At 33.3% G+C, this 72,089-nt stretch overlaps 1 protein-coding gene and 1 pseudogene across 8 annotated transcripts; one reads left to right on the top strand and one right to left on the bottom strand.

The window, feature by feature from the left end:
* Nucleotides 1-5,639: 5,639 nt before the first annotated feature.
* On the top strand, nt 5,640-7,752 carry LOC139904200 (zinc finger BED domain-containing protein DAYSLEEPER-like; annotated as a pseudogene).
* Nucleotides 7,753-36,526: 28,774 nt separating this feature from the next.
* On the bottom strand, nt 36,527-43,646 carry LOC139904198 (uncharacterized). Of its 8 annotated transcripts, none has more exons than XM_071886133.1 (9): nt 43,277-43,646; nt 43,018-43,143; nt 42,391-42,641; nt 41,993-42,246; nt 40,452-40,522; nt 39,811-39,956; nt 39,316-39,388; nt 37,562-37,723; nt 36,527-37,350 (listed from the first exon to the last, which is right to left on the bottom strand). In XM_071886133.1, the coding sequence occupies exon 9, from the start codon at nt 37,190-37,192 to the stop codon at nt 36,725-36,727; it is 468 nt and encodes a 155-aa protein (XP_071742234.1). In that variant the 5' UTR covers nt 37,193-37,350; nt 37,562-37,723; nt 39,316-39,388; nt 39,811-39,956; nt 40,452-40,522; nt 41,993-42,246; nt 42,391-42,641; nt 43,018-43,143; nt 43,277-43,646; the 3' UTR covers nt 36,527-36,724. The 8 variants fall into 8 exon arrangements, with proteins under 8 accessions (XP_071742234.1, XP_071742232.1, XP_071742233.1 ...); XM_071886131.1 differs by having other exon boundaries at nt 36,527-37,723; nt 41,993-42,045; nt 42,174-42,246; XM_071886132.1 differs by having other exon boundaries at nt 36,527-37,723; nt 41,993-42,045; nt 42,230-42,246.
* Between the last annotated feature and the right edge of the window lie 28,443 nt (nt 43,647-72,089).

The raw sequence follows: 72,089 nt of genomic DNA, 5'->3' as shown, positions 1-72,089 counted from the left end.
TTATAATCATCATTTGCCATGTTACATGACTTTTACATTCTACTTAACCTCTGAACATATCAAGAACATATATTCTTGATAGTTCTATCCTTAGTAACTCTAGTAATTTGACAAATCAAATCGTGCTATTACCTTTCCTTCTGCTTTGTATATTATGATCATTTGAAACTCCATACCTACGAATTCTAGACCATTATTCGCTTGACTTGAAGTCAGGAAGGAAAAACAAGAGCATAGAGCTCCGACATATAAGGGAAAATATAAAGCCCGATAACAACACGGAAATTACAAACCGTGTATATCAATGCGTATAGCAACATAAAGACACGGGAGAATTAAAAACACTATAACCCCAAGGTAATTGTAGAAGTAAACAGATTCCTCTGGGGGTAAATGAAAAAGAAGAATGACAGAAACGATAGTCAGAAAAATATCCAGGATAAGAACTGGATGGAGCATTTTCACAATCTTTGGAAGTATGAATCGAGAAAGAAAGTATAGAAGTAGTGAAGATAATGAAACAAAAGAAGCTAATTTATAGCAAAATTCTAGACAAAACAATCAAGGCAATTTTAATTTCCTTAAGTATCGGAGAATCAAATCTTATACAGATTATAAAGATTTCCTTTAAATCCCTTGAATTCCGGAAATCACCTTTAATTATGTCAAAAGTTAAGGCAAACTGATATTTCCTTATTTCAAACGTTTAAGATAACTTCATTTATACTCTTCCTATAATCGAATCGTTTTATCCATATTACCCAATGTTGATAAAACAATATTTTCAACTCATATTCATCATTCTTGTTGTAAAGAATGACAATCTCTATCAAATTTCACGACTATGATTTTCATGAACTCCTTTCTATTTTGGCTACCCTAGCGTGGTGGCATAAACGCTCAAGGTTTAAATGAGCTCGATATTATTCATAACACATTTTATATATCTAATTTACTGAAATGACTTGTATAACATCATCATTTTGAATGATCTCCGCATTAATAATAAAATGCACTTTGTAGAAGAACTTGTAGAAATTATGGTTTGTATGATTTTAATTCTTGAAACAGAACAATATTCTATCCGTTGGAATTCACGCAAGGCCCCGAGCATACCTGGGAACGTGAAAATCAAATAAAACGTAAATATCCTCGTCTATGTACGAACAACACCGATTAATGGCAACAACTAAATTTCGGGACGAAATTTCTTTTAACGGGTAGGTACTATAACAACCCTCATATTTCCATGCCTGAATTGACTAATTTGACTATAGGGTTGTTATCCATACGTAATATATAATTAAATTCGACGTTGATCAAATATTTATTTTTAGTCGACACGTTCTGTTAACTAAAGTTTACACTAATTATATAAAATAACTTTAGTTAATATTAATGCGTATTATATTTAAAACTATATGTAACATAATTATTAATTAAATGATAAGTTATTTTAATCATTATATATATATTTTTAGCTTATAAAAAAAAAAAAAAAGAAATAAGATTTTTTTTATAAATTAAATAATGAGCCCATGAATTTTGACTAAATATTTTCAAAAACAAAAACTTATTAAAAACATTTTTAACATATTTTTATTATTTTGTCAAAATTGGCACCTTTATTTTATTATTTTTTTTCTTTTCACCAACTATTTTTTACCTATAAATACATGGCTCCTCATTCATTTTTTCTTGCCAAACACAAAAACTTAAGTTATTCTCTCAAAACCTTGAAGAAAATTTGAGGTACTTTCTATTTTTATTAATTTTTTCAATATTGTCATTTATATTTATATTTATTGTATATTCTTTGTAAAATTCGAAATTAATTATGTTTATATGTTATAATTAGTATTATAAGTGTTATGATGCATAAAAATAATTTTGATAATTTATGGAATATTATTTATAATTAAATACGAATTTTGTAGTGTTTAAACGTAAAAACAATGTAAAATTCGTAATAAATACTTTTAACCAAAAATAAAATATATATAATTTTTTTATGAGTTTTAAAACTTATATAGATCTGAAAAAATTATAAAAATAATTACTTGGGTCGAATTGGTATTTATTATATAATTAAACTCTATTATTATGTAATTTGAAGGTAAATTAAGAATAAATATAAAATAATAAAAAATATTTTTTTAAATATTTTTCTACAGGTTATTAGACTGATAGAAACTTATAAAAATTATAAAAATAATTATTTGGGTTTATTTAGTAATTACGTAGAATTAAAATTGTTTTGTGAATACATTAAGGGTAAAAACAAAAATAAATACAAAAATATAATAAAAATGTTTTCTTAAATTTTTCTACTAATCTATATGATTAACTAAGACTATAAAAATTATGTATGTAATTTTTAGATATTTAATTTATTATTTAGACATTTTTGAATAATGTTCGATTAATAAAACACTATTATTTTTGAAGTAATTTAGGTATTTATTTAAAGGTAATTATATTTAATATATATAAGACATACTAAGGTATAATAACTAAATATTAAATAAAACTTAGGTTATATTATCACATATATAATTATTAAGTACATTAATAATTCGTTGTGTGTATACACCTAAAGTGAAGGTTAATCAAAGATAATGTATAATTCATGTGAACTTCATCGCTACTCACGGTCGTAAGTGAATGATGTCTAGGTTGCCATTTATGGGTAAGCTTGTGGATCTCGAATGCCATGACTTAGATTCTGGTCAAGAATCCTGGGCCCCCGGTTACATCTGGTCATTCCTGACTTATTTGATAGCAACGAAGTTTGAGTAGAGTTGTACAACATCTTGCTAAAGATTAACCCGAACTTTCTAAAATTGAAAAATTACTATAAGTGGAAACTTTCCATAAATAGTAACCTTCCGAAAATGGAAATTCTTTAGTGAACCATTACTATCAATATAGTACTATATACTATTGTCTGTTAGGCAATGTCTGATCATACGTTCTATCTCTAGGTTGAGATCTCGGTCACGTCCTTCCGTTCAATTCTTTCGTGTTCTACTAAGGTGAACTTCATAGCCCCACTTTTTACTGTTTCATAACTGTTTTACAACTTTTGGGGTGAGACACATGCTTGCTTTATAACTGTTTTACACTTAGACACAAGTACTAAATTGTTAACTATGCTGTCATGCTTTGATTCATGCTAAATCCCTACCGTAATATCGTCAATTGCTACGTTTAAATGCAAACTTAATTATTGTGAGTAGGCCTATTGAGAGTAACGTCTCTAACCATTCGACCGTTGGTCTTTGGTTACATAATAATGATTCCACGACACTGACAGTACAAGGTGTCATAGGGTAAACTTGTTTAGTAGCGATATTACAAAATGCAGCAACACTTTTAGATTGATATTTCTATATCAGTCAACTTTAAACTAAATCTTGTGGTCTAAAACTTTGGATATTATTTATAAACCTGTGAATTTCACTCAACCTTTTTGGTTGACACTTTAAGCATGTTTTGTCTCAGGTGATGATTGAGCTAGCTGTTTGCAACTTTGTGATAATAGATTTGATGCTTGCATGGAGTCCACATCGCATATTATATTTTAGTTCATAAACATTTATTTTACGTTTTAATAATAATGTAAACATGTATTACTGCTTCCGCTGTTTTATTAACAAATGTTTTATTTATAAAGTCTCATATAGAGTCGTTCTCGTTTATACAACTGTGTTATGATATGATTGGTCACAATTACCCCTGGTCCATTTTGGGGGGTGTGACATATATTTACATAACGGCCCCTCAAGTTTACACTTTCTCATGGGTTAAAAGTGTAAATATATAATTTAATTAAAATAAAAGAAACTAATTCCACATGAATTTATAACGGACTCTATCTTCTCGCTCGGTGCGAGTTAAATTTTTCCGAGACCACCATTCAACTCGGAAAAATCTTACGAACCCAACGGGACTAACTATACGCGAAACGGACAATTTTTAAAAAACGCTAAACACAACGACAACCCGTATCTTCCCGCTCGCCACGAGTTAAATTTTTTCGACGACAGCGTCAGACTCGAAATAATTTTATGAACAAAACGAAAATAACCACATTCGAAACGGACAATTTTTTAAAAACGCTAAACACAACGACAACCCGTATCTTTCTGTTCGCCGTGAGTTAAATTTTTCCGACAGCACCGTTACACTCGAAAAAATTTGTTGAACAAAACAAAACAAACTACGTTCGAAACAGATACTTTTTAAAAACGCTTAACACAACGACATCTAAAACGGCGCTTAACACATGGGCCATGTTCCCCTCTGTAAATACACAACGCTACGTTAAATATGAATACGCATCCCGAAAGCTCCCCGCAACGCGCGAGCCGGTCCGGACTAGTTTTAATTAGAAACCACATTTAACCTTAAATAACAAAATAGGCGGTGGGCTGCACTTGCATCACACGCAATTAATTTATTGGATCTCCGTTATAAAAGTCCACATCCGTTTAGGGTTTTATTATTCATCTTTTTTCCCCACTCGTCTTTTATTCGGCCAACAATAACAATTATAAAAACCCAATTCAATAATAGTCCAATTCGATTACTCGGGTTCAAGCCCAATCCCATCCTCGATATCCAACAAACTTTTCTGGATCACTTGGTCCAATTCGATTACTCGGGTTCAAGCCCAATCCCATCCTCGATATCCAACAAACTTTTCTGGATCACTTCGATTGCAGGCTGCTTCGACCTTGATTTCATCGCTGCTTCAGCCATCACGGTATATATACCATATTTTACATGCACATATATGTACAAAGTTTATCATATCGTTTAAACCCTAACCCTAGCGTTAAGTTTTAATTTATAACCTTAATTTCTTTCACTCTTAATATGTTGTTTGTCAAATTCATGTTTAGATGATTAATTGACATTAATAGTTTCGTATACGAATCGAAAGCATAATTTGTCGTTGAATCAACCCTAGATCTGATTTTTTTTTTTTAGTTTCAAAATTTGATCTTTTTGACTTTCGTAAGGTCACTTATTGGTTGTTAAGATCACAAGCGCATAGCTTACTTTTGACTATTGATGATACTTGGTTTCTTACAAAGCAAATTAATTTTTAAGCACAATTATTTTCGTACTAAGTATAACTCATGTGACAATTACTGTAAGAAAATGTATATAAGACGTCCTTTGAAGTTTGAACTAAACATACTAGGTTGAAGACGTTTTTGTTCTATATATGCTGAACCTTGCTTTATAACAGGAATATTTGCTAACTCTGGACCAAAAAAGTGTAATGTAAATGTTGACTATAAACTTGAGATAAATAATGATATAACAGTTGGTACTGTTTATGTTATCAGAATTTGTAATTTGTAATGATACACTATTGTTTAATCTTTGGACCCAACCTGACCGGACTGTTCGCCTGGCATAGTTACAAGGTAAACAAACACTTAAAAAATAAATTCCAAACACCTCCTTAAATGTATTATGAGATTTGGGAAAGATTGAATAAGTATGATTGATTTATAGGCGATTTATTATTCATATTCTGTTTGTATGTTACTTTTTTGTTGAGACTTGCTTTAATCTCAATGTGTGAGTTGCATCTTTTATTCGATAGCAGGTATATGGAACACATGGATACTAGTCCTTTTGAAAGTAACGCCCTGACTAACGTAGAGATGCAACCAGAGTATTTCGACGAACCAATGAATGATGTAGAGACACAACCTACCAAACGTAGGAAAAAAAAGTCTGCAGTTTGGGAACATTTCACTATTGAAGATGTCGGTGCAGGAGTTAGAAGGGCCGTTTGTAAGGAATGCTTTCAATCCTTTGCATATAGCACGGGTTCCAAAGTTGCTGGCACAAGTCACCTTAGACGTCACATCGCTAAAGGAGGTTGCCCTGTTTTTCTTAAAAACCAGGACCACACGAACCCATCGACCCCATTTAGTGGGCCCACGAATGTGCCTGTTAACAACTCTGGTGGTACTATTAGTAACACACCTAAAAGGCTTTACAGAACACCGGCTGTTTTGACTTTTGACCCTGACAGGTGTCGCGAAGAGATGGCTCGAATGATCATACAACATGATTATCCACTTCATATGGTTGAACATGCAGGGTTCATGGCGTTTGTGCATAACCTTCAGCCAAATTTCAACATGGTTAACTTTGATACTGTTCAAGGTGATTGTGTAGCTACTTATCTTAGAGAAAAACAAACTATCCAGAAGCTGATCGATGAAATGCCGGGTCGAATCTGCCTTACACTTGACCTTTGCAGTTCGTATCATACAACGGGCTATGTTTTTGTGACGGGTCAGTTCATTGATAGTGAGTGGAAGATACACAAAAAGCTATTAAACGTTGTGATGGAACCGTACCCCGAATCAGATTCAGCATTCAGCCATGCGGTATCGACCTGTTTGTCTGATTGGAACATGGAAGGAAGGTTATTTTCGCTCACAATTAACCAGCCTTTGAGTGAAAATGGTATTAATAGTCTTAGAAGTTTACTTTCAGAGAAGAACCCGAACATTCTTGATGGTCAACTGTTGTTGACTAATTGTTTTGCTCGATTTTTAAGCTGCGTTGCTCAAGAAGTACTCAAATCGGGTGAAGAAACCGTTAAGAAAGTCAGAGACTGAGAAGTATGTGAAAACATCAGAATCATTAGAGGAGAAATTTGTTGCACTTAAACAGGAACTTCAAGTAGTCAGTACTAAAACTTTGTCGATCGATGATCAGACTCAATGGAATACAACTTATGAAATGTTACTAGCAGCTTCGGAGTTAAAAGAAGTGTTTTCTTGCTTAGATACTTTAGATCCTCATTACAGTAAAGGCCCAACTGATGAAGAGTGGGAAAAAATTAAAACTCTTTGCACATATTTGAAGTTACTTTTCAATACTGCAAGTCTGCTTACATCATCAACTGTACCCACGGCTAATACGTTCTTTGATGAAGCATTGAAGCTTCAATTGGAACTAACGCGTGCTTCTACAAGAGAGGATCACACAATTAGCATGTTAATTAAATCGGTTCATGAAAGCTTTGATAAATATTGGAAAAGTAGTTTTTTGATGTTAGCCATTGCAGTGGTTATGGACCCACGGTTTAAGATGAATCTAGTTGAGTTCCGTTTCAAAAATATTTTTGGTGATGAGGCTGCGTCGTTTTTAAAGATTGTCGATGAAGGGATTCACGAGCTTTATTTGGAGTACGTCGCACTATCGTTACAACTCACGCCTGCTTTTGTCGATGTAGTAAACGGTGAATCGGGTGATGTGAAACAAGATGATGATGGGCTGGGGCTAACGGATTTCGATGTTTATATAATGGAAAGTACAAGTCAACAGTCAAAGTCAGAGCTGGATCAATATTTGGAAGAGTCTCTTTTGGGTAGGATTTCTGAGTTTGATGTTATGAAATGGTGGAAACTGAACGAGGTTAAGTACCCGACGTTATCGAAGATGGCTCATGATATATTGACAGTTCCTGTGTCGACTGTTTTTGGCGACGCGGTTTTTGATACGGGTGTTAAAGAGATGGATCGTTATAGATGTTCGTTGAGGCCTGAGACTGTAGAGGCACTTTTTTGTGCCAAGGACTGGATGCATAATGAACATGTGGAGATTAATGACTCTGCTGTGGAGATGGAGTTTCCTATTTAGTTTTCAGTTTGGTACTCGAAAAGGTTGTTTATGTTTAGAGTTTGTTGATTTGTGCATGATTAGGTTTGAGTAGAGTATGAGTTTAGTTTTATTTTCACTATTGCAGACTTGGGTTGTTGCACCCTTGACATTTGTGATTTGGATTATTAATATTATTATTATTAAGCTAATTTATCTATTGCTTTGGTGTGAAATGTGTTTTTTCTAGTGCACGCTTGTTATGGTTGCAAACTAATACTCGTAAGTTTTTATGTTATACTGTATTTTTTTTTTAAAAGGCAAGTTGTTGGCATTATTCAGAGGGGACTTAATCCCTTTTGCAATCATATGCCACGCACATGTGCGTTTTCGGGAGGACCAATCCTTAAACCATCATGAGGGGCGCGGACCGGGTTTGAATCCTGAATAAATCCGAATGAAAGGACCGGATCAATTTGGAGCTCCATATTTCAGATTGATTTTGTGCTTAGGACGGGAAAATGATGACTCTGTTGTTTATCTTTAGAGTTTGTTGATTTGTGCATGATTAGGTTTGAGTAGAGTATGAGTCTAGTTGTATTTTCACATTTGTAGACTTTTGTGAAATGTGTTTTTTTTTTTTCTGGTGCACCCTTGTTATGGTTGCAAACCCATACTCATAAGTTTTTATATTATACTGTATGCTCCCATATTCAAATTTACAATTACAAGTCATTATCCACAGACAAGCTAGAATTGTCTTTGTGGTTCGGGGAATATCACCATCTAAATGGGCTAATTAAGCCCGATTTGTATAAATCCACTAGAGACCATTTGTATTAAACGCACTTAATTTGTGTTTGTGTATTCATTTATAAGACGAATTACGTGCCTTACTGAACATTTATTAGTGTTTAGTATGAACATTTAATATTGAGACAGGTTTTTTGTTTAGGTATGCTGCATACAGTTTAGTTTATATATCACATCACATGCGTAATTAAAATAACTAATTCGTTTTGATTGCAGAATCACACTACTTCATATTCATATTATCTATGCGAAGATTTAATTGATGAAATCATTGGAAGACTACCACCCAAATTCCTACTTTTGTACAGATCACTCTCAAAAATCATGGTGTTGTCGTATAAGCAGCCCCAGTTTTATCAGAATGCACGCTCTTAGATCTGTGAAAACTCCCAAAAAAGTTATTGTTCGACAACGGATTCACTAATAGAAACAGGTTGTTCGGGTTGGTCTTAATGTTTTCTATACTTTACATCCAGAAGAAGAAATCCTAAATCTATCAAGTTTCCTGTTAGCGATTTCCATGTTGTTGGTTCATGTAATGGAATTATTTGTCTTTACGAGAAAAAACCAAAATATACAATTACATTATGGAACCCTTCAATTGGTCGTAAACTGACTGTTCCTAAACATAATTACGGATCCTTATCAGTCGGGTTTGGTTATGACCCTACCACGGATGATTATAAGGTTGTGGGTATATTATGCCGCCAAACAGAAACACATGAAAGAGCTACCTTAAAGTCTTTCATATATTCTATGAACACAAACTATGGAGTGTGGTTGCTCCCCAGCTGCTCTGTTTTCGTATGTGTATGTTACGTCATTGGCGTGTTGTGTAAACGGAACATTACATTGGGTTGTTAAATGCGAGTCAAAAACCACTATTGTGTAATGACGTTCAATTTGAGTAGTAATGTTTTTTGAATGATTCAATTGCCACAACCTAGTTGATGAACACTACAACTTACTGTGGTCAAAGGTTCTCTAGCTGTTATTGCTCTTCAAAACGACAAAACTTGGATTTAGGTGAGAGGAAAGTATAACAATGTTGAATCTTGGTCTAATGCTTTCAATTTAACAAGTATTAGAATTGGAATTAAAGAAGCGGAATTGGAATTAAATGTTAGGAAGAGGGGATCGCCCGGATGTTGGGAGATATAAATTTTAGAGAAAAACAACTCTATTACTCACAAGAATAGATTTACAGAGTATTACAAAACTCTTACAAAAAAAAACTCTCAAAACTCACACACACTCTCTAGGTTGTGATTACACTTCTCTGAGTGATTTAGGATAATTTACAACTGAGGTTTGCACCTCTATTTATAGTAAAAATTTTATGGCTGTGGAATGGTGTGAACGAAGAAGGCTGGCGGCCGTCATCGTCATCAACTTTGCTACTTCCATATGAGTTGTCAAGGTTGCCTACTTTGAATATCTAGAAGGTGGGCTTCTAGATTGTAGGCTGGAAATCTTCAATTCTCCCCCTCCAGCCGAATCCACAAACATTCCAGTTATGTCTCTGCATAACTCCAACTTCTCTCGAGTCACCACCTTTGTTAACATATCCGCATGATTCTCCTTTGTATGGATCTTCACTAGTCTCAACAGTTGTCGATCAATTACCTCGCGTATCCAATGATAGCGAATATCAATATGTTTTGTACGGGAATGGTACATGGAGTTCTTGCTCAAATCTAGAGCACTCTGACTGTCACAATGTACCTTGTACTCCTTTTGCTTGATTCCAAATTCTTGGAGATAACGCTTTAACCACAACATTTCTTTTCCAGCTTCTGCGGCAGCAATATACTCTGCTTCAGTTGTGGATAATGCAACACACTTTTGTAGTCTTGACTGCCATGAAACAGCTCCTCCTGCAAAAGTGTAAATGAATCCTGAAGTAGATTTCCTACTATCAGGATCTCCGGCCATATCCGCATCTGTATAGCCTTCCAAGATTGGATCAGCTCCCCCGTAACAAAGACATAGATTCATTGTACCCTTAAGATATCTGAGAATCCATTTTACCGCATTCCAATGCTCTTTCCCGGGGTTCGAGAGAAAACGACTCACTGTTCCCACTGCGTGAGCAATATCGGGCCTTGTACACACCATTGCATACATCAAACTTCCAACTGCTGAAGAATATGGTACTGAAGACATCTCCCCGATCTCTTCCTTGGATGAGGGACAAGAACTCTTGCTTAACTTGAAATGGTTGGCTAATGGAATGCTAACAGGTTTGGCATTGTTCATATTGAAACGTGAAAGCACTCGTTCAATATACTTCTCTTGAGATAGCCATAACATTTTATTCTTCCTGTCTCGGGTTATTTGCATTCCCAAAATCTGTTGAGCCTGTCCTAAGTCTTTCATGTCAAAAGACTTAGAGAGTTCCTTCTTCAGCTGGTTGATTTTCGTTGCGTCTTTCCCTACGATCAAAATATCGTCTACATATAGTAGAAGAGCAACGAAATCTCCTTCAGAAAACTTCTGAATGTAGACACACTCATCTGCTGCAGTTTTCTTGTACCCGTGACTCACCATGCACGAGTCAAACTTCTTGTACCACTGCCTAGGTGCCTGCTTCAAACCATACAAACTTTTCTTCAGCTTGCATACGAGGTTATCTCCTGAAACCTCAAAACCTTCCAGCTGCTCCATGTAAATTTCTTCATGTAAATCTCCATGAAGAAAAGCTGTCTTTACATCCATCTGTTCAAGCTCCAAGTTCATACTTGCGACCAATCCAAGTATGACTCTAATTGAAGTCATCTTGACTACTGGTGAAAATATCTCGTCAAAATCAATCCCTTTCTTCTGTTGGAATCCTTTGACTACAAGTCGTGCTTTGTATTTCACCACTTTTCCACTACCATCCTTTTTCAGCTTGAACACCCATTTATTTTTCAGTGCCTTCTTCCCGCGTGGAAGTTCTACAATCTCATAAGTTTGATTTTTCTGCAGAGAATCCATCTCATCCTGCATTGCGAGCAACCATTTTTCTTTATCCTTATGAGTTACTGCTTCATGAAAACTCTCCGGTTCTCCATCTTCAGTAAGTAGAAGGTACTCGGATTCTGGATATCTACTCGATGGAATCCGACCTCGTTCAGATCTACGAACTTCTGGAACATTCTGAGGAGATCCACCATCATCTTGACCTTGTGATGGTGCTGGAACGTCTGGCAGATGGGGTTGTGGCTCCCCCTGCTCAGCACCGTCATTTTCCTCATTATCTTCTACTTCTGGCATTTCTTCTTGCACTGAAAATTCATTTCTCATGAATGATTCCGTTGTTGCCTCTGGCACCTGAGCAGCAACATTTGACTTCTGAGATATTGTGGGCTTTTCAATATCTTCTATTGTCTTGCTTTCATGGAACACCACGTCCCTACTTCTGATCACCTTTTTCTCCTTTGGATCCCATAATCTGTATCCAAATTCTTCATCTCCATAGCCTATGAATATGCATGGAGTGGTCCTTGCATCCAGCTTCTGCCTGAGCTCCTTGGATACATGTGCGTACGCCAAACATCCAAATACTCTTAAGTGAGAGTATGATGGATCCTTTCCAGACCAAAGTTTCTCCGGAACTTCAAAATTCAGTGGTACTGATGGAGATCGGTTGATCAAATAACAAGCGGCTCTGACTGCTTCTCCCCAGAATGGCTTTGGCAGCTTAGCCATACTGAGCATGCTCCGAACACGTTCCATGATTGTTCGTTTCATTCTTTCTGCTATACCATTATGTTGAGGGGTACGTGGGATCGTCTTCTCATGTCGGATGCCATTTGATCTGCAATAGGCATCGAACTGCCTGGAAGAGTATTCACCGCCGTTTTCGGATCGAAGACACTTTAACTTCTTTCCTGTCTCACGTTCTACCATGACATGGAACTGTTTGAAGTAATCGAACACCTGGTCCTTCGTCCGTAAGAAATATACCCACACCTTTCGAGAAGTATCATCGATAAACGTCAGAAAGTATCGATTGCCGCCAATTGATTCAACCTCCAAGGGACCGCAAACATCAGAGTGTACCAGACTGAGTAACTCTGATTTTTTTGTTGAAGAGGAATTAAACGAGACTCTATGCTGCTTACCAAACAGACAATGATTGCAAGGATCTAGCGCAGCATCCTTGTCTACATTGATAAGCTTCTTCTTTATTAGGGTAGACAACCATTTCTCACTCATGTGACCGAGTCTCTGGTGCCATAAATTTTGTGAAGCCTCCTTTTCTGCAACATTAATACTGTCTGTGCAGATCTTCACATGAGTCTTGTAAAGTGTGCCACAAATGTGTCCCCGAGCGAATATCATAGCGCCTCTTGACAATTTCCATGTGCCTCTACTGAAATGACTATCATAGCCCTGTTTATCGAGAGCTACTCCGGAAAATAAATTCAGCCGAAGATCTGGCACATGGCGGACATCCTTCAAAGTGATTGTGCTCCCGGAACTTGTGTTTATCTTGACATCACCAATTCCGACAATCTCAGCGGAACTGGAATTTCCCATCTTCACAGCTCCAAAGTCTCCAGCTTTGTATGTTGTGAAATATTCCTTGTATGGAGTCACGTGGTAGGAAGCTGCAGTATCTACCACCCATTCTGTGTCTTCTCGTGAGACGTGAAGGCATGTCTCATCATGGGTTGAACAATAAGCTACATCACCTGTGATAGCAACTAATGTTTCTCCACCCTTATTGTTCGGCTGTGAACTGCTTTGACCTTGTTCCTCTTTTAATCTATAGCAGTTCTTCTTCATATGTCCCTCTAATCCACAATGATGACATTTATATGTTGGTTTTCTGCCATCAGCTGACCTGCCCCTGCTCTTACTTCTGCCTCTCCATTTATTTTTGCTACTCATTCGCTGTCTCCCTCGATTCTCTGTGACAAAGGCATGGGTCTTATCTGTGCCCATGTCCTTTCTCCTTGCCTCTTCACTGAATAGGGCATCCTTGACCATTGACATGGTAAGTTTGCCATTCGGTGCTGAGTTGCTGAGTGTTACTACCAGCGTTTCCCAACTATCGGGAAGGGAACTAAGTAGCAGTAGCGCCTGATCTTCATCGCCAAGCGGCATCTCTACAGACGATAACTGGTTGACCAAGTTCTGAAACTCACTGGTATGCTCGGCAACTGAAGTTCCACTTTTGAGCTTCATGTTGACTAAACGCCTCATCAGCAGGGCTTTATTCCGAGCAGTCTTGGCCTGGTACATGTCCTCCAACTTTTTCCAGAGGACATATGCGTCTGTCTCTTGTGCAACATGGTGGAAGACACTATGATCAATCCATTGACGGATCTGACCAATAGTTTTTCGGTTTTATTTCTTCCACTCTTTCTCTTTGGCAGAATCAGGGTTTATGCCCTTCAATTCAATAGGATCGAACAAATCCTTACAGCTGAGAAGATCTTCCATCCGAGGTTTCCACAGCGTGTAGTTTGTTTCTGTGAGCATAATCATAGCTCCGGAAGATGATGTTGACTCTTCTGTAGACATTATCACCTTAAAAATAATTTTTCAACACAAACGGGGTTGAATTGTAGAAAACAGAGATCACCGTTACGTCCGGAACGGTTGAAAATGGTGGAATAGACACTTCGCTGCTTAAATTCCACTTACGGGGCAAAATTATAATTTTTATAAACTTCAGGGACAAAAAAATGAAATTCTGAAAATTTCAGGGACCAAATTGTAAAATTTCAGAATTGCTACAGTACCGATACAGTACCGCTACAGTACTGCGACAGTGACTTGCTACAGTGCCGCCAGCTGCTACAGTGAATTGCTACAGTGATCGTCTTCTCCGGCGAAAATTCCGGCACCGGTCGTCTTCTCCAGCAAGATTCCGGCGAGTTGACCAAACTTTGACCGCGTTTTCTGGGCTCGTTATAACTCCGTTTAAGTCGCCGTTTTTTTGCGTTGGACTCGGTTCGACGAGACGAATCCAATGGTACACTCAAAATTGAATTTTGAGAAAACTTCAGAAGACCCAAAAACTCAACCAACGTCTCTAACCAAGCTCTTGATACCACTTGTTAGGAAGAGGGGATCGCCTGGACGTTGGGGGATATAAATTTTAGAGAAAAACAACTCTATTACTCACAAGAATAGATTTACAGAGTATTACAAAACTCTTACAAAAAAAAAAACTCTCAAAACTCACACACTCTCTAGGTTGTGATTACACTTCTCTGAGTGATTTAGGATAATTTACAACTGAGGTTTGCACCTCTATTTATAGTAAAAATTCTATGGCTGTGGAATGGTGTGAACGGAGAAGGTTGGCGGCCGTCATCTTCATCAACTTTGCTACTTCCATATGAGTTGTCAAGGTTGCCTACTTTGAATATCTAGAAGGTGGGCTTCTAGATTGTAGGCTGGAAATCTTCATTAAAGAAGCGAAATTTGTTTCCAAAGGAACCAACCATGGTGATTTCGTGTCGAACAACTACTGTAAAGATTTTGAAGATTATAATATTGAAACCGGAGTACGTTCAAGACTTGTGGCGTTCTCGGATTCTTTTTACGTTATCAACATGGATACATGTGTTGAAAGCCTTGAATCGTTAGATAAGGAGATTGTCTAACTAGAGTGCTCCAGATATTATTAAAAGTTAAATGTCATTTAGTTAAATAACTAGTGTGGTGACCAGCGCATTGCCGCGATTTAACAATAGCATATTCAATTCCATATAGTTTTCGTCATCGTGAGCCATCATAAATAAGAAACAACATACGTGTAACATGATTATTCATAAAATTTGCCTAATCTATTCGTCCAACAACATCCATACAAAATATGCATCAACAAGTAATCATGTTTTTAGAACAATTTAGTTGCCACTACCTAGTTGGTTAACAGTACTGACTACCGTCAAAGGATATCTAGTAATTTCTGAACAAAACCGTACTTGGATTTGGGTGATAAGAAAGTATAACAATGTTGAATATTGGTCTAAGACTTTACAATTTAACATGTAATAGAAGTATTAGATTTCAAGTAGCAGATTGTGTTTCCAAAGGGTCCAACCATGGTGATTTCGTGTCGAACAATTACTGTAAAGATTTTGAAGGTTATAATCTTAAAACCGGCATGCGGTTAATGTTGGAAACTAAACTTGATTTGGGCTATTTGTTTTGGATATGGGCTTGCATGTATACAAGTATATGGATCAAGATTGTAGTCCAATATCTAGAAACTTCATGTAATGTGTAGTAATCAATGTGTGTAGAATAATCATGTAAAAATATCTAAGTCTAGAAAATACTTAGGAAATATCTAGATATTAGTTGATGAAGAGTTCTAGACTACTCCATTGAGTAGTATAAATAGAGGGCTTCACCCCTCATTTGTAATCAAGCAAAACAATAAGCAATAAAATAAAAACTTTCAATATCAATCAAACATCTAAATCATCAATCCTCTCTTCCACAAATAATATACACATAACCTCCTATTTCTAACAAATTGGTATCAAGAGCTTGGTTCGACAAGATGATGGCCAACAATGTCATCACATTTCCTCGCCTCACAAAGGATAATTATGATCGATGTAGCATCCAAATGAAGACCTTCCTAGGTGGACAAGACCTATGGGAGATTGTGGAGGAAGGCTATGAGGAACCTACTGAAAAAGGTTCTCTCAGCAAGGAGAAAAAACTATTGAAGACCAACGATCAAAAGGCTCTTTCCATCATCCAACAAAGTGTAGATGATGGAGTTTTTGAGAAAATTGCAAGTGCAACCACCGCCAAGAAAGCATAGGAGATCTTGGAGAATTCTCACAAGGGAGTTGATAAGGTGAAAAAGGTTCGACTACAAACACTACGAGGTGAGTTCGAATCCTTAAATAAGAAAGACTCTGAATCAATTTCCGATTATTTTACAAGAGTCTTGGCGGTTGTCAATCAATTAAAGAGGAATGGTGAAACTCTAAGTGATGTAAGAGTCATTGAGAAGATTCTTAGATCATTAGATTTAAAATTCAACTATATAGTCGTAGTCATCGAAGAATCTAAAGATCTAGAATCAATGACTATTGATGAACTCATGGGTTCACTACAAGCCCATGAAGAGAGGTTCAATAAGAAAAATAAGGAGCCTTTGGAGCAAGCTTTACAAGCAAAACTCTCTTTCAAGGAAGAGAGCAGTGAAAAGACTCATCAAACGAGGTCGTGGTCAAGTACGTGGCCGAGGAAGAGGACAAGGATATATAAAACGTGGAGGTTATAGTTCTTACAGAAATGAAGAAAGAAGTCAAAATTTTCACCCGACAAGAGGTCGCGGAAGAGGCTACACAAGTAGAAGGCCAAGGTATGACAATTCTCAAACCAAATGCTATAATTGTCATAAATTTGGCCACTATGCTTCGGAATGCGAGAAGTCAAACAATTACGTGCAAGAAAGAGCAAATTTAGTGCAAGAAGATACCGAAGCAGTGAAAAACACTTTGTTACTAGCATGCAAAGGTGAAGATAACGGAGAATCAAATTTGTGGTATCTCGACACGGGTGCAAGCAACCATATGTGCGGTGACAAAAACATGTTTGTTGAGTTAGACGAGGTAATTAGTGGAAATATCACCTTCGGAGATTCCTCTAAAGTCCCGGTTAAAGGCAAAGGTAAGATTCTCATCCGCTTGAAAAATGGAAGGCATCAATTTATCTCTAACGTGTATTATGTGCCCAATATGAAGACGAATATACTGAGTATTGGACAACTCTTAGAGAAAGGCTATGATATTCACATGATAAATCGTACCCTTTCTTTAAGAGACCAAAAAGGAGGTTTGATTGCTAAGGTGCCAATGTCAACGAATAGGATGTTCATGCTAAATATTCAACATGACATTCCAAGATGTTTAAAAGCATGTTTCAAAGATAATTCTTGGCTTTGGCACATGAGATACGGGCACTTAAATTTTGGAGGCTTAAAATTATTATCAAGTAAAGGAATGGTGAAGGGTTTACCTCCAATTAATCACCCGGATCAAATATGTGAGGGATGTCTTCTAGGAAAGCACTTCCGAAACAGTTTTCCAACAGAAGCTTCTAGTAGAGCGAAGAAACCTCTAGAACTTATTCACACGGATGTGTGTGGACCCACAAGCCCACCGTCTTTTGGTAAAAATAGATATTTTCTTCTATTCATTGATGATTTTAGTCGAAAGACATGGGTCTATTTTCTGAAAGAGAAGTCGGAAGCTTTTGGAATGTTCAAGAAGTTTAAAGCATTTGTGGAGAATCAAAGTGGTCCCACCATAAAGGCGATGAGATCCGATCGTGGAGGAGAGTTCACATCCAAGGAATTCAAGGAATTTTGCGACAACAATGGGTTACGACGTCCTCTAACTCTTCCGTATTCACCTCAACAAAATGGTGTTGCGGAAAGAAAAAATAGGACCATTCTTGATATGGCCCGGAGTATGTTAAAGAGCAAAAGGATGCCTAAGGAATTTTGGGCTGAGGCAGTAAACTGTGCGATCTATCTTGCAAATCGCTCGCCCACTAGAAGCGTCAAGAACAAAACGCCCATTGAAGTTTGGAGTGAAAGGAAGCCCGGCATCTCACACCTTCGAGTGTTCGGAAGTGTGGCATATGCTCATGTGCCAAATCAGAAAAGGACGAAGCTCGATAATAAAAGCGAGAAACTCATATTCGTGGGCTATGACTCAAGTTCGAAGGGTTACAAGTTATACAATCCCAAGACCGGTAAAGTAATCTCAAGTCGAGATGTGGTGTTCGATGAAGAAGCAACATGAGATTGGAATGTTCCCGAAGAGGAGAACTACGACTTTCTCCCTTATCCATTCGAAAGTACTGCAAGGAACGAAGAATATCTAGAAGTTCAAGAACCTTCTAGTACACCATCTCCGCACTCTCCACGTACTCCAACCACTACACCTAATGAAGTGACACCAACATCAGGAGGAGAATCAAGTAGGCTACAACATCACACAAGGAGCATTAGGGAGTTGTACAAGGTAACCCAGCCTATGGAGGATCTATCATTGTTCTGCCTTCTTGCCGATTGTGAGCCAATAAGTTATGAAGACGCAGCAAAAAGCCAAAAGTGGAAACGTGCTATGGACGAAGAGATTCAAGCAATCGAGAAGAATAATACATGGGATCTTGCCACACTACCAAAGGGACATAAGGCTATTGGTGTAAAATGGGTGTACAAGGCCAAGAAGAATTCCAAAGGTGAAGTTGAAAGATATAAGGCAAGGTTGGTGGCGAAGGGATATAGTCAACAAGCCGGCATAGACTATGACGAGGTATTTGCTCTCGTCGCTCGTCTAGAAACTATAAGATTAATAATCTCACTTGTGGCTCAGCATAATTGGAAGATTTATCAAATGGATGTCAAATCCGTGTTCCTTAATGGCCACTTAGAAGAAGAAGTCTATATAGAACAACCTTTGGGATACATCGTGAAAGGCCAAGAGAATAAGGTGCTAAAATTGAAAAGGTCCTTATACGGGTTGAAGCAAGCGCCTCGGGCATGGAATAGCAGGATAGACAAGTATTTCCAGCAGAATGACTTTACGAAATGCCCCCATGAGCATGCCCTCTACACCAAAGTTAGCAATGATGGAGATGTTATGATTGTGTGCCTATACGTGGATGACTTGATATTCACCGGTAGTAATCCCAAAACGTTTGAGGAGTTCAAGAAAGCAATGGTTCGGGAGTTCGAGATGACCGACATTGGTCTTATGGCTTACTATATTAGGATCGAGGTAAAACAAAAGAAAGAAGGAATATTCATATCCCAAGAAGGTTATGCGAATGAGGTGCTCAAGAAGTTTAAGATGAATGACTGCAAGTCAATGAACACACCGGTGGATTGCAATCTCAAATTGTCAAAAGATGATGAAGGATACTTGGTGGACCCAACACAATACAAGAGTTTGATTGGAAGTCTGAGGTACCTAACCTGCACGAGACCAGATATTCTCTACAGAGTTGGACTAGTAAGTCGATATATGGAAGTACCTACAATAAATCACTTGAAGGCGACCAAGAGGATACTTCGCTACATCAAAGGTACGATTGACTATGGCCTGTTTTATTCACCTTCTGATCACTTCAAACTAGATGGATACAGTGATAGTGATTGGACTTGAGACATAGATGATCGTAAGAGTACGAGTGGTTTCGTGTTCTATATGGGAGATACGGCGTTCACATGGAGCTCGAAGAAGCAACCCATTGTGACTCTGTCAACCTATGAAGCCGAGTTTGTAGTAGTGTAACAACCCTCACTTTTCGACTTCTAAATTACTGAATTAACCCTAGGGTTATATGTCTGACTATATGTATTAAGGGTTGTTATATACAATTAAATATTGACCGAATAGTAATTTTTAGTCAACAATGTACGCTTAAATAAATAATATATTATTAATTTATATAATTTGACATAATTTAACTAAGTATATAAACTTTGTATCACTTTTATTATTTAGTTAATGTATTATATATTTAACTATATAATAAATCCAATTATATATAAATGTAATAATATTTACAAACTTACTAAAACTATAGTTTAATAATTAAAATCATAATTATTATTAAAAATACAAAATACCGAATTATTTATTATTTTTATGCAAAATTTGTATTTATTAATTAAATAAAAAAAAATATTATTGACAAATATTCTTGGAAAAACATTAAATAAATTTGTTTATTTACATAAAAAAATCCTTAAAATAAATAAAAAATAAACAAATAAATAAATAAATTACTTTTTAATTAAAAATTTTAATGGAAAAACTACTTTTATTATTTTATTTTGTGCATTATCCCATGACCTAACATTTAATACTTTTTAATTTTAAAATCCCATTAAGAATTAAATATTTCTTTTTCTTTTAATTATTTTATTCTTTTTACCTAATTTTTTCAAGTATAAATACCCCTCATTTCTCATTCAAACTCACACCAAAATTTCTCTCATTCTCTCTTTGAAGAATTACTACTAGTAAGTATTCTTTTCTTACTTTTTATTTTTTTTACTTTTTACTTTTTACTTTTTACTTCGGTTATTATTTTTACCGAAACATGTAAATAATGTTATAAATTATATGCAATTAAAAATAAAATAAATAACATGTATACACTATTACTATTACCAGCACCTGTAACCTACTACTTATATTGAAACATAAAAACATTTTGGGATATGTATTAGAGATGTATAGATCTTCGAACTTTCTTGACGAATGGTTTCTATGAGATTCTAGGCAGAGGGTTTGGATTTCCGATTTAAAGGGTCCTATGGCTCAAGCCCCTAGATCTAAATTAGCCATTCGAAGGGAAATGGGTGATTGGAAGCTTATCTAATACGGCAAGTATCCTAAAATGGAAAACACTGATAAAAGTAGAAACTCTCTAGTCATAGAAACTTAGTAAAATAAGAAACTTTCTAAAAATGGAAACTTTATAAAAATAGTAACTTACTAGGAATAGAAACTTAGTAAAACAAACACATACTTAAACTTAAACATGGGCAAAACACTTAACTACTCTTAAATGTCAATAGGTTGACTTTTCTGCTCACTCGTTCAACTCTTTATTCCGAGGAATAACTCTCTCTCTACTTACTAAGGTGAATTCATAGCCCCTCTTTATTGCTAGCAAAATTACTTACTTTTACTTGGGGTGAGACACATGCTGTTTTTACTTTTTACACGTTAGACACAAGTACCAAACTGTTAAACTATGCTATACCCGGCTATGTCCGACTAAGTCCCTACAGTGATATTTTTAATTGTTGCGGCATGCTTAATTATTGGGGGTAGGCCTATCGGGAGTAACGTCCCCGATACATTTGACCAAGTCATTGTATTACTTAATAATGAAATTAAACCGACAAGGACAGACACAACTTGTCATGGGGCAAAAACTTGAACGTTTAGTCTAAATATCACGCATTGGCATAACTTTTTGATCCTGCGGGAGATCAACTTTACAAACTAAATCTTGTGGTCTAAAACAACGACAAACTTTTTGTTAAACCTATGAACTTCACTCAACCTTTTTGGTTGACACTTTAGCATGTTTTGTCTCAGGTACTGTTTGATTCAAGCTCTTATACTTACTACTTATGTGATGCTACTTGGACATAGGATCAAGAGATATCGCATTTATTACTTCTGCATGTGAACATTTACGATATTGTTATTCCTGTCTTTGTAACGATATTTCATTTTCCGCTGCGTACTCATTAATGTTAAATTCATCATTTAGTATTGTTCTCGTTTATTATAATATGTTGGTATGTTTTGATATTAGTGACGTTCCTTCCAGACCCTATTGGGAGGACGTTACAGATTGGTATCAGAGCATAACCAGGCTGTTATAGAGAACCAGGATTGCATTTTTATGTGTGCCTTACTTGTTAGCTAGGGTGCCTTAGCAATCTAGGAAACTATAACCTTTCCTGCCTTAGAATTAAAGCACTTAGGATTGCCCCATAATCTTAACGATTATGCTTTAATAAACTTGATTTAAAGATTCTAATCAAAATATCCTTCCTAATGTTAGGATGTCTAATTATCATCAAACGACCAAAATGAATCTTTTCAAGCCAACCGAAAAAGATACTGAAAGGTCTTCCACAGAAAGACCAGTCCAAAGTCCACCTTATGGCTTTGGTGGTCCTCCCTCACCAAATTATAGCCCAAATACTACTCTAAAGTTACATGGGTCTCCTGAATACTATCCAACCCCGAGGAATAAAGACAAGAGGAAATATTTTGAAGAAACTGGGCCGTCAAAGAAAAGATCCCGATCTCCTTCCTACGATGAAGTTGATGCCAAGTACGAGCTCATGAATCTGCGAAAAACTACCGATGACCTAATTCGCCATATTGCAAGGATCAATTTTCAAATGAAGGAAAAAGACCTAGCGATCAAGAAGCTCATGGAGGAAAATGCTGAACTAAAGAAAGAGATAAAGTTGGTGAAGTATGAAGGTGATAGAAATACCCTATGGGGGAAGCAATCTCTCTCTTGCCTAAGAGAAGATGTTGACCTTAGATTGAAGATGGAGGAAAACCGCGTGAATAATCAACTTTCTATAAGGGACCACAAGTACCATGTAATCAACAATGAAGTTTCTAACCTTTATGATAATCTCGAGTTCCTGCATGAGAAACAAAAGGCGAGGAACAAGAAAGTTGATGAGTTTATGAAGAAGGTGGAGGATGAGAAGAAGAAATATGAAGATTACTTCAATCTTAATATTTCCTAGATTATTTTTCCAATTCCTTGTCTATGCAAAGGCTAGGCCTTAAACTATTTCTATCCCCGAATCGTGTAATAAGAAGGCTTGTTTAAAGCCTTGTTCTTAATAAAATAAAGTGTTTCGTTTATATCATATTCATCTTTATTCCACTTAATTTTTTTTTCAAACTTATGACCTATCAAGTTTATCAAACTTCTATATGTTATTGAAGATAACGGTACGTCCACAAGCTCCTGCTACTACTTCAAACACTCACGTATCTTATGCCTTTATGCATCGGTTTGCGAACCGGAAAATATTATTGGGTTATCACAGTATACGAATTGAAATTCTTTAATCAATATCTGGTTACAAATCTCAACACGTCATACCACCATTATTACATAAATGGATGACACATCATATCTTATCATATATTATCATGTCTGTAAACTTTGTCTACCACTTATCCTAAATTTCCTTCGTAAATTACGGAAATCTTTTTGCTATAAATACGTATTCAAGGAGACGAATATATCATTCGGTATTCAATACCCATTTCATATCAAACCCTATTCCAAACATATAATATGAATTTCTCAAACTCTTCAAGCTCCCACGGCAGCGTAACCGGAATAAACGAACCAATCAGCCATCATCTATTCTGGATGAATTGGGGATGGGTTCGTAGCCGACTCAATCAATGGAGACAAGAAGAAGGTGATCCCTTCCACCAACCGAATTCACCTCTTGGCGAAGAACCTGAAGCGCTTACCGGCGAACCAGTCCGAAACACCATTTTCTCTCTTCTTTCCAGGGTATCCCGTCACGAATATATAATATCGAAGATTCTAGATCTTATTCACCCCCTTGTTCCAACCACCAATCATCCCGGAATAATAGAAGAAGTAAACGAGCTTCGCGCTCGAGTAGTGGCTCTGGAAAATCTGGTGCGAAACCTACGAACACCAGCAGCAGCACCAGCAGCATAACCAGCATCACCACCAGTACCATCAACATCACCACTAACAGCATCAGCTTCATCAACAACAACATTCGCATCCCCCGCCTCAACAACACACTCAGTACCTCAAACATCAACATGATACGCCCCATAGATACCAAGGAATATTAGCAATAAAGAGTTAAGATGTATTGACTCATTCTTCGTGAAGAATTATATATGTATACCTTATATATATATGATTTGGAACAATAATAAATCTTGTCGTACTAAGCAATTACGTGAGAATCTCAACTAGTATGTACTACTTGGTTAATTCATATCACTAATATGCTATGATGTACACCCTTCGCTAATGACTTAACAATTGTTAATCACTGCTTCAACACAATAAACTCCATTTCATAATAAATCAAGTATAACGATGAATGTATTGATTCATAACTTCATTAGCGAAATATTTCGCAACAATTATGAAATCTCTAAGATTTTGGAGATTATTTACTCTCGTTCCAAACCGCAAATCAAATGAGTTTAATATATATTAACTCATTAAATCCATGATTATATCTGAAGAATACATATATGAACGTATATCTTCATAAAGATTGTAAAAACTGTTAATTGTAAAAATATTTTAACGGGTAGGTAATACCCGAGAAATATTTACATCTCACATAAATACACTGTACATTCTTCAATTTCGATTCATAAATCATTAATTATACTCACTGCCTTCACTGTGATACACAATCATTTTCATACAAATTTAATTACACATTCTGAAATTAACATACCAGAATTCAAGTAAAGCTTTAACAGGTGTTATCTTCCTAAAGATCACTACATTCATGAATTATATTCATTCGTATTCTATGATGAATTATCACATCAAACCACCGAAATTATCATCAACAACGCCTATTCGTTAACCATTAGATCCGTTGACGATTACAATCAGCGTTTAATCATCTAAAAAAATAAAATTTCTTGAAACCATCTCGGATTGATAACCAATGATTCAGATATGGTAGCATTAAATGCAGAGGAAACAAAAGAATTTTCCTCGTCATTGGAACTTAGAAATTCTGAGATATCACTGTATCTTTCGTTATAAATATCCTCTATATTTCTGAAGATATCTTTATAACGATTCTTGTCAGCAATTAATTATCTCTTTGTGATATCTTTATCACATCATAAAGGAAACTGTTTTAGTTTCTATATTCTGTAAAGTTCAAGTTTAAATTATGAATGATTTGAAGTAGTGTTGGGAATTGAAGCATGAGTTAGTATAATATAATGAGGTCAGGCCAACGTGATTATATTACAGTAAGTCATGCTAAATTTTTAATGGAAGATGATGATTCATAGACTTTATAATCATCATTTGCCATGTTACACGACTCTTATCTATTTAAACTCTAAACATATCAAGAAAATATTTTTCTTGATAATTCGGTCTTTTCCGGATATTCTGGTAATATGACAAATCAAATCGTGCTATTACCTTTCCTTCTGCTTTGAATATCATGATCATTCGAAACTTCATACCTACGAATTCTGGACCGTTACTTGCTTTACAAAAGCATGAAGCTTCGACATATAAGGGAAAATATAAATCCCGATAACAACACTGAAATTACAAACCGTGTATATAAATGCGTATAGCAATATAAAGACACGGGAGAACTAAAAACACAATAAATTCTAGAGCATAGTAGAAGTAAACAGACTCCTCTGGTGGGAGTTGGAAAAGAAGGATGATTGTGGCGATAACCAATATAATGTCAAAGACAAGAACTGGATTGAGCATATTAACAAAACTTTTGGAAGTATGAATTGAGAAAGAAAGTATATAAGTGGTGAAGATAATGAAACGGAAGAAGCTAATTTATAGCAAAAATTCCAGACACAGCAATCGAGGCAATTCACCGCCTTTAATTAAAGAAAATCCTAATTTCTGTAATTACCGGAAAATCAAATCTTATAAAGATTTCGAAGATTTATTTAATTCCTTGAAATCCGGAAATCAATCGTAACTACGTCAAAAGTTAAGGCAAACATTTAATTTTCTCATTTACTCTTTTACGATAGCTTGGTTTATACTCTTTCTATAATCGAATTACTTTATCCATATTATTTAATGTCAATAAAACTCTAATTCATCATTCTTGTTATAAAGAATGACGATCTCTATCAAATTTCATGACTATGATTTTCATGAACTCCTCTCTGTTTTGTCTGCCTAATATTGCAGCATAAACGCTCAAGGTTTTAAATGAGCTCAATATTATTCATAACACATTTCATGTATCCAATTTACTGAAATGACTTGCATAACATCATCATTTTGAATGATCTCTGCATTAATGATAAAATGCACTTCGTAGAAGAACCTATAGAGATTATGGTTTGTATGACTTAAACGCTTGAAACAAAACAATATTCTATCCTTTGGAAAACACGCAAGGCCCCGAACATACCTGGGAACGTGAAGACCAAATGAAACAGAAATATCCCCATCTCTTCTCAACCACTGATGCATCCGAGAAGTCTACCTAAAACTTCGGGACGAAGTTTTTATTAACGGGGAGGTACTGTAACAACCCTCACTTTTCGACTTCTAAATTACTGAATTAACCCTAGGGTTATATGTCTGACTATATGTATTAAGGGTTGTTATATACAATTAAATATTGACCGAATAGTAATTTTTAGTCAACAATGTACGCTTAAATAAATAATATATTATTAATTTATATAATTTGACATAATTTAACTAAGTATATAAACTTTGTATCACTTTTATTATTTAGTTAATGTATTATATATTAAACTATATAATAAATCCAATTATATATCAATGTAATAATATTTACAAACTTACTAAAACTATAGTTTAATAATTAAAATCATAATTATTATTAAAAATACAAAATACCGAATTATTTATTATTTTTATGCAAAATTTGTATTTATTAATTAAATAAAACAAAAAAAAATAAAATAAAATATTATTGACAAATATTCTTGGAAAAACATTAAATAAATTTGTTTATTTACATAAAAAAAAATCCTTAAAATAAATAAAAAATAAACAAATAAATAAATAAATTACTTTTTAATTAAAAATTTTAATGGAAAAACTACTTTTATTATTTTATTTTGTGCATTATCCCATGACCTAACATTTAATACTTTTTAATTTTAAAATTCCATTAAGAATTAAATATTTCTTTTTCTTTTAATTATTTTATTCTTTGTACCTAATTTTTTCAAGTATAAATACCCCTCATTTCTCATTCAAACTCACACCAAAATTTCTCTCATTCTCTCTTTGAAGAATTACTACTAGTAAGTATTCTTTTCTTACTTTTTATTTTTTTTACTTTTTACTTTTTACTTTTTTACTTCGGTTATTATTTTTACCGAAACATGTAAATAATGTTATAAATTATATGCAATTAAAAATAAAATAAATAACATGTATACACTATTACTATTACCAGCACCTATAACCTACTACTTATATTGTAACATAAAAACATTTTGGGATATGTATTAGAGATGTATAGATCTTCGAACTTTCTTGACGAATGGTTTCTATGAGATTCTAGGCAGAGGGTTTGGATTTCCGATTTAAAGGGTCCTATGGCTCAAGCCCCTAGATCTAAATTAGCCATTCGAAGGGAAATGGGTGATTGGAAGCTTATCTAATACGGCAAGTATCCTAAAATGGAAAACACTGATAAAAGTAGAAACTCTCTAGTCATAGAAACTTAGTAAAATAAGAAACTTTCTAAAAATGGAAACTTTATAAAAATAGTAACTTACTAGGAATAGAAACTTAGTAAAACAAACACATACTTAAACTTAAACATGGGCAAAACACTTAACTACTCTTAAATGTCAATAGGTTGACTTTTCTGCTCACTCGTTCAACTCTTTATTCCGAGGAATAACTCTCTCTCTCTCTCTACTTACTAAGGTGAATTCATAGCCCCTCTTTATTGCTAGCAAACTTACTTACTTTTACTTGGGGTGAGACACATGCTGTTTTTACTTTTTACACGTTAGACACAAGTACCAAACTGTTAAACTATGTTATACCCGGCTATGTCTGACTAAGTCCCTACAGTGATATTTTTAATTGTTGCGGCATGCTTAATTATTGGGGGTAGGCCTATCGGGAGTAACGTCCCCGATACATTTGACCAAGTCATTGTATTACTTAATAATGAAATTAAACCGACAAGGACAGACACAACTTGTCATGGGGCAAAAACTTGAACGTTTAGTCTAAATATCACGCATTGGCATAACTTTTTGATCCTGCGGGAGATCAACTTTACAAACTAAATCTTGTGGTCTAAAACAACGACAAACTTTTTGTTAAACCTATGAACTTCACTCAACCTTTTTGGTTGACACTTTAGCATGTTTTGTCTCAGGTACTGTTTGATTCAAGCTCTTATATTTACTGCTTATGTGATGCTACTTGGACATAGGATCAAGAGATATCGCATTTATTACTTCTGCATGTGAACATTTACGATATTGTTATTCCTGTCATTGTAACGATATTTCATTTTCCGCTGCGTACTCATTAAAGTTAAATTCATCATTTAGTATTGTTCTCGTTTATTATAATATGTTGGTATGTTTTGATATTAGTGACGTTCCTTCCAGACCCTATTGGGAGGACGTTACAAGCAGCAACATCGTGCACCTGTCATGCAGTATGGCTCAGAAAGTTACTAAATGAGCTTAAGTTTTTTCAAAAGGAAGCTACAGAGATATATGTGGATAACAAGTCTGCGATTACTCTAGCAAAGAATCCAGTCTTCCATGATCGAAGCAAGCACATCGATACGAAATACCATTTCATCAGGGAGTGTGTTACAAATAAAGAGGTGCAGATAAAGTACACGAAGTCATTCGACCAAGTTGCTGATATTTTCACAAAGCCTCTAAAACAAGAGACTTTTCAGAGATTACGGAATATGCTCGGAGTGAAGAAATCAAGTTTAAGGGGGGTGTTGGAAACTAAACTTGATTTGGGCTATTTGTTTTGGATATGGGCTTGCATGTATACAAGTATATGGATCAAGATTGTAGTCCAATATCTAGAAACTTCATGTAATGTGTAGTAGTCAATGTGTGTAGAATAATCATGTAAAAATATCTAAGTCTAGAAAATACTTAGAAAATATCTAGATATTAGTTGATGAAGAGTTCTAGACTATTCCATTGAGTAGTATAAATAGAGGGCTTCACCCCTCATTTGTAATCAAGCAAAACAATAAGCAATAAAAGAAAAACTTTCAATATCAATCAAACATCTAAATCATCAATCCTCTCTTCCACAAATAATATACACATAACCTCCTATTTCTAACAGTTAAGACTTGTGTCGTTCTCAGAGTCTTCTTGAATTATTCTTAGATCAGGAGATTGACTAGCTAGATTAGTGGAGAGATTGATATGGTTAAGTTCAAGGATTTTTAAATTAGATGTCAAATTGTTTAACATTGAATTGCAGCTCAACTGGTAGTGGTCTGCTTCCCTTAGCGAGAGGTCAAGAGTTCGACTCCGCTGGGCTGCAACATTGCACTCAATGTTATCCCTGGCCTGAAGTATCCACCCATGTCGCCTTTCGCTTAGTGCGGGGGCAGCAGGGAGGGGAGGTTTTTACCGGTCATGCCCTCTGATTGGTCTGGGTTTCCTCCTGGGCAGTAGTTGGGGGAGAGTTATACAACTACGGGGGATGAACGCGTGGGTGGTTAAGTCCCCCTGGATGATCCCAAACTAATGTCCAAAAAAAGATGTCAAATTATTTAACTTGGATGTCAAATTATGCTAGGAAATAATACTTTTGACAATGAAACATTCTGAATATTATGAGAAAATGGTCAATCTTATCAGAGATCTTGAATATTATGCAACATTGAAGAATAAAAAAATAAAAAATAAAAAAAAATCTAAGGTATATGTATAAATTCAGATTGTACAACAAGTTAGATGAACTTGAGAAGACGATCTCGACTTATAAGATTGAGTTTTACAATAGGTAAAGATATATATATATCTCTTAAGAGCTCTTTATTTATATGGTTTGTTATATTATTGTAGAAAAGTAACTTCTCAAATATTTAGGTTTTATTTGTTATAATTCAGTAGGCTTATAACTACCTTTAATGGTTATAAGAACAAAGAGAGAAGAAGGAGAGAAGAAATATTGATATTTCAAGAGAAAAATGGTGCACCTTAAATGGTTACCATACATGTCTATTTATAGTATAAAATATTACTATGCAAGAAATATAATAATAATAAAATTAACATCCAATCTAGATATTTTATAACACAATCTAGATATTTTATAACACTCCCCCTTGGATGACAATTTTATTAGAGAATAACTAGTACTGCCTCGTTAAAAACCTTGCTAAAGAAAACTCATTGGGATAAAACTTTAGCTAAGGGAAAAAGAGTGCAGCATAGAGTTGACTCCCCCTCAAGTAGGCAACGTCTGAGTTGTTACATCTTCTGAACATGCCTCATGTCAATATTATGAACGTGTGTTCTGAAAATAGCAGTTGGCAGTGCTTTGGTATAAAGATCGGCAGAGTTGTTGATTGAACGTATCTCATTTTAATCTGGTTGTCTTTTACGAGATCTTGAGTATATGAGAAGAATCTGAGGTTTTCATCTGAAACTGTATCATCTAAATCTTTTATGTAAAAGTTTAGCCCCTGTGATTTGTCTACAGTCTCCTTCATGGTTTGCTCAAACCCTTGTTTCAATTCCTATTCTCTTGTAGTCTTTTCTGAGCCTTACCAACATACCATTCTTTTCCATCAAACTTATGACCGTTAAGACCGTTTATAGCTTTAGCGTCTCGTCAGCATTTATGTTTTGTTCTGTCATTTTTGATACTCTTCTTTCATTTGTATTATGTAAGCTGTATTATCTTCATAGATAGTTGTTACGCTTTTATAGCGTTCTAGTCCACAAGAATCAATAATGATTTGTATCATTGATCTTAACTAAAATCATTCCCGAGTAGCTTCATGTAATGCAATCACTTCGGCATGATTTGATGATGTTGCAACAAGTGTTTATTTTAAGAACGCCATGATTTTGTGGTACCTTCATTTAGGAATACATATCGAGTTTGAGATTTATCTTTATGAGGATTTGATGAATGACCTGCATATACATAATCAACCAAATCTTGTTTTGAAGCGTTAGAATAAAATAATTTTAAATAAGCAGTTCCTCAAGGGTATCAAAATATGTATTTGATCCCGCTCCATTGTCATTTGAGCTGAATCTTGCCAACAAATTAACTGCAAGAGAAATGTCAGGTCTTGTACAATCTATAAGATACATAAGAACCTCAATTGCACTAAAAAAAATGGAACTTCCGATCTGTTAAGATTTTCATGATCTTCGCAGGGATGGAATAGATCAGTGTCAATATTGAGTGATCTAACAACAATGAGTTTGTCTTTAAAAAAAATGTTTTAAAATCTTTTCGGTATAAGTTGTTTGATGTACAAGTAAACCATTAGGCATATGCTGAATTTGCAATCCAAGGTAATACTTGGTTTTTTTTTAAGATTTTTCATTTCAAAATAATTCTTTTGAAGTTGAATGATTTCATAGATTTCTTTATTTGTTCATATGATGTTAAGAACATTGACATAAACAACTACGATCACATATCCGAACATTATACCACATACGTCCCATTTGTATAAACCCATTTAGAAATCTTTGTGATTTAATGGAATATATTCCCTTGGGTTTTACATTAGATGCTTATGATACCTTAACCCTTTAGGTATATTCATATATATCACTATTAAGTGATCCATACAGATAAGTAGTAACAACATTCATGAGATGCATTTAAATAACTACCAGGTTGATTAAATATCTAATAAGTAATTGTATCCATTACAGGAGGATAAGTTTTCCTCCTAATTCATTTCTGGTCTTTGTGGGAAATATTGAGTTACAAGTCTAGTTTTGCCTTGTAACTTCATTTGCACATTTCTTTTTGGATAAAAATTCATTTGTATCCCATACGTTTCACATCTTTAAAAGTGATAACGATTGATCCGAAAACTTTTTTTTTATCGAGCAATTCTAATTCAGCTCGTATTGCTCCTTTCCATTGAGCTCAATCATGTCCATTTTGTATATTCAATGACAGATTTTAGTTCCACATCATCATCTTTATTCATGATGTCATTGTAACATTATATGAAAATATCTCATAGAGATTTTAATTTCATTTCAGTTCCATAATATTGCATAATTTATCGCAATTTTAGTATTTACATTTATCAATATCCTCTGCAGAAGGAATATTGATTTGTGGTTCTTCTTGAACACTTTCTTTTACCTCATTATCAGCTGATTTTCTTTTTCGAGGATTTTTATCTTCGGAACCAATTGATCTTCCACGTTTGATGCGTGGCAAAGACTCAACAGTGACATTATTGCCAGCTTTTGGAATTTCAGTTCGAGCTGGAGCATTTATCGCTGGTATATATGATTTAGTCACTTTTTTATATCTGTAAATGCATAAAGTAATTAATTTGCAAGTTCTTGCATATGCATTATTTTTGAACTTTCGTTTCACATTCTTTTGTGCGAGTTCAATATACCTTAATTGATGTTCACATCATGAAGCATCATTTTATTTTTTATTTTTATTTCTCCCCCTAATCTAGGGAACAATGTTTTATTAAAATGACAATCAGCAAAACGTGCTGTAAAAACATCACCCATCATGGGTTCAATATATCTTATGATTGAAGATGTTTTATATCCAAAATATATTATCATCTTTCTTTGAAGAACCATTTTATTGTGTTGTGGTGATACAATTGGAACATACACTGCACAACCAATGTTTTAAGGTAGAAAATATTTGGCTCTTGGCCAAAATCAAGTATTAAGTGAAAATATTTACGACTTCCACATGGTATAATGCGAATTAATGTCGCAGCATGTAAATTTACATGTCCACATATAAATATTGAGAGATTTGTACTCATTATCAATTGTCTAGTTATTAGCTGTAAGCGTTTATCTATTGATTCAGCTAAACCAATTTTGTGTATGCACATGAGCAACTGGATGTTCAACAACAATCCCTGTAGATATAAAATGATCATTAAATGCTTGAGATGTTAACTCACCAGCATTATCAAGTCTCATCCTTTTAATGGTGTAATCAGAATAATGTGTTCTCAATTTAATAATTTGTGCAAGAAACTTTGCAAATGCCATATTACGGCTTGATAACATACAAATATGAGACCATCCGCTAGATGCGTCTATTAGAACCATGAAATATCAAAATAGTTCACATGATGGATGAATTGGTTCATATATCTTACCTTGAATTCTTTCAAGAAACATTTGTGATTCTTTTTCACAATATACTTTTCATTAATCACCATATGTGCTTTCCATTAATCACCATATGTGTTTTTTTTTTTTTTTATAAATCACCATATGTGTTTTTTTTTTATCATATATCCTTTTCACCATATACGCTTTTAATCATATGCGCTGTGTTTTTCACCATATGCGCTTTTAATCATATGCGATTTTCATCATATGCGTTGTGCTTTTCATCATATTCGCTTTTTATCATATGCGCTTATCATATGCGATGCGCTTTTTATCATATGCGCTTTTTTATGTGAATAGTAAATTAATTAATTTCGTTTTACTATTCATATGAATTAATTTAGATTTACTATTTTATTAATTGAGTAATATATATATACATCATATACTTGTGACTCCGAAGGCTCAAATGAATTTGACCATATAGTTATACGTTGTACCTTGCACATTAATTTTCAGTAGAAGCTTTAGATGCATATTATTTTCAGTAGAAGCTTTAGATGCACTTTTTTTTTTAATCACCAAATACCACAAACACTTTGTTTGCGTTTGTTCATAGTCATCAATGAAAACCATTTTCTTTAATTTTATTTTATACAATAAAATTAACGCATCATTATTCTTTTCAAAAACAATAATCTATTGTTATTGTTCACTTGTGCCATGTTTAACAACAAAAGTCAACAACCTCTGTCTTGTTTGTTGTGGCAACCAAAAACAACCTTTGCTTTTGTTACCGAGAATCCAAGACCAAAAAACAATTAATTTTTAATTAATCTTTTATCAAAACCATAAATGATTTTATTGATCTACGTTGATATGGCCATAAAGAATTGACGGCTGACCTACTTTTGTAAGTGTATTTCGGCTATCATCCCGAAAACGCACAACGACCTTTTTTTTTTTTTTTTATGAACTATTTGTTTCATATCTAGCTTAGGCAATTATTGTGAACATTTGATCCCTATAAGAGCATTTATTTTTTAGACTTTTAGTTGATTTGTACTTGTCACAATTAGGGATAGCACCCGCGGGTCGTGGATGCGGATCCATTGGATCCATCACCCGTACCCGCGGATTTTTTTTAAGAGACATCCAATTGAACCCTTGTTCGTTGAAATAATTTGACTATATTTTTACTCCCCATTATTAAACGGGTCATTTTGATGCACACTCTTAAAAAAAATAATTTGTTTTTTAAGTTTTATTATTCAACCTCATTTTTTCAACGGTCACGTTTTTAACAAAACATTTGACAAGTTTGGAAAAAAGTTTTTTATTGATTATCATCAAAAGTTTTCTATTGTCACTCTACTGGATGGAATTATGACATACAACCAAAATTGCAACCCAACACTACATAAGAACAAAAAGGTTGTTTTTAATTAACATATGTATATGTGTTAAACTCGGAATAATAATAACTTATTTTAGAAAATTAACATAAGACATGTTGAAACATTTTTGTCACATTTAGCTCATCAAGTCTAATACTTATCATTGATAGATTTTATCACGTCTAGGAGATGTTTACTTTTTTCCTGTATTAAGTCCTACTTTCATTTACCTTTGTTTGGAAAAAAGTTTTTTTTTACTTTGCTTTCCCCCTTTCTGTAAAACTCATTTAAACACTTTCTTTGTTTTTTTTTAAAAAAAAAAAAACTTCCTTTTTTTTACGTTACCCGTAAATTATAAATATATAAAAAAAAACTTTTTGTTTAAATTTTTTTCTAGTTTTTAAAAGGCCACTTGACCAATTTTTTAATTCTTTCACAACACCTGATATCGTGATCGTGACCTTTCACCAAAGCAAGAGATATTCTTGATAAACTAAACACGGACTCGTGTTTGAAATTGTCGGCCACAAAAAAATTCATTTGATAAAAGTATATATTTTTTTTTTAGTTATAGAAGGAGACCACTTCATTTTCAATACTTCATTTTTGACAAAAAAACTATTCCATTTTATCATCCCCTTTTTTTTCTTACTTTAACTTTTAAGATATACTTTTAATAAAAATACAAACTACTTTTTCTTATTTTAACTTTTAAGATTTACTTTTAATAAAAATACAAACTACTTTTTGTATTTTAACTTTTAAGATTTACTTTTAATAAAAGTACAAACTACTTTTTCTTATTTTAACTTTTAAGATTTACTTTTAATAAAAATACAAACTATTTTTTTTATTTTAACTTTTAAAATTATAAATTTAAGAATAAACATTAGTATGCATGAAATAAATAATGATTAATTGCATAAGTAATCATAAATGTTAGATAACATATAAAGACCCCGTCGTATTCGTATTGATCGGAATTAATCTCGACCCATGGTACCGTGTTGTCAAATGACGTGTTGCGTACATAAAGTACCGTGTTGTCAAATGACGTGTTGCGTACAATCATGAGGTCTTATTAACATAAATATAAATGTTAGTGAAGTTAATAAGAGTTAGATTACAGAAAATATAATTCAGGTGGTATAACCGATCATATATAACTTAAATAACATAAATATAAATGTTAGTGAAGTTAGTAAAAGTTAGATTACAGAAATATAATTCAGGTGGTATAACCGACCATATATAACTTAAATAACATAAATATAAATGTTAGTAGTCCAAAATTTGATATATTCGAGTCTGAAAATTATTAATAATTTCATAACTTGATTAGTGATTCGTGATCGTTTGAGATATCTTTTAATTACACTAAGCTTTTCGTGCTGATAACGTGTTATAATTCAGTAGGCTTATAACTACCTTTAATGGTTATAAGAACAAAGAGAGAAAAAGAGAGAAGAAGGAGAGAAGAAATATTGATATTGATATTTCAAGAGAAAAATGGTGCACCTTAAATGGTTACCATACATGTCTATTTATAGTATAAAATATTACTATGCAAGAAATATAATAATAATAAAATTAACATCCAATCTAGATATTTTATAACACAATCTATATATTTTATAACATTATTTTAAATATCTACCCCATTAAATTAATTTTGATAACAAATATTATGTACTTAGGAAAAAATATTATTTAAATATGTAATCTTTCACAAGGAATACATACATACATACATATACATATACATATACATATATATATATATATATATATATATATATATATATATATATATATATATATAACAGGATCAAGAAAGATGTAACCAATTGAGGGAGTGGGGAAGCAATCTAAATCACAGGATTAAGATATGACCAAATTTAGGGGTGGAGGGGCCTTCTAGTCTTTTTGCATATTTAGTGTTTCAAAATACAGAGCAACTTGTCTTATTTTCTCACATCCAATTTCATCTCGTTCCCTCTCTATATTCTCGAGGTTAAATTGAATAGTTAATAACTAAATAAAAAAATTAAAAAGTGCGGAGTAATAGTCTTCAAGCATCATCCATCATCTATTATCCATTAATGTAAATTTCTTAATACAGACAAACACAATCACAATACTGTTATTGATGAACAACAAAAATTGAAGGATTTTATGATGCAAAAACCAACCATTCAACTCATTACTTGCTAATTTCAAAAGAATAGTACGTACTTCTAATTGAAAAATATCGAATATATCCCTATTTATTTAAAGAATGTTGTACCTTCCAGTCAACCACCTTAGCATGAACACCACGATCATCAATCCAAGTCCGGCAGTAGCCACCATCACCGGAGAAGCCTCTACAATGTTGTCAACTTCATTACCAAAATTCCCCACGACACCACAGATCCCAAGAGTACCAGAAATATTCACATCATCCTCAACCACACCGAAGCCAACTCCGGCATCAGCCACCACCGCCGGAGAGGGTAGTTCAGAATTCATGACACCGCTTCCATTACTGTGGACCCTAATACCATCAAGAACTCCAACGTTTTCAACGGTTCCACTGCCACCAACTCCGGCATCAGCCACCACATCGATTCCATTATCTTGAACCTTAATACCATCAAGACCTCCAACGTTCTCAACGGTGCCACTTCCGCCAACTCCGACATCAGCCACCACATCGCTTCCATTACCAACCTTAATACCATCAAGAACTCTTAACATTCACAACGGTGCCACTGCCGCCACCTCCGGCATTAGCCACCACAACGCTTCAATTACCGTGAATCGCATTGTCATTTAAAGAATCCAAGCCATCAGTAATTAGGGTTTCTTTTGTTTCTTCCTTATCAGCTTTGTGAGCATCTTCACCTATTTCTTCCCTGAGGGAAAATCTTGAATCTCAGTAGAATTTAATAAGCCGACAAGTTGTTGACTAATTACATTAGTGACTAGGGTTTCTGTGTCACCATTTACAACATTATCAAGAAGATCATTTGCAGCCAAACCTTCACCATCGCCATTGCTGACGTTGCTTTGAATCAATTTCCGAGTGGGAATTAAATCTTGAATATCATCGGTTAAAGATCTTACCCCCCAATTTTTCCAAGCATTTACATAAGCCCAAGGCGGAGGCTCATAATCATCATCGATGGTAGACGATTCCTCCAACCAACGCCAGCCATCATCTTCATAAATCTTTAACCTTTTTCCTTTACCATCATCTTCACCACCACAATCACCTGGTCTCTTCATCTTTATTAATTAATTTGTTTTTAGTTGGAAAGTGGAAATTTGTATTAATCGATGTGTGCATGTGTGTGTGTATATATATATATTAAACATACATACATATGTATATCGTCTGAAATACTCGTAGTATATGGACTTGCATGGTGTATTTGTGAGCCCGACCGTTAGTGACAGGGCATTTAGTTTTTTTGAATTTAATTACAACGGAGCATAAGATTTATAAAAAAAATAACGAAGCATAAGGATAATTAAAAAAAACTAAATGAATCCTATAGGACTATACAAATTAGGACAAAAAAAAAACAAATAATAAGTGACTTAGTAAGTTATTAAGTTTTTCTTATTTTTGTAACAAAAGATATAAAAAGTATAATAAACATTATATTTATTTATTAAGACAATGAGATGTATGAGATATTAGTTTCGTCCTATTTATAACATTCACAATATTATTTTGAATGGTCTCTTTTCAAGTGTCCGTTTACGTTTCAAACAATTAAAAGATAATTTTAACATATAGATAAATGATATTTTATTAGGGGATAACGAAATTCTTGAAATTTATTAAAACTTTGTATAAATTTTAAAATGAATATTGATAATGTGAGGGATGAAGAAACAAATGTTAAAAAGAATGTAACTCTTAGATATTTGAAAACTCTGAAAAAGATCGATCGGTAACTTGTTACAAAATATATTCATATACACACTTCAAAAAAGTTGGTGTTAAAGGTCTCATACATCTGACATCCGGAAGAAAGTCACGCGAGCCTAAAAATAAGTCAAGCTGGACTTTAATTCTAAATATATTAGCTAAGTTTTGATGTAGCATCATCTATTTATACTATTGCTCCTATTAAACGAGAAACAAATGAAGATTCTATAAACATTCAACAACATTCTTGATCCTGGAAAACTAACATTGAAGCTACTAAAATCTTGTAAACGATTACACGATAATTGGCAAATAGTTTACATATACTCTTCAACGACCATTTCAAAATATAATAATAATTATGGTTGAGAGAGTGATCTTGTTAAATTCAAAGAATTGTTTAAACTATTCCTATTCCTATTCCTATTCCTATTCCTATTCCTATTCCTATTCCTATTCCTATTCCTATTCCTATTCCTATTCCTATTCCTATTCCTATTACTAATGCCCGCGAATTCGCGGGGCTATTTTATGAGACTAATCAAGAATAAATTTGAAACTCCATAAATAAACTGATACTTTATATTATTTGAATGGTTGCCAGTAATGGGACCAAATCAAAGAATAATGTTGTATAGTTGTTGACAAAATGAAAACAAATAAAATCATAAACACAAATAACATCATGCCTTATATTTTCTTCTTAAACTTTAGATTTTGTTTCCCATATAAATATATATGCAATATGCAATCAAGTATACCACATAGGATAGTATAAAGACACATTGATAAAGAAATATAAGTTTTTACATATTGATAATAATCACACAGACCATTAGCCCTTTATATATAAAGACACATTGATAAAGAAATATAATTTTTACACATTAATAATGATATTGATAATGTCATGATGCATTACAATGTATAAGGTACATACCTTTGTTCAGTTAGCCAACGTTAGCTAAGCAACACAACAATACAAGCATCCACACTCGGCCAAGATTTCTAACCTACAAAGAAAATATGTGTAGTTTACCCAATCACTGAACAACATCGCATTAATTAGATAATAGCTTAGAGTACAAAATATCAAGCATTTAATACAACTATCAAAATAAAAAAGGCTTCGTTTATATTAAAGCGAGCTTTAAATAGCCACTAATGCAAAATTATTTCCCACTGGTGTTACCCTCCTTCAACTGTTGCACAAATAACACTACCATGTTCAGAAGTTGTTTATATTCTAAAATAGAATCGTTCAATTGACTACCAAAACAGTAGCAATAACATTACAGTGTGACATGGTTTTACCTTTACCCGTTTCGCCTTTTAACCCGACCTATTTTGTTTTTGGAAGCGACCCGCCCATTTTTCCAGTCTTTATTTGTTAGATATACTTGACCACGGTAATCGTTCTGATCGATTAACTAACCTGAATATGATAACAATAAGACGAATGATACTTTTCGAAGTGAGTAGCAAGAAATATTTGTCCTTTATGTTGTTGAGCCCATAAACTCGATATCATCATCGTCAGAAATTCATTTGTGATATGAAGTCAGAGTGTGAAAATGAAATCTGATCATAGATAGCAAAAAATGTTTATAAAAAAATAACATCTATATTTATCATGACTGACTTTTATCATGTTCTTAGGTGATTGTATGAATAAGACCACGTTAAGCTTATATAGGTTGCTCCTTATGCAATGTTTGCCGATACATCAAAGACAAATTGACAAAACCATATCAACCTTTTACCTTAATTGTAAAAAGAAAGTTTGCAAGAAACCCTAACCCAATTGCAATGCAATCAGTCCAACTCGAACAGAATGACTTCAACTCATTCTAACAAAACCATATGAAGATTTTACCTTAATTGTTGAATATTACCATTTATAAAATGGTAGTAATTCTTACATCATGAACAATCAGGTCAATGTACAAATCCTAAGCTTAAATAATAGTTACTCAAATGTACACCAACCTGATACACATTTACATTATGATTTAAATAGGAATGTAACATCCAAACAAATGAAAAAGGAAACTAAGAAGTTACAAAAGAGTTTACCTCTGCTTCAAAGTTACAAATAATAGGATGGTTAACGGCCTTGATATCACGGTGAATGATCTTGATATGGCCTACAAACATGGAAAAGGCGTTGTAAGATTTTGGTTTCATTTCTATTATTAAGTCAATGTAAATACGTTACATGATCAACATATAAAAACAAACTATCAGTTCTCATGAAAATAAGAGAGTCCTTTTGCTGATCCAATAGCAACACGCACACCATATTCAATTACGTGTAATTGACGAACTCAAGTGATTTGTACCTCGGATTCACCAAAATCATCAAATCATATTCCGATGACAAAACAACAAATATAGTTATAAACTAAAAAATAGTAATCACTTGAAAGTGGTTTGTCTTTCAATATTTGGAAAACAAAATTTTTACCATTTATCATTTGACTGAAAAACGACAATACCTTAATACAAACTCAAAATGAATTCCCAAGCACGTTACACTAACTCATAAGACTCAATCATGTATTAAGGAACAACACTAATACTAATAGATGAAGATACCTAATCGAGAAACCATGTCATACTGATTTGAAGAGTTCGATTGACGACCAAACAAACACCTAAGTGGTAAGATATAACGGGTCATGTTTGACAAATGGGTAACACTAATGTTGCATACATTTCCTAACCACCAAAAAGTAAAACAATCCACACCTACTTACAGTCATTAATACTCCGTTTTAGCATTTTATTTTAACCCACTTGTTAGAGCATGAGTAAAATGTTTTTAGTCCAGGTTGTGGTTATCATTAAGTACCACAAGGTAATTAATAAAATCATTATACAATACAGAAAATGTCTTCTTGATTGTTTTCTCTTCTTTTTATCTGTTACCTTTCCTTTTCTTAAGGTTTCTTAGAAGATACGTCTTTGCACACCTACAATGCAGAAAATGACCCATTTGACTTTCTTTTTTTTTTATCATTTTAATTTAACAATATGGTTTGACCCATTTATAATAGAACATGCCCATTTGTGTCCATAAGCTAAGTCTTTGTTGATAATTTTTCCACCACTAATTTTTTATGTTTTTCAATAAAACATACCCGTTTGACCCATTTGACTTTTTTATCATTATAATTTAGCAATATGGCTTGACCCATTTATAATAAAACTTACCTCTTATCAAGCTTGGTTTCAATAAAACATACCCATTTGTCTTTTTATCAATAAAACATACCCATTTGACCCAACTATAATAAAACATACTCATTTGGACCCATTCGACTTTTTTCAATTTAATTTAACAATATGGTTTGACCCATTTATAATAAAGCATCCCTATTGTAAAGTTCGATTTCATGTTTTCGTAAATGTAACTAACATTTATTACTACACTCAACCTAGAGAAAGAAAAAGCATGTAACTAACATTCAGAGTCATAAATGTAAATAAATAAAAATCGTGTATTATTATTACTACACAAATAAACATTGTAACAGTTGAAAAATCCATCAACAAAAAAAAAAAAAAAAAAAAAAAAAAAAAAAATCTTGGAATAAAATTAACAAAAAACAAACCTTAGAATAATAATGCACACTCTGCCCAACATTGAACAACTGTGCCATTGTACCTGCATTTAACATATCATACATTCATACATTCAATACATTTTTATAGCTACTACGAAAGAAACCTATAAATTCATATATGATCAAGTGTAAAAGGATGTGATCATAAACATGATGATACTAATACTACTTTGTTAATGCATCATCTTAAGGCTAGTACAACTGGTGATAGTGATGTGTGCTCACTGCTCAGGTAAGTGATTCTGCAATATGAAAAATAACAATTAAGAATGGTTGTTACATGCTATATCTATCAAAACCATGTTAAAGTTAACAACTGTAAAAGACAAAAAATAGCATAGTGCGGCCGATGTAGTTGATTGTTTACGTAATCAAGGGTTTGTTACCTGACTCAGTTGTTTAAGTCCTCGTTACTGGAGCTGCTACTTCTCTCGTGGATTCTGGGTCCAGAATTGCTAGCTCGAACACGTTATCGATAATGAATTTCGGGCATCCTCTTCTGGATTGAGCAGAATCGGTTGTTGGACATGAACCCGAATCCACATAAGCACTTGACACCATCCTCATACCCAGCCAAGCCCGACTCAAAAATGCCAGGTTCTGGATTTCTCCATCGGTTAGGGGTACTTTTGCCATCCTAATCAAAACATTTAGAATAAACTTATTATTACATTAAAAAGGCACGAGGCACTTGAAATATGCAAAATCCCAGACACCCTATAACGATCTAACAAATACAGTAATCCAATAAACAATCAAATTGACCTTATTAATGAATTTTTTAAGTTTATTGCAACAGGAAGTAGGGGTGCATAGCAACAAAGGAAGCACACAAAAGATACGAAGAAAAAAATAAAATAAGAAAAAGAAGTGCACCCTTATGACTAATGAGGTCACAGATTATGGAAGTACCAAACTTGACTTACAATGATATAATAATAATAATAATAATCTTTAAACAAAGTGATGGAGAAATTAATAAAGTTAACCCTGAATATAAAATTTTAGTTTACCTACAGTCATGTCTTCAACAACCCATCACAGCACAATTGTAATTTGTAAACAAATACTCCAGAATGTTCCTTTACGCAAGAACCTGCCAGTCTAAAATCCCATCTTCCACCAACGAAAATAATGCCCTTTAACATCAGAGATAAACAATCAAAAAATCAACAACCCTAGCAACGTATGAATATTAATTATGGAAGAAATCAAGTAAAACCCTAAAATGAATATAATGTAAAGTAGTGATTACCGACACCAGGAACTTACAATTGCAAACCAGTAAGAAAATCCATCACATTCCATATTACAATGAACAACAGGTATTTAGAATCCGTGGAGGTTTGAACATAGATCTTTGGTAGATCGATTGTTCATCATCAAATGATATCTTCTTTCAACTAAAATTATCGATAGAATTGATAAACAACTTCAGTAGTAGTGTCTGATGTAACATATGTTCTGATCTAACACATGTTCAGAACAGTTTCATCTGAATATCGATTCAATGTAAGAGTAGTGTTTCAATTTTTGACAGATTGAAAACATAAATTGTAACTTTCGTCTAAAACAGGGAGAAATCGATGTTGACGACTATTTTATTTGAATATCAGATCCAAAACATAGATTCAAAGAGTGATTGGAGGTTTTTTTTTTTTTTTTTTTTTTTTGAGAATTTGGGGAAATTTTTGATAGAGTTTGAGAGAATGATATGAATTGTGAAGGACCCATATTTTGTGAATTGATGCCGGTCCTTTTTCTTAATTTACGGTATGAGGGGTAATAAATTAATCAAACAATTAAGCTAGGTGATTATGAGGTCATAATGTTGATTAGGAAAATTGAATGGTTAAGATTAAGGTTGTTAATAACAATGGAAGGCTAGGATTATTGACTGGATTTTTAGATAATCTATTTTTACTTTTGTTATTATAATATAATAATATAAAGAGATAAAGAAATTATTATTATTATTATTATTATTATTATTATTATTTTATTATCTACATACTAATTATCATGAGTGATTTACTACTCATAAATGTAGAATAGTAATCTCACTTATGATAATTAATGGAGTTTGTTGCTTTTTTTTATAACAATCATTTTAATTATTTTATTAAAAAAATCTTTTATTTTTTATAACTTTTTCTACTTCCTTTATACTAATTATTCTTTATACTCCCTCTGTTTCAAAATAATTGTCTTTGACTTTTTGAGTCTTTTTTCATCAACTTTGAATTTAAATATCTTTCTTTGTGTTATATAATATCGAATGAAAGTTATACCAAATAAAAATACATTCAAAAATCAATCTATTCATATAATATCGAATGAAAGTTATACCAAATAAAAACACAGTAATCTCACTCATAGTAATTAGTGGTTTATTGTATTTTTATAACAACTATTTCAACCTTTTTTAAAAAAAAAATTTTATTATTTCTTTATAACTTTTTTTTAACTTTCTTTGTTTCCTTCGTTTTTAATTCCTTTGTTTTTTAAACGTTTAGTTAACTGACCGTTAACTGTTTTTTAAAAACTTTAAATTAACTGATCGTTAACCGATCAAAACCACCACATAGCCAAGTTATATTATTTTAAAAAACATTTACTTTCTTTTTTCACCTCTATTTTTTATTCCTTTATGTAAGTAACTAGAGGGGGTGTGAATAGTTACTTAATAAGTTTTTAAATTTTTTTCGAAATCTTTGACAATTAGAACATAAGTTCTAAATGTGGAAGCGTTCATGTTTGTTAATGCAAGTATGTAAAGAATGTAAGTGCACAAACACGAGGATTATAGTGGTTCGGGAGGATTGTTAGGACCCCGAAGTTGTATAGTGTTAATGTGAATCAATGGGACTTGTTCTAGAGGTAGACATCTATCACATAATATCAAACGCGTTAAGAGATTAATATATCACATAATATTCACATGTTAAAAATATATAGTTTCCAACAAAATTTGTTAAGCAATCATTTTTCAAGTAACCACGGTCGAAGTCCAGACTCACTAATGCATCCTAACAAACTCGATAAGACACACTAATGCAAAATTCTGGTTCTCTAAGACCAACGCTCTGATACCAACTGAAATGTCCCGTTCTTATTGATTAAAAACGTTCCATATTAATTGATTTCGTTGCGAGGTTTTGACCTCTATATGAGACGTTTTTCAAAGACTGCATTCATTTTTAAAACAAACCATAACCTTTATTTCATAAATAAAGGTTTAAAAAGCTTTACGTAGATTATCAAATAATGATAATCTAAAATATCCTGTTTACACACGACCATTACATAATGGTTTACAATACAAATATGTTACATCGAAATCAGTTTCTTGAATGCAGTTTTTACACAATATCATACAAACATGGACTCCAAATCTTGTCCTTATTTTAGTATGCAACAGCGGAAGCTCTTAATATTCACCTGAGAATAAACATGCTTTAAACGTCAACAAAAATGTTGGTGAGTTATAGGTTTAACCTATATATATCAAATCGTAACAATCGACCACAAGATTTCATATTTCAATACACATCCCATACATAGAGATAAAAATCATTCATATGGTGAACACCTGGTAACCGACATTAACAAGATGCATATATAAGAATATCCCCATCATTCCGGGACACCCTTCGGATATGATATAAATTTCGAAGTACTAAAGCATCCGGTACTTTGGATGGGGTTTGTTAGGCCCAATAGATCTATCTTTAGGATTCGCGTCAATTAGGGTGTCTGTTCCCTAATTCTTAGATTGCCAGACTTAATAAAAAGGGGCATATTCGATTTCGATAATTCAACCATAGAATGTAGTTTCACGTACTTGTGTCTATTTTGTAAATCATTTATAAAACCTGCATGTATTCTCATCCCAAAATATTAGATTTTAAAAGTGGGACTATAACTCACTTTCACAGATTTTTACTTCGTCGAGAAGTAAGACTTGGCCACTGTTGATTCACTAACCTATAACAATATATACATATATATTAAAGTATGTTCAAAATATATTTACAACACTTTTAATATATTTTGATGTTTTAAGTTTATTAAGTCAGCTGTCCTCGTTAGTAACCTACAACTAGTTGTCCACAGTTAGATGTACAGAAATAAATCGATAAATATTATCTTGAATCAATCCACGACCCAGTGTATACGTATCTCAGTATTGATCACAACTCAAACTATATATATTTTGGAATCAACCTCAACCCTGTATAGCTAACTCCAACATTCACATATAGAGTGTCTATGGTTGTTCCGAAATATATATAGATGTGTCGACATGATAGGTCGAAACATTGTATACGTGTATATGGTATTTCAAGATTACATAATATACAATACAAGTTGATTAAGTTATGGTTGGAATAGATTTGTTACCAATTTTCACGTAGCTAGAATGAGAAAAATTATCCAATCTTGTTTTACCCATAACTTCTTCATTTTAAATCCGTTTTGAGTGAATCAAATTGCTATGGTTTCATATTGAACTCTATTTTATGAATCTAAACAGAAAAGGTATAGGTTTATAGTCGAAAAAATAAGTTACAAGTCGTTTTTGTAAAGGTAGTCATTTCAGTCGAAAGAACGACGTCTAGATAACCATTTTAGAAAACATACTTCCACTTTGAGTTTAACCATAATTTTTGGATATAGTTTCATGTTCATAATAAAAATCATTTTCTCAGAATAACAACTTTTAAATCAAAGTTTATCATAGTTTTTAATTAACTAACCCAAAACAGCCCGCGGTGTTACTACGACGGCGTAAATCCGGTTTTACGGTGTTTTTCGTGTTTCCAGGTTTTAAACCATTAAGTTAGCATATCATATAGATATAGAACATGTGTTTAGTTAATTTTAAAAGTCAAGTTAGAAGGATTAACTTTTGTTTGCGAACAAGTTTAGAATTAACTAAACTATGTTTTAGTGATTACGAGTTTAAGCCTTCGAATAAGATAGTTTTATATATATGAATCGAATGATGTTATGAACATCATTACTACCTAAAGTTTAGTAGGTAAACCTACTGGAAGTGACAAGAAATGATCTAGCTTCAAAGGATCTTGGATGGCTTGAAAGTTCTTGAAGTAGGATCATGACACAAAAACAAGTTCAAGTAAGATTTTTACTCGAATTAAAATAGTTTATAGTTATAGAAATTGAATCAAAGTTTGTGATGTTAAAGCTAAGGGGTATAAAATACTATTAAATTTTACAAGGAAATACTATTAAATACGATACAATTTTACACAAGATATTTATTTATTTACAAAATGGATATACTTAAACCTTGCTACAACTCTATAGGCAGTGTACCTAATCGTAGAGTAGTATAGTTTTTAGTAAGTCCGGTTCGTTCCACAGGGAGCGGGCTTATTGCACACTATATTTTTAAACAATTATATTTGTACAAAATATATTATATTGATAATATATAAAAGGGGGTTTACCGTTTAATGACTGGTTTGTCGATTTTATATTTTAAGTTACAATTAAAACCTAATGCAAAATATAAATGACGATAATTAAAGTAGCGAAAAATAAATGACAATAAATAAATGACGTTAAATAAAATAGCGAGTAAATAAAAGTACAATGAAATATGAAATAAAATATATTATGCTTATTTAAACTTCCGTAACCATGATGGTTGACGTGTTGATTTTAATTTTATGCCCATGGGTTAATTGTCCTTTGTCCTGGATTATTTAATATGTCCGTCTGGTTTTTATCCATAACAGTCCATCGGTCATAAATTTAAAGTGCGAGTGTCCTCGTCAAATTATCCTTATACCCGAAGTCAAATATTCCAACTAATTGGGGACTTAAACTGTAACAAGGTTTTAATACTTTGTTTAATAATTACACCAGGATATCGACTGCGTGTAACCCAAGGTTTTAATACTTTGTTATCAATTATGCCAAGTGTCCTTGTACATAATTTCACCCCTGTTTTAATAATTCTATAGATTATTAATCCTTTCCCGTGTCCGGTTAAATGAACGATTATTCGTACATATAAATATCCCGCCCATCGTATCCGATCGAGTGTATATGGTTATTTATAGGGACGCCCAATTGTAAATCTTTATATTAACATTAACAAACTATCATTTAGTTAAACAAATATAAAGCCCATTAATAGCCCATAGTCTAATTTTCACAAGTGTCGTTCTTTTGTCCAAACCCCAATTAAGGTACAAAGCCCAATTACCCAATTTTAGTATTTTAACCCAACATCATGATTACTTCGTCTTAAATAAGCATAAAAAAACTTAAGTACGAGACATTAATTTAAAAAGGAGAACATAGCTTACATTGATTATTTATCGCGTAGTGTTACACGGACAGAGCTTCGACTTTAAAACCCGTAAAATAACCTTTACATAACTCAAACTAATCTAATATAAAACTACCCTATACTATATTATATATATATATATATATATATATATATTATTATTAGAGGAGTATTATTATTATTATTTTTTATGGCCAAAACTCGTTGCCTTTTATAGATGTGGTCTGATCCTGAGGCCCATGCAATCGCATGGGTTCTCAGTGTTAATCTCATGCGATCGCATGGCCAGTCTGGCCATGCCCAATTGCTTTGTTTGCTAGCTTGTCGACGTTATATTTAATTATATAATATAATATATATAATTTTATATAATTTTATATATATTATATTATATTCTTGTGCATAGTAGACTCATAATTTTTGGTCCGTTACGTCGGGCGTTGATAGTTGGCTCAGGTCCCGGTTCCGGATTTTTGAACGTCCTTTCGTATAATTTAATATCTTGTACTTTGCGTTCCGCAACTTGTACTTTTGTCATTTTTAGACGTTTCTTATCAATAAATTGAACCACTTGGATTGTATCTCGTACATTTGAGCTTTTTTGGTCATTTGCGTCTTCAAATTGTCGTTTTCGCCTTTTGTCTTCGCACTTATTTAATATAAACGATTACAACTTAAAATAGGACAATTACAACTAAATAATTTACATATTGGGAGGATATTGCTACTAAATATATGTTCATTTGGAGCACTATCAAATATCCCCACACTTGAACTTTGCTTGTCCTCAAGCAATACAGAACTTGAAATTAAATCACACTTCACTCGAATCACTTTTTTTTCACACTTTATACATCAGTGATTTTGATACGTCAGTATAAACAATGATAGTAACGATGTGGTTTACAGTCCCACATGACTATGAAAATTTAGATCCTTTAAGGAAATTGGATCTTTATGAAAACATTTGATCTTTTGAAAATTCAAGCTAGATTTTACCCTAGACAAGTTTTCCGGAATAACCCTTCACCAGTGTTGCAAAATATTTTTGTGGGTTTTGTGGGTTTCATATTTGAAAATTTTAGTTCAACATTTGCGGTTTTGTGTCACCCACTTGCTAATCTTGTATTAGGAAAGCAACACGTCCAGTTTACTTGTCCCGTATATTACCTTTCGGCAAACTACCGTCCGGTTGTAAAGGAAAGCAATGAACAAGAAACTGTTAAGGCAATGTCTAATGACATGCATTTGTTCATGGTCTAAAACGTGTCGGATGCAATTACTATCCTTTGTAGGAGCAATAGTAAAGCTCACCCTGTAGTTTTTCGGTCTGGCACAAGGTCCTGTCTTTGACCATGCTATGCAACCACCGTTCTTACGGTTGACACCCGATTTGGTTCAGGTGACCTAATGAATTCCAGGTGAATTCCTAGGATTTTACGTTCAATGGTAATGAACGCATTGAAAATGGGTTTTTAGAAAACAAATCGGTTTGTAATTTGATCAAAATATTTTCTCGTTCAAGCTCGAGTTTAGATATCATTGAATTCCATGAGTTTGAATTCTCAATCTTTAAGGTCAATCTCAAGGATTGAGTAATATCAGGCTTAAAAGCTGATTTTTAATCTTTTAAGGAGATTATCCTTTCTGGGGGTCTGATTCATTAGTCTTATCAAGCTAATTTGCACGGCGCCCTCCCCATTTTACGAGACATATCCTCTCATGGTTAGGATAAGTCTGACCACTTGGCGACCCTGTTTGATGCTGAAGTCCGTGGATTTCCTGCTGATTTTAGAGATGACTTTTCTAGATTTTTCGTCAACCTACAGCTGGTCTGGACGACAACTTCCTGACCTAAATCAAGAAGCGCGTTTCTTTTTCGGAAGACTTTACTTCCTTTTAATGATGGAATTGATTCATCATGTAGATCCATCTTTTCTTTCAAATGTATTACAATAAATCGGGTAAAACAGTTAATTTAGTCCAAAACAAAAGTACCTGCAATAACTTTACAGAAACATGTGATAGATAGTTTTTAATTGAATAATTTGGTACATTCTCCCCACACTTGGCTTTTTTCATGCGTCTTTTTATATCTTAATAAATAAATTCAAGCGTTTTAGTTGTTTCTCAATTTATGTCCTTTCCGAGGTAACAATAATTTCGGTATTAACACCTAGTTTTATCGTTCATAAATATGTATAAACATGATTTTGAATTCATTTAGTTGAAAAAAATTTAAAATTTTCACAATATTTAGAAAATAAGCCAAGTATAAATCCGAGAGAATTTATAACCCTTCCCCACACTTTAGATCATGCAATGCCCTCATTTGCATGAAATCAGACTCTAATTATAAATTCATGAGGGTGATTAGTGTAGAAAAGTGATTGAAAATACCCAGTTTGTAATTACAAAACTCGTCGAATGATAGATGGCGCGCCTCATCGTTCATTCCTTCTTGTTTTATCACACATGTTTTTCTTCAAAAACGGTTGCTTTTCTGAACTGTTTGCTAATTTTTGAAAATGCGTCTTTTACCCTAATCGTGCATTTTTATTAACGAGTTATGCACTAACCCGAACTCCGAATTTAACGTTAAGTGGGGTTAGACTTCCCCACACTTAGCTAACGACATGTGAAGTCGGTAGAATAAGTTCCACGAATTAAAATAGTGAGCCAGTTATTTACATCTCGGGTGGTGTATAATATATCAATGGGTTTAAAGTTTAGACTCACCCGATCGTCACTACTTAATTCTTTTTTAAGTGTAGCTTTTAGTAAATAGATATGTCTCTTTTCTGGTTCTTGGTCAAATGGATCGATATACACCGACATACATATTATAGGGTGGACAATTCCTAACATTTCCTTCCTTTTATTCTCGGGATTAAAGGTTTCACCTCTATTACCTAATTGGGTGAAATTCGAGGTGTCAATATCTATTACAGCTTGTAGTTCATCTTTGGTAGATGACTCGTCTATTGAGAATATTGGGTTGGAAGGTTGTGGAATGGTGAATTTCGGGATCAAAGCAAATTCTTCTTCATTAATCGGTCCCACCATTTTGGTCTTGGGGGTAAAATTTTCAACGTTATCATTTTTCCAAGAGTACCAATTTGTCACCCTTACTTCTTCTTCTTCATCCATTGATGGATCGTTGATTTCGTCGGTAGAGGCTAATGTGTCGATATGTTGTGAAATTGGTAAAGCTGAATAAAAAGTATCATCGGGATAATTGGTGATTTCGGAGCTCTCGAATTCATTAAAATTCGATGATATGAGATTTTCTTGGACAATACTCCTCAGATTAACAGGTTTGTAATCTGATAGAGTTTCAGCTTGCCGATTTACAAACTCTCTCATTTGTTCATTTTGAGCATCGAGTTCTTCGAGTTTGATTTTCATATTGTCTAAAAGATTTTCAGACACATAATTCTCCTCGTCTTCTGATTGTTGAGTTTGGATATATTCTTGGGAATAATCCCAATTTGAATTGTATTCTTCATAATCATTCCATTCAGGTTCCATGGGTGCATAATTTTTCATAGGAACGTAATAATAACATTCCCATGTTGAGTGATAATCTCCACAAATTTCACAACCAGTTATTGTTTCGTCATTCATGATCCAAGATTGACCGAACGAATTGTCATCAACACCCGTTTGAGAGTATTGATTAAATTGATTTCGGATGTCATAAAGAGTTTCCAAGGCCTTGTTTTCAAAATTTTCCATTTTATTGCGATGGCCAAATTTTAGCTACAATGTGGTGCATTCACTAATTATCCTATTAGTTATAAAAAGATAAAAATTATTTAAAGTTATCAAATTAATAGACTTTTCTGCTTTTGCCCACGTTTCGAATAGCCAAAAGATGTAGCAGGGAGCCAGAACCCTTTAAATCGGAAGCTCACAACTCAGCCACTAACAAATCCAACTATTACTACGAAGCAGAAAATTTGGATGTCTATCAATTTAACCGCTTAAAATAATTTTTCGTAATTTAAAGAAATTTAGATAAGAAGTAGAAAAAATTCTATGTCCTAAAACTAGAATGTCGAGAAATAAGAAAGAAAAAGAGCGCTTCAAAAAACGTCGAAAAAAAAAAAATAGCGGGTCGAAAAATAAAAATAAGAAAGTAGCGCGTCTAAACTTAAAAAGGCACTAAAAACTAAAAATTAAAAGTTGCGTCTAAAAATTTTAAAGCTTAATAGAAAAACTATATCCCAAATGGCAATATCTTAAAAAGGAACTAAAAACTTAGAACAGCGTCGCAAAATTCTAAAGCACCTAAATCTTAGTCTAAAGAAAAAGCACTTAAGGGATTTTACGGCAAAGCCTAAAAATCTAGAAGTAAAAATAAATATGGCAAAAAATATGTCTTAAAACTAAATATGAACGGAAAATACAAATATTACGCTAAAAACAATTAAAAAGGAACAAAATATAAAAATATACTAAAAGTTGTAAAAATTACAATTTTTATAAAAATATTATTTTTATATTATATATTTTATAAAAGTATTAATTTTTTTATAATTATAAAACTAATTAAAACTTAAATTACAAATTAAATTAAAACTAAAACTAAATATTATTATAAATAACCCTAAATAATAATAATAATAAATAATACCCCGTAATAAATGCTGAAATAGGGTTTCTGGCGTGTTAGATCAGGCCATGCGATCGCATGGCTTTACAACACCCGGCTCATGCGATCGCATGGGTCTGGGTTCCAGGTGTTTTTTTTTTTTCTTTCTAAAAATGATATATAAATATATGTATACAAATATATATTAAAAATATAGCGTTTCGCCGAGTCCCCGGCAGCGGCGCCAAAAACTTGATGTTAAAGCTAAGGGGTATAAAATACTATTAAATTTTACAAGGAAATACTATTAAATACGATACAATTTTACACAAGATATTTATTTATTTACAAAATGGATATACTTAAACCTTGCTACAACTCTATAGGCAGTGTACCTAATCGTAGAGTAGTATAGTTTTTAGTAAGTCCGGTTCGTTCCACAGGGAGCGGGCTTATTGCACACTATATTTTTAAACAATTATATTTGTACAAAATATATTATATTGATAATATATAAAAGGGGGTTTACCGTTTAATGACTGGTTTGTCGATTTTATATTTTAAGTTACAATTAAAACCTAATGCAAAATATAAATGACGATAATTAAAGTAGCGAAAAATAAATGACAATAAATAAATGACGTTAAATAAAATAGCGAGTAAATAAAAGTACAATGAAATATGAAATAAAATATATTATGCTTATTTAAACTTCCGTAACCATGATGGTTGACGTGTTGATTTTAATTTTATGCCCATGGGTTAATTGTCCTTTGTCCTGGATTATTTAATATGTCCGTCTGGTTTTTGTCCATAACAGTCCATCGGTCATAAATTTAAAGTGCGAGTGTCCTCGTCAAATTATCCTTATACCCGAAGTCAAATATTCCAACTAATTGGGGACTTAAACTGTAACAAGGTTTTAATACTTTGTTTAATAATTACACCAGGATATCGACTGCGTGTAACCCAAGGTTTTAATACTTTGTTATCAATTATGCCAAGTGTCCTTGTACATAATTTCACCCCTGTTTTAATAATTCCATAGATTATTAATCCATTCCCGTGTCCGGTTAAATGAACGATTATTCGTACATATAAATATCCCGCCCATCGTATCCGATCGAGTGTATATGGTTATTTATAGGGACGCCCAATTGTAAATCTTTATATTAACATTAACAAACTATCATTTAGTTAAACAAATATAAAGCCCATTAATAGCCCATAGTCTAATTTCCACAAGTGTCGTTCTTTTGTCCAAACCCCAATTAAGGTACAAAGCCCAATTACCCAATTTTAGTATTTTAACCCAACATCATGATTACTTCGTCTTAAATAAGCATAAAAAAACTTAAGTACGAGACATTAATTTAAAAAGGAGAACATAGCTTACATTGATTATTTATCGCGTAGTGTTACACGGACAGAGCTTCGACTTTAAAACCCGTAAAATAACCTTTACATAACTCAAACTAATCTAATATAAAACTACCCTATACTATATTATATATATATATATATATATTTATTATTATTAGAGGAGTATTATTATTATTATTTTTTATGGCCAAAACTCGTTGCCTTTTATAGATGTGGTCTGATCCTGAGGCCCATGCAATCGCATGGGTTCTCAGTGTTAATCTCATGCGATCGCATGGCCAGTCTGGCCATGCCCAATTGCTTTGTTTGCTAGCTTGTCGACGTTATATTTAATTATATAATATAATATATATAATTTTATATAATTATATATATATTATATTATATTCTTGTGCATAGTAGACTCGTAATTTTTGGTCCGTTACGTCGGGCGTTGATAGTTGGCTCAGGTCCCGGTTCCGGATTTTTGAACGTCCTTTCGTATAATTTAATATCTTGTACTTTGCATTCCGCAACTTGTACTTTTGTCATTTTTAGACGTTTCTTATCAATAAATTGAACCACTTGGATTGTATCTCGTACATTTGAGCTTTTTTGGTCATTTGCGTCTTCAAATTATCGTTTTCGCCTTTTGTCTTCGCACTTATTTAATATAAACGATTACAACTTAAAATAGGACAATTACAACTAAATAATTTACATATTGGGAGGATATTGCTACTAAATATATGTTCATTTGGAGCACTATCAGTTTGAATATGAATATTACCTTGAATAAGAAAGATAACCTACTATATATAACAAAGGTTTCTTGATCTTAGATGATTACTTGGAATGGATTAGAAAGCTTGGAAGTAAATTAGTAAACTTGAAGGGATTTTTGAAGTGTTCTTGAAGTGTTCTTCCTATGATGATTATAACTTGATTCTTGAAGTGATTTTTGATGAAGATGATGATTAACTACTGGAAAAATACGTTCATAATAGTGTGTGTGTGTTGAGAGAGAATTAGAAAGAGAATTGGAAGTGAAATGGAGTGAATGATGAGTGGTAATTGGTGAGTGGGGTTAAAAGGAGTTCTAGTTAGTTGACTAGCTCATGGTAGAAGTTAAAATTGATTAGTCATACATGACATAATCAAGAGTGGAATCCCATGCTAGTTCCTATTGGTATATACCCATAGTAAGTACGTTTTGAAGCTGTGTATAATACGGGTAAGAATACGACTAAAATTCTTGATGAAAGAAAAGAATGGGAAAGTAACTGTAACCATTTTTGTTAAGTATGAGTGTTTTGATATATGTCTTGAAGTCTTCCAAAAGTATTTTAATACATCTAATTACACTACATGTATATACATTTTAACTGAGTCGTTAAGTCATCATTAGTCGTTACATGTAAGTGTTGTTTTGAAACCTTTAAGTTAACGATCTCAATTAATGTTGTTAACCCATTGTTTATTATATCTAATGAGATGTTAAATTATTATATTATCATGATATTATGATATATTAATATATCTTAATATGATATATATACATTTAAATGTCGTTACAACGATAATCGTTACATATATGTCTCGTTTCGAAATCCTTAAGTTAGTAGTCTTGTTTATATGTATATAACTCATTGTTAATATACTTATGGAGATACTTACTTATCATAATCTCATGTTAACCATATGTATATCCATATATATATCGTCATGTCGTTTTTACAAGTTTTAACGTTCGTGAATCGCCGGTCAACTTGGGTGGTCAATTGTCTATATGAAACATATTTCAATTAATCAAGTCTTAACAAGTTTGATTGCTTAACATGTTGGAAACATTTAATCATGTAAATATCAATCTCAATTAATATATATAAACATGGAAAAGTTAGGGTCACTACAGTACCTACCCATTAAATAAATTTCGTCCCGAAATTTTAAGCTGTTGAAGGTGTTGACGAATCTTCTGGAAATAGATGCGGGTGTTTCTTCTTCATCTGATCTTCACGCTCCCAGGTGAACTCGGATCCTCTACGAGCATTCCATCGAACCTTAACAATTGGTATCGAGGATTCCATCGAACCTTAACAATTGGTATCTTGTTTTGCTTAAGTCTTTTAACCTCACGATCCATTATTTCGACGGGTTCTTCGATGAATTGGAGTTTTTGGTTGATTTGGATTTCATCTAACGGAATAGTGAGATCTTCTTTAGCAAAACATTTCTTCAAATTCGAGACGTGGAAAGTGTTATGTACAGCTGCGAGTTGTTGAGGTAACTCAAGTCGGTAAGCTACTGGTCCGACACGATCAATAATCTTGAATGGTCCAATATACCTTGGATTTAATTTCCCTCGTTTACCAAATCGAACAACGCCTTTCCAAGGTGCAACTTTAAGCATGACCATCTCTCCAATTTCAAATTCTATATCTTTTCTTTTAATGTCAGCGTAGCTCTTTTGTCGACTTTGGGCGGTTTTCAACCGTTGTTGAATTTGGATGATCTTCTCGGTAGTTTCTTGTATAATCTCCGGACCCGTAATCTGTCTATCCCCCACTCCACTCCAACAAATCGGAGACCTGCACTTTCTACCATAAAGTGATTCAAACGGCGCCATCTCAATGCTTGAATGGTAGCCGTTGTTGTAGGAAAATTCTGCTAACGGTAGATGTCGATCCCAACTGTTTCCGAAATCAATAACACATGCTCGTAGCATGTCTTCAAGCGTTTGTATCGTCCTTTCGCTATGCCCAACAGTTTGTGGATGATAGGCAGTACTCATGTCTAGACGAGTTCCTAATGCTTGCTGTAATGTCTGCCAGAATCTTGAAATAAATCTGCCATCCCTATCAGAGATAATAGAGATTGGTATTCCATGTCTGGAGACGACTTCCTTCAAATACAGTCGTGCTAACTTCTCCATCTTGTCATCTTCTCTTATTGGCAGGAAATGTGCTGATTTGGTGAGAAGATCAACTATTACCCAAATAGTATCAAAACCACTTGCAGTCCTTGGCAATTTAGTGATGAAATTCATGGTAATGTTTTCCCATTTCCATTCTGGGATTTCGGGTTGTTGAAGTAGACCTGATGGTTTCTGATGCTCAGCTTTGACCTTAGAACACGTCAAACATTCTCCTACGTATTTAGCAACATCGGCTTTCATACCCGACCACCAAAAATATTTCTTGAGATCCTTGTACATCTTCCCCGTTCCAGGATGTATTGAGTATCTGGTTTTATGAGATTCTCTAAGTACCATTTCTCTCATATCTCCAAATTTTGGTACCCAAATCCTTTCAGCCCTATACCGGGTTCCGTCTTCCCGAATATTAAGATGCTGCTCCGATCCTTTGGGTATTTCATCCTTTAAATTTCCCTCTTTTAAAACTCGTTGTTGCGCCTCCTTTATTTGAGTAGTAAGGTTATTGTGAATCATTATATTCATAGATTTTACTCGAATGGGTTCTCTGTCCTTCCTGCTCAAGGCATCGGCTACCACATTTGCCTTCCCCGGGTGGTAACGAATCTCAAAGTCGTAATCATTCAACAATTCAATCCACCTACGCTGCCTCATATTCAGTTGTTTCTGATTAAATATGTGTTGAATACTTTTGTGGTCGGTATATATAATACTTTTGACCCCATATAAGTAGTGCCTCCAAGTCTTTAATGCAAAAACAACCGCGCCTAATTCCAAATCATGCGTCGTATAATTTTGCTCGTGAATCTTCAATTGTCTAGACGCATAAGCAATCACCTTCGTTCGTTGCATTAATACACAACCGAGACCTTGCTTTGATGCGTCACAATAAATCACAAAATCATCATTTCCTTCAGGCAATGACAATATAGGTGCCGTAGTTAGCTTTTTCTTCAATAACTGAAACGCTTTCTCTTGTCATCCTTCCATTCAAATTTCTTCCCTTTATGCGTTAATGCAGTCAAGGGTTTTGCTATTCTGGAAAAGTCTTGGATGAACCTTCTGTAGTAACCAGCTAGTCCTAAAAACTGGCGTATGTGTTTCGGAGTTTTCGGGATTTCCCACTTTTCAACAGTTTCTATCTTTGCCGGATCCACCTTAATACCTTTTTTGTTCACTATGTGACCGAGGAATTGAACTTCTTCCAACCAAAATGCACACTTTGAAAATTTAGCGTACAATTCTTCCTTCCTCAATACTTCTAACACCTTTCTCAAATGTTCACCGTGTTCTTGATCATCCTTTGAGTAAATAAGTATGTCATCAATAAAAACAATGACAAACTTGTCAAGGTATGGTCCACACACTCGGTTCATAAGGTCCATGAACACAGCTGGTGCATTAGTTAAACTAAACGGCATGACCATAAACTCGTAATGACCGTAACGTGTTCTGAAAGCAGTCTTTGGAATATCATCTTCTTTCACCCGCATTTGATGATACCCGGAACGTAAGTCAATCTTTGAATAAACATACGAGCCTTGTAGTTGATCAAATAAGTCGTCGATTCTCGGTAGTGGGTAGCGGTTCTTGATGGTAAGTTTGTTCAACTCTCGGTAGTCGATACACAACCTGAATGTACCATCTTTCTTCTTGACAAACAAAACAGGAGCTCCCCACGGTGATGTGCTTGGTCGAATGAAACCACGCTATAAAAGTTCTTGTAATTGGCTTTGCAGTTCTTTCATCTCGCTGGGTGCGAGTCTGTAAGGAGCACGAGCTATTGGTGCAGCTCCTGGTACAAGATCTATTTGAAATTCAACGGATCGATGTGGGGGTAATCCCGGTAATTCTTTCGAAAATACATCGGAAAATTCTTTTACGACGGGAACATCATTGATGCTCTTTTCTTCAGTTTGTACTTTCTCGACGTGTGCTAGAACAGCATAGCAACCTTTTCTTATTAGTTTTTGTGCCTTCAAATTACTAATAAGATGTAGCTTCGTGTTGCCCTTTTCTCCGTACACCATTAAGGGTTTTCCTTTTTCTCATATAATGCGAATTGCATTTTTGTAATAAACGATCTCTGCTTTCACTTCTTTCAACCAGTCCATACCGATTATCACATCAAAAATCCCTAACTCTACTGGTATCAAGTCAATCTTAAATGTTTCGCTAACCAGTTTAATTTCTCGATTCCGACATATATTATCTGCTGAAATTAATTTACCATTTGCTAATTCGAGTAAAAATTTACTATCCAAAGGCGTCAATGGACAACTTAATTTAGCACAAAAATCTCTACTCATATAGCTTCTATCCGCACCCGAATCAAATAAAACGTAAGCAGATTTATTGTCAATAAGAAACGTACCCGTAACAAGCTCCGGGTCTTCCTGTACCTCTGCCGCATTAATATTGAAAACTCTTCCGCGGCCTTGTCCTTTCGTGTTCTCCTGGTTCGGGCAATTTCTAATAATGTGGCCCGGTTTTTCACATTTATAACAAACTACATTGGCATAACTTGCTCCGACACTACTTGCTCCGCCATTACTCGTTTCGACACCATTTGTTCCTTTCGTTCTATTAACCCCTGGTACGTAGACTTCACACTTCGCCGCGCTATGACCATTTCTTTTACACTTGTTGCAAAATTTGGTGCAGAACCCCGAGTGATACTTTTCACACCTTTAGCATAGCTGCTTCTGATTGTTGTTGTTGTTGCGGTTATTATTGTTGTTGGGATGATTGTTGTAGTTACTGTTATTGTTGTTGTTGTTGTTGTTGTTGGGCCGTTTGTTGTAGATGCGATTGTTGGGATAATTGTTGCGATTACTGTTGTAATTGCTGTTGTTGTTGTATTGGTGATTCTTATCACCGTTTTCCTCCCACTTTCTTTTGACTTGCTTTACATTGGCCTCTTCAGCAGTCTGTTCTTTAATTCTTTCTTCAATCTGGTTCACTAGTTTGTGAGCCATTCTACATGCCTGTTGTATGGAGGTGGGCTCGTGTGAACTTATATCTTCTTAGATTCTTTCCGGTAATCCTTTCACAAACGCGTCGATCTTCTCTTCCTCATCTTCGAATGCTCCCGGACACAATAGGCACAATTCTGTGAATCGTCTTTCGTACGTGGTAATATCAAATCCTTGGGTTCGTAACCCTCTAAGTTCTGTCTTGAGCTTATTGACCTCGGTTCTGGGACGGTACTTCTCGTTCATCAAGTGCTTGAATGCTGACCACGGTAGTGCGTACGCATCGTCTTGTCCCACTTGCTCTAGATAGGTATTCCACCATGTTAACGCAGAACCTGTGAAGGTATGCGTAGCGTACTTTACTTTGTCCTCTTCAGTACACTTACTTATGGCAAACACCGATTCGACCTTCTCGGTCCACCGTTTCAATCTGATCGGTCCTTCGGTTCCATCAAATTCCAAAGGTTTGCAGGCAGTGAATTCTTTGTAGGTGCATCCTACACGATTTCCTGTACTGCTAGATCCAAGGTTATTGTTGGTATGTAGCGCAGCCTGTACTGCGGCTATGTTTGAAGCTAGAAAAGTACGGAATTCCTCTTCATTCATATTCACAGTGTGTCGAGTAGTCGGTGCCATTTCCTTCAAAATAGTCAAATGGAACAAGTTAATCATACAGAATATTAAGAGTAGTTAATAGTATTTCGTAGCATAATATGAACTCATTTATAAAAGCTTTTTCTTCATATTAGCGTTTTATAAGTTTAAATTCGGGTAGTACCTACCCGTTAAGTTCATACTTAGTAGTTAATATACAATTCAACTACTACAATTCTATATGAAAAACTGATTATAATAATATTTCGCGTTCAAACTTTTATACAATATTTTACAAACTTACAATACCGCTTATTTTACATAAAGCATGAAATATAGCACACAATAACTTTGATACAAGATAGTTGTGAAAATAATTCTAGCTAGTACACAAGTCGTTCAGCAAAGGCAATAAAGACACGTAATTCATACGTCCAGAAACAAGTCATGCATTCTGGTTTTACTAGGACTACTTCCCATCCTTGGTCTTGTGGAACATAACTGTTATGGCCGTTGATAAGACAGCGTGTTGTAACGTCGTCAAAGGGACGAGGGTTACGTAATGTCCAACAGTCCCGTAACAATCTAAAAACCTCATTTCTTACCCCAATTACCGACTCCGTCACTTGTGGGAACGTTTTGTTTAATAGTTGTAGGCCGATGTTCTTGTTCTCACTTTGGTGAGAAGCGAACATTACTAATCCGTAAGCATAACATGCTTCTTTATGTTGCATGTTAGCCGCTTTTTCTAAATCACGAAGTCCAATATTCGGATATATTTAGTCAAAATAATTTCTTAACCCATTGCGTAAAATAGCATTTGGGTTCCCCGCAATATATGCGTCAAAGTAAACACATCGTAACTTATGGATTTCCCAATGTGATATCCCCCATCTTTCGAACGAAAGCCTTTTATAAACCAAGGCATTCTTGGAACGTTCTTCGAATGTCTTACAAACTGATCTCGCCTTAAATAGTTGTGCCGAAGAATTCTGACCGACTCTAGACAAGATTTCATCAATCATGTCTCCGGGTAGGTCTCTTAAAATATTGGGTTGTCTATCCATTTTGTGTTTTTATACTGTAAAATAGACAAGAGTTAGATTCATAAAAAAAAAATACTTATTAATACAAGCAATTTTTACATATATCATAAAGCATAAGCACACTATATTACATATATTACACCACACGAATACAACTATCTTATTCCGATTCTCTTGTTTCTTCTTCTTCGGTTTTGGTTCGTTTTGCAAAGTTTCTAGGGATATATGATGTTCCCCTAATACGAGCCGTCGTTTTCCACATTGGTTTAGAAAAACCTGGTGGTTTAGAGGTTCCCGGGTCATTGTTACAACTTAAGGACTTCGGGGGTTGACGATACATATAAAGTTCATCGGGGTTGGAATTAGATTTCTCTATTTTTATGCACTTTCCCTTATTATTTTCTTTTGCCTTTTTAAATTCAATTGGGGTAATTTCTATAACATCATCGGAATTCTCGTCAGAATCCGATTCATCGGAGAATTGGTAATCCTCCCAATATTTTGCTTCCTTAGCGGAAACACCACTGACCATAACAACTATTTCAACCTTTTTTTAAAAAAAAAATTATTATTTCTTTATAACTTTTTTTTAACTTTCTTTGTTTCCTTCGTTTTTAATTCCTTTGTTTTTTAAACGTTTAGTTAACTGACCGTTAACTGTTTTTTAAAAACTTTAAATTAACTGATCGTTAACCGATCAAAACCACCACATAGCCAAGTTATATTATTTTAAAAAACATTTACTTTCTTTTTTCACCTCTATTTTTTATTCCTTTATGTAAGTAACTAGAGGGGGTGTGAATAGTTACTTAATAAGTTTTTAATTTTTTTTCGAAATCTTTGACAATTAGAACATAAGTTCTAAATGTGGAAGCGTTCATGTTTGTTAATGCAAGTATGTAAAGAATGTAAGTGCACAAACACGAGGATTATAGTGGTTCGGGAGGATTGTTAGGACCCCGAAGTTGTATAGTGTTAATGTGAATCAATGGGACTTGTTCTAGAGGTAGACATCTATCACATAATATCAAACGCGTTAAGAGATTAATATATCACATAATATTCACATGTTAAAAATATATAGTTTCCAACAAAATTTGTTAAGCAATCATTTTTCAAGTAACCACGGTCGATCGAAGTCCAGACTCACTAATGCATCCTAACAAACTCGATAAGACACACTAATGCAAAATTCTGGTTCTCTAAGACCAACGCTCTGATACCAACTGAAATGTCCCGTTCTTATTGATTAAAAACGTTCCATATTAATTGATTTCGTTGCGAGGTTTTGACCTCTATATGAGACGTTTTTCAAAGACTGCATTCATTTTTAAAACAAACCATAACCTTTATTTCATAAATAAAGGTTTAAAAAGCTTTACGTAGATTATCAAATAATGATAATCTAAAATATCCTGTTTACACACGACCATTACATAATGGTTTACAATACAAATATGTTACATCGAAATCAGTTTCTTGAATGCAGTTTTTACACAATATCATACAAACATGGACTCCAAATCTTGTCCTTATTTTAGTATGCAACAGCGGAAGCTCTTAATATTCACCTGAGAATAAACATGCTTTAAACGTCAACAAAAATGTTGGTGAGTTATAGGTTTAACCTATATATATCAAATCGTAACAATCGACCACAAGATTTCATATTTCAATACACATCCCATACATAGAGATAAAAATCATTCATATGGTGAACACCTGGTAACCGACATTAACAAGATGCATATATAAGAATATCCCCATCATTCCGGGACACCCTTCGGATATGATATAAATTTCGAAGTACTAAAGCATCCGGTACTTTGGATGGGGTTTGTTAGGCCCAATAGATCTATCTTTAGGATTCGCGTCAATTAGGGTGTCTGTTCCCTAATTCTTAGATTACCAGACTTAATAAAAAGGGGCATATTCGATTTCGATAATTCAACCATAGAATGTAGTTTCACGTACTTGTGTCTATTTTGTAAATCATTTATAAAACCTGCATGTATTCTCATCCCAAAATATTAGATTTTAAAAGTGGGACTATAACTCACTTTCACAGATTTTTACTTCGTCGAGAAGTAAGACTTGGCCACTGTTGATTCACTAACCTATAACAATATATACATATATATTAAAGTATGTTCAAAATATATTTACAACACTTTTAATATATTTTGATGTTTTAAGTTTATTAAGTCAGCTGTCCTCGTTAGTAACCTACAACTAGTTGTCCACAGTTAGATGTACAGAAATAAATCGATAAATATTATCTTGAATCAATCCACGACCCAGTGTATACGTATCTCAGTATTGATCACAACTCAAACTATATATATTTTGGAATCAACCTCAACCCTGTATAGCTAACTCCAACATTCACATATAGAGTGTCTATGGTTGTTCCGAAATATATATAGATGTGTCGACATGATAGGTCGAAACATTGTATACGTGTATATGGTATTTCAAGATTACATAATATACAATACAAGTTGATTAAGTTATGGTTGGAATAGATTTGTTACCAATTTTCACGTAGCTAGAATGAGAAAAATTATCCAATCTTGTTTTACCCATAACTTCTTCATTTTAAATCCGTTTTGAGTGAATCAAATTGCTATGGTTTCATATTGAACTCTATTTTATGAATCTAAACATAAAAGGTATAGGTTTATAGTCGGAAAAATAAGTTACAAGTCGTTTTTGTAAAGGTAGTCATTTCAGTCGAAAGAACGACGTCTAGATGACCATTTTAGAAAACATACTTCCACTTTGAGTTTAACCATAATTTTTGGATATAGTTTCATGTTCATAATAAAAATCATTTTCTCAGAATAACAACTTTTAAATCAAAGTTTATCATAGTTTTTAATTAACTAACCCAAAACAGCCCGCGGTGTTACTACGACGGCGTAAATCCGGTTTTACGGTGTTTTTTGTGTTTCCAGGTTTTAAACCATTAAGTTAGCATATCATATAGATATAGAACATGTGTTTAGTTAATTTTAAAAGTCAAGTTAGAAGGATTAACTTTTGTTTGCGAACAAGTTTAGAATTAACTAAACTATGTTCTAGTGATTACGAGTTTAAGCCTTCGAATAAGATAGTTTTATATATATGAATCGAATGATGTTATGAACATCATTACTACCTCAAGTTTAGTAGGTAAACCTACTGGAAGTGACAAGAAATGATCTAGCTTCAAAGGATCTTGGATGGCTTGAAAGTTCTTGAAGTAGGATCATGACACAAAAACAAGTTCAAGTAAGATTTTTACTCGAATTAAAATAGTTTATAGTTATAGAAATTGAATCAAAGTTTGAATATGAATATTACCTTGAATAAGAAAGATAACCTACTATATATAACAAAGGTTTCTTGATCTTAGATGATTACTTGGAATGGATTAGAAAGCTTGGAAGTAAATTAGTAAACTTGAAGGGATTTTTGAAGTGTTCTTGAAGTGTTCTTCCTATGATGATTATAACTTGATTCTTGAAGTGATTTTTGATGAAGATGATGATTAACTACTGGAAAAATACGTTCATAATAGTGTGTGTGTGTTGAGAGAGAATTAGAAAGAGAATTGGAAGTGAAATGGAGTGAATGATGAGTGGTAATTGGTGAGTGGTGAGTGGGGTTAAAAGGAGTTCTAGTTAGTTGACTAGCTCATGGTAGAAGTTAAAATTGATTAGTCATACATGACATAATCAAGAGTGGAATCCCATGCTAGTTCCTATTGGTATATACCCATAGTAAGTACGTTTTGAAGCTGTGTATAATACGGGTAAGAATACGACCAGAATTCTTGATGAAAGAAAAGAATGGGAAAGTAACTGTAACCATTTTCGTTAAGTATGAGTGTTTTGATATATGTCTTGAAGTCTTCCAAAAGTATTTTAATACATCTAATTACACTACATGTATATACATTTTAACTGAGTCGTTAAGTCATCATTAGTCGTTACATGTAAGTGTTGTTTTGAAACCTTTAAGTTAACGATCTCAATTAATGTTGTTAACCCATTGTTTATTATATCTAATGAGATGTTAAATTATTATATTATCATGATATTATGATATATTAATATATCTTAATATGATATATATACATTTAAATGTCGTTACAACGATAATCGTTACATATATGTCTCGTTTCGAAATCCTTAAGTTAGTAGTCTTGTTTATATGTATATAACTCATTGTTAATATAATTATGGAGATACTTACTTATCATAATCTCATGTTAACCATATGTATATCCATATATATATCGTCATGTCATTTTTACAAGTTTTAACGTTCGTGAATCGCCGGTCAACTTGGGTGGTCAATTGTTTATATGAAACATATTTCAATTAATCAAGTCTTAACAAGTTTGATTGCTTAACATGTTGGAAACATTTAATCATGTAAATATCAATCTCAATTAATATATATAAACATGGAAAAGTTAGGGTCACTACACGTAACCCGTGTACAAAATAATACGCGTAACCCGCGAATTAAAAATCATTCATATGGTGAACACCTGGTAATCGACATTAACAAAAATGCATCTAGAATATCCACATCATTCCGGGACTCTCATCGGACATGATAAAATCGAAGTACTAAAGCATCCGTAACCCGGATGGGGTTTGTTAGGCCCAATAGATCTATCTTTAGGATTCGCGTCAATTAGGGTGTCTGTTCCCTAATTCTTAGATTACCAGACTAAAAAGTGCGATATTCGGTTTATTAATCCAACCAAAGAATGTTGTTTTAAGTACTTGTGTCTATTTCTTCAAACATTTATAAAATCAGCGCATGTATTCTCAGTCCCAAAAATATATATTGCAAAAGCATTTAAAAAGGGAGCAAATGAAACTCACTATACGATATTTTGTAGTAAAAATATGCATACGACGATACTGAACAATGCATGGTTGGCCTCGGATTCACGAACTTATATCAAGTATATATATTAACACATATAATTAACATGTAATAATAATCAAACTAGTTTATATATATTACTTATTTAATTTAGTAATATATTTGTTATTTTAAAGGTTATATATATATATATATATATATATATATATATATATATATATATATATATATATATATATATATATATTTTATGTATTAATATTTATACCTATAGTTATACTAATACATATGTATCTATATAATTAGTATTATATTGTTAAATCCAAAATTTTGTTATATGTAAATATTTATGTAAATAATGTTATTAGGTTTAATATATAATTTATATGTAATATGTAATATTAATATAGTTATAGTATATGTGATATGTATAGTTTTTATATACAAATTATTTATTTGTTAACATGATAGTTTTGAAAATAATAATTTACTAATAATAATAATAATAATACTAGTATTTATATTAATAACTACGATGATAATAATACTACTAATAATAATACTAATACTTTTGATAATAATAATAATAATAATAAAAATAATAATGATAGTCATAATCATAATAATAATAATAATAATAATAATAATAATAATAATAATAATAATAATAATAATAATAATAATAATAATAATAATAATAATAATAATAGAATTAATAATAATAATAATTATAATGAGAATAGTTATACCATCATGTATCATGTATATCGTCTCGAGTCATCATCAGGTATCTTGTATATCGTCTCGAGTCATCATCAGGTATCATCATTCTTAACCGTTTACGTATCATTTTTTTTATTACTTTCATCATTATAATCCTATCCTCCTCTTATTATCCTAACCCTATCAACATCATCATCATTTAATAACTTAACGTCATCATCATCGAAGTCATATTGATTATCATGCTACAAATCGTATGATAAATATCAACGCATCATCTTCTTAATACTTATTGTGATTATAACCTAATCATTTCATTATCATCATCGTGCCATCATTATAACTCGATTACTATTATAATCAAACTCATACGTTTCGATCATAATCCTCATCAAAGTATCGAATCTCAATCCATCTTCTTCATCGTCTTTATTTACGCTTACCCGAAGAACAAGAATTGGGTCACGGCCCAATAAGTAACACAGCAGGTTCGCGGCCCAACAGGTAATACAGCAGATTCGTGACCCAACAATTAATACAGCAGGATTCGTGGCCTAACAAGCTAAGCAAGTACTCGGCCCAGCAGACCCATGTTGCGAGTCCAGTAAAAAAAAATATAATCCGGCCCTATCTTCACCAAGGAATATGGCAGCCCAATTTCAGTCCAAAATCAACAAGACTTTGGCCATAAATTATAACCGTAATGTATAATGATTAGGATATCGATGTAGGGTCTTGGTAACATGAACACAAGAAACAATTCACAGCCATATATTATCACCATTCCATTATTATATTCGTCTCCAAAAATTCTTTTATATCTAAATTGGCTTATTGTTTAATAAACTGTCGGCCACAATAACGGAGTAAGAAAAAGTCCATATCTCCTTTTTAACTATCATCATTGTTTACCATTTTCTTGGTTATCAACGGTTGAGAAAAAAAATATAAAGATACCTATCTCGACCAAGAGGAAAATACCAGCTGTTTTCTATACATAAAGGGTTGTTGATTTGAGTTGCTTATTCGATGAGACCAAAACAGCACAGTAACGAAGCGTATGTTTTCTTTTGTTGAGGGTTGTCGTTGAAGTAGAGTGGTGATGGTTGTTATCATTTATCACATATAAATAGCGAAGGAGCTAAAAGGGGTGGTGAGTCGAAAAGAAAACAGAAGCGTAACAGGATCAAATTAGGAGGTATGTGCCCGTAATGGTTGGTGTTTTAAATGATTGTTTGCGACAGTTCTGTAACAAGAGAACAGAAGTAGCAGGAAAAACGCAGTAGGTTTGCGATGGTTTTCGTTGTGGTTGTCGTTGGTGATTAACGGAAGTGGTGACCAACGGAAGTGGTGAACAACAGTAGCTCGATAAACAAAAATAAATGGGTGTTGTAAGTGTGGGTTTGTGATGGTTGTGAGATTCATTGAAGGTGAAAGAGATAGGGTGTTCAAACGATGGGTGAATAAGAAAACCAAGTGGTAGCCGGTTGAGTGATGATGTCAGTTTAGGTGATCGAGTGGGAAGATAATCTGGCGAAGGTTGTGAAGATGGTGGATTGATGGAACCATGGTGACGGGTTATTCATGGATGTAGGTGTTGGGTTTCGGTTACAACAGAAGGAGTACATACAACTGCAACAATTCGAGAAGTAAGATAGAAAAACAAGACGATTTGATGTTAGTATTGTTCTCAAACATAAAAGAAAAGGGTAGACGAGTTGTAGGTGGTTTGAAAGTTTGATCGTAATATTAAATAGCTGTTGAAATAGAAGGGAGTTTGTTCGAGTTGGTGACGACTGATCACCAGATTAGTAGAACACAACGTGAGCAATAGCAACTGAATTAAAAAGAAGAGAGATGAAAGGGAGCAACAGCGGTTCATAGATGTTTTGATGATGGTGGTGTTAACATAGGTGGTTTAAGGTGAAGTTAGGGTGATCTTGGGTGTAGTCATCGTGAAGGTGGTGAAATTTGGAGAAGAAGGAGATGGTGAAATGGGTTTTTCTTTTCATGATATTGTATATGTGTATATATAATTGTGATAGAGAAAGGAACAAGGAAACCAGTAAACTCGATACATGAATAAAATATCTTGTGTATGTAAAAGTATATATAAATTATTATATGGTGATTGATTGTCGACATGATTTCACGGGAATCAGGAAGTTAGTAGGAAAAACAAAAAGTTGAAAGTGAGCTATAACAACTTCGCATAACTATTTTTTTTTATATTACATGTAATCTTAATAATAAATATAAATATAATAATAATATTGTTATTATTAATAATAATAATATTATTAATGTTAATAATAATAATCATCATAATACTAATAAATAACAATAACAATAACAATAACAATGATAATAATAATTATTATTAATAATAGTGTTAATAATGATATTAATAATGATAATAATAATAATATTAATATATCAACTTAATATTAATACATAATTATTTACATTAAATGAAGTATTATATATTTATATATTTTGGCCTTTAATCCTTGTAAAACTATTTATAAAAAATTTGTCACTTACTTGTTTTTAGTCCCAAATAAGCTATACAGAGTATTAAGATTCAACTATCAAAGTAAATGCATTTTAAATAACTTTATAATCTACGTAATCCTTTTACAGACTAATAATTACAATCATTATATTAGAAACTATTTATCATGGATACCATATTTAAATATGTTTTAATAATATTTCTTCTTACGACGATAAATAAATAATATATATATATATATATATATATATATATATATATATATATATATATATATATATATATATATATATATATATATATATATATATATATTCATATTGAACGCTTATAAATTCATAAAATTGTACGTGTAATTATATTTGGTATACTTTTTATATATACAGCTATGTTTTAATAACAGGTTTTATTATATCGTATAATGTTTTACATAATTAGTTTTAACAACTAAATCATATAATATTGTATTTCAAGTTATAATATAATTACATATCTATTTACAAATAGTTATTCGTGAATCGTCGAGAACAGTTAAAGGTCAAATAAATTTATGAAACAGTTCAAAATTTTTGAGACTTAACATTATAGACTTGGCTTATCGTGTCAAAATCATATAATGATTAAGTTTAAATTTGGTCAAAAATTTCCTGGTCGTCACAACCATTGCATTGTAATCGAGTTCTAGAAGCTGTGGAATAGAAATCTCATTGATTCTCTCTCATACCGAATCTCCTTTACACTTACCGAATCTCATTCTAACTTGTCGATTCTTCTAATCTCAACATGATCTGACCTATCATTTGGCATCAGAGCTTCCAGGGAGTGATATTACATCACTAGATCGATCCAGAGATTGAAGATTACACAATCTGAGCACTTTCGATATATTGAATCAGATTCGGTATAATCGAATCTGATAATCTGACGTTCAGATTCTTATGATAAGTTCAGCGAAGGTGTATTAGGTTGATTAGAAAGAGTTTCGATCATCATTACAGCTTTTTAACATCAATTATGAAGAATCAAGTTGATTTTTAGAGTTCGTGGCTAAAACTCTCGGTATTGATCAATTCCAGCTTGATTATGTAGTTTAGTAAAGGTTTGAGGTTTCAGTTGTGATCGTGAGGTGTTTAATCACATTTCTGACGGTTTAATTTAATCAATTCTTCAAGTTTTGAAGATTTGATCTATATTCGGTATCGTAACTGCCATACCGAATCTGCTTCAAAGTCATTAATTCTCAATCAGTGTTGCAGATTGTGGTGTGTTTGTGATTCTATCACATTCGGTTTGGTCATACGCAGCTAATTGGTGTGATTTGAGAAAGGATTCGTTTGAATTCTAAGTTTTCATACTTAGACTCGGTATTGTCAACTGCTACAATTGACATTCAGTATCCTATACATTCGGTATCTTTGATATTTTGTGTGATACTAACTTGTTTCCTAGTGCAGCAAGGTTACAGAATATAATTCAAAGGAATTGGATTGTGTTTAAATTCAAATTCATACAGAATCTGACTACCGAGTCAGATACCGAATCAGGATCTCGGTATCACTTAATTCATTGGTTTTAAGTGTTCTCAGGCTACAAATCTTGTGGTTACCGAATCTATACTGAATCTGGGTGTGTTACTTGTGTTTTTGATCAGTTTCTGGTACAGAATCTGGTTTACCGAATCTGCTACAGTACCGAATCCTTACCGAATCTGCTACAGTACCGAATCAGATATAGAATCTGACATTTTTGTTATATTTTTGTGATTTTTCATCCTAGATTTGTGTAATACCGAATCTTTACCAAATTTACCTCAATTTCAAGATGTCTACTCAGGATACTTTGATCATTGGATCAGATTCCCGTCCTCCAGTGTTGTTTGATGGCAAGTACACTCAGTGGCTTCACCGTATCACTCAGTACATAGACTACAAGGGTGAGAAAGCAAAATACATATGGGCTTCTTTGAGAGATGGTCCAGTTGTAGATTATCATCCGGATACTGGTATGCCAATTCCAGTCTATGAACTTTCTGGTGATAGACGTGAGAGAGCTCAGGGTGACATAGAGGTAAAGAACATTGTTATGCAAGCTATCCCGTATGAATTGCTTGAAAATGTTGATAG

This window comes from Rutidosis leptorrhynchoides, chromosome 4, assembly GCF_046630445.1.
Source record: "Rutidosis leptorrhynchoides isolate AG116_Rl617_1_P2 chromosome 4, CSIRO_AGI_Rlap_v1, whole genome shotgun sequence".
Classification (NCBI taxonomy): domain Eukaryota; kingdom Viridiplantae; phylum Streptophyta; class Magnoliopsida; order Asterales; family Asteraceae; genus Rutidosis; species Rutidosis leptorrhynchoides.
This window is presented reverse-complemented; position numbering and strand designations above follow the sequence as displayed.

What these genes read in the sequence shown, in the direction of transcription:
- LOC139904198 (XM_071886133.1), bottom strand. Translation starts at nt 37,192, where the DNA reads ATGTTAAGAGTTCTTGATGGTATTAAGGTTGGTAATGGAAGCGATGTG.